The sequence below is a fragment of the Eretmochelys imbricata genome, chromosome 13 (genome assembly GCF_965152235.1).
Source record: "Eretmochelys imbricata isolate rEreImb1 chromosome 13, rEreImb1.hap1, whole genome shotgun sequence".
NCBI lineage: Eukaryota > Metazoa > Chordata > Testudines > Cheloniidae > Eretmochelys > Eretmochelys imbricata.
Window position 1 is genome coordinate 33947278 of NC_135584.1, and position 72089 is coordinate 34019366.

The 72089-nt window shown below is 42.7% G+C and overlaps 2 protein-coding genes across 3 annotated transcripts; one reads left to right on the forward strand and one right to left on the reverse strand.

Annotated features, from left to right (window-relative positions):
- Positions 1-6256: 6256 nt before the first annotated feature.
- LOC144273577 (olfactory receptor OR9H1-like) lies at positions 6257-7255 on the forward strand. Its single transcript, XM_077832221.1, has one exon. It carries the CDS (start codon positions 6257-6259, stop codon positions 7253-7255), a length of 999 nt encoding a protein of 332 aa, XP_077688347.1.
- A 20724-nt stretch (positions 7256-27979) lies between these two features.
- LOC144273883 (cytosolic phospholipase A2 gamma-like) lies at positions 27980-56421 on the reverse strand. Of its 2 annotated transcripts, none has more exons than XM_077832589.1 (14): positions 56367-56421; positions 54025-54141; positions 49692-49834; positions 47237-47435; positions 44221-44338; positions 41932-42072; positions 40947-41000; positions 39315-39380; positions 38684-38740; positions 33594-33638; positions 31841-31936; positions 30483-30637; positions 29170-29338; positions 27980-28511 (listed from the first exon to the last, which is right to left on the reverse strand). In XM_077832589.1, exons 1-14 carry the CDS (start codon positions 56367-56369, stop codon positions 28339-28341), a joined length of 1536 nt encoding a protein of 511 aa, XP_077688715.1. In that variant the 5' UTR covers positions 56370-56421; the 3' UTR covers positions 27980-28338. The 2 variants fall into 2 exon arrangements, with proteins under 2 accessions (XP_077688715.1, XP_077688714.1); XM_077832588.1 differs by lacking the exon at positions 56367-56421 and adding an exon at positions 55147-55286.
- Between the last annotated feature and the right edge of the window lie 15668 nt (positions 56422-72089).

A 72089-nucleotide genomic window follows, 5' to 3' on the forward strand; every position in this document is an offset into this window, starting at 1 on the left:
TTTCCTGAACTTTAATTAACCAATCCTAACATATTGTAACATGATTATGTAAACAATTATATCCCACCACCTTAATTAGTTTACACCCAGCAAAATTAATTATACAGCAGACAGAAACAATCACAGAACCAGACAGAGATTATACAGACAAACAATAGCAAAGTGGGAACTATAATGACAAAAAATACAGAAGTGAGGATTTCACATCCCAGCTATTGAGAAGTGAGTTCTTGCCAGACGGGACGCTATCAAACTAAGTTTCCTTTTACATCTTCTAGGCACTTCCCTTTCTCTGGAGGTGATAGGCACTATCTGGACAGCATTGTATTCCTAACAGCCCAATAGCACCTTCTTTCAATATGACTAGTTTGGAATGTGAGGATGTGACCGGTCGCTTCCCAGCTTATGGCTGCCTCTGCTGCTTAGCCAAAGGCCTTAGCCTACGCACAGGGCCTCAGACTGTCACAGTTAAGAGAAGGATCTTACACTGGCAGACAGTGATTTTGATTCTTTCTTTTATACCTCTAGAACTAGCTAAGTGATAAGAATACACCTAAATTCTTAGAGTACAGGCCTTTACCGACAGGCCTGAATATATATATCCTAACAGGACTGCTGGTCAGTGGGGGTGTTTTGGCTGGCTAGCTCCCAGTACTAAAAGAAAGGGGAAGGGTCGATGGGAAATCAGGACCCTGAGACTGACAGTCCCCAGGAACAATGGGAAGAGGTCGATGCTTCAGTTCAGCCTGATTGACAGGGCGGGCAGGCTAATGAGGGTCCCCATCCTCCATGGGAGCTGGAATTGCCTGGGTCAGACAGAGTGGGGCTGAGGTAAGGAGAAAGCAGGAGCCTGAGCTGAGCTGGGGAGCAGAGCTGTGTCAGATCCAGATCCAGAGAGACCCAGAGATGCATCCCAGGAAGCAGGTCGGTGCTAGGAGCAGAGTCACAGAAGCAGCCCACAGATCAGACCTGTCCTGGGAGCAGAGGGGCAGCAACCAGAGCCAGGGGGGCCAGAGAATCAGCCCTGGGAGCTGGAGGCAGAGCGGTGGAGCGGGAGCTGGGGCTGAAGCAGTCCGGAGCCAGGTGCGGTGAGCAGCTGGGAGGAGCAAGGGGGACCCTGGGCAGTGGGCTGAACGCAGGGAGATGCCCCCAGCTGAGAGGCCTTGCAGGCCAGATGTGGAGGGGGATCATAACCCCGACGGGAGGGGAGCGATGCTGGGAAGCTGCCACCCAGATCCTGAAGGTGTGTGGCCACCGCCAGAGCAAGTATCCGACCCTCAGCATCCCTGCAGCACAGCCAGGGCCTGAGAAGAAGACCTGGGATTTACAAGGGACAGATTGAAGTGCCCTGACGTTCCAGAGACGCTGGTTGTGACAGCCCCATGCCACAGAGCAGGGTGACGTGTTTTCCTTTCACCTTTCCTATTTTTTCCTTATTTATTTTAATTTGGTTGCTGTTTAATAAACTGTATGTAATGATCAGTGGGTCTGGGAAGCATCCAGTGCAAAGAGGGCACCCCAGAGTGGGGACACCCTAGCCCCTGCCCTAAGTGACCATGACAAGGTTGGGGGTTGAGCCCCTCAGGAATCCTGGGCCCAGCCTTGTTGAGGTTACGAGGACTCTGCCACATAGGAGAGTGGAAGGGGAGTCCTCTAGCTCAGCAGGCCTCTGGATAAAGGAAGTGGGAGTGAGGCCTCAGATCCTTTCGCTAGCCCATTTCACCGGGGTAGTGTATGAGCCAGGAAAGTTCCCCACAATAGCAGGACCATTATTCCGCTTACATATGCAGGAGTAGCTATGCTCAGCATTGGAATGCCTAACTTATTTTACAGCTTAACTCACATTTTCAGAAAGGATTTTGGCACCTAGGAGCCAAAATCCCACTGACTGTTGATGGGACCTTGACTCTGAATGCCTAAATCCCTTTTTAAAATGAGATTTAGGCTTCCAAATCACTTAGATGTTGCAAAACTGAGTGAAACAACACCTAAATATCATCAAAAATCTTCACCTAAGTTTGATTTTTTTAATTTTATTGTAATTATTTTATTTTATTATTATTTATTTTGTTAGTAAAATATCTAAAGGTATATTCATATTTTCATGTGCACCATCCAAATCCTTTGAAAGTCTGCCATTGATTTCCGTGGGATTTGGATGAATCTCTATCTTCATAGGAAAGTTTTGTGCCTGGGCTGATAAAGTCCCATAAAAATTCAGCCAAGCCATTTGCAGACCACAGAGAAGTATACTGTCCCTCTTCTGTAGGGAGGTGTAACTTTAGATCTTCATTGCCATGTTGTTTTCCATCAACCGTGTCTCCTTAACTTTGACCTCACAAACTCTCTGTGAGATACACTTTGCACTATAATCCCATGTGCAGTGCATGCATCATGGGAAGGTCTTCAGACACCAAGCCTCAAACGGTTGCCAAGGCAGATAAAAGGTCTCTGCCTATGTTCCAGCATCTGGCTTTTGGACTGAATTGAAGAGACACAGCTCTGCTCCCCAGGTAGGTGGAAAAGCAATTTTGTTGCCTTTTCAAATGGGTAAAAGCTTCTCAGTTCTGACTCTATTATTGGGACAATGAGTTTCACGGCTATCACAATTCAGGGTAACAACAGATCTGCAAGGGATAGAAAACCTCTTGTTTCAGGGATTAAAGCAATCTCTAACTATAGAGACCACCAGGGAAGCAGATTATCTGATATCTGCTTAAGGCAAAAAGCATCTTGTGCTGGCCTCTCTCAGAGACAGGATACTGGGCTATCTGAACCTTGGATCTGACCAGCTGGCAATCCCAGTGTTTCTAATGGAAATCAGTAAGCATGATTCTCCTCTTGCTGGCAGCAGCAGCAATCAGGGGGAGCTCCACACATATCTGATCTAGCCACAACTGGGTGGAAGAACAGGAGGCATGGATGGCTTAAATGGCTGGGAATGTGATATGAGAGTCAATCAGTGATTCAAGTGCATGCCATGTCAATCCATTCACATAACTCTGTTATCATCACTCAGGGATTTATGGACCTGATACTATTCAGGTGCAATATCAGATGGCTCAGGTGTATCAACACTGACAACCAGGTGTTGTGCTTATCAGGAGACCAGGACAACACACTGCAGTTAGTGCTGGCAGGTGCAAACTCAAAATCTGTGGAACTGATGGCATGGGACATATGCTTATGAATTACTTTCTTGATGAAAAAAATCATTTCAGAATGTTTATTTCTGAAAGGGATCATTCAACAAGTTTCTTGGAAAAGTTGGCACCACTTGGCGCTTGTTTATATTTGCACAATGTTGCACCTAGCCGATCCTTATCAAAGCAGTGCAAAAGGCCATCCCAGGGTCTTATAGACCCGTGACACAATTCAGTACCAGCACACTAATTAAATCAATAATGAGAGAGAGAGTTGTAGAACACTGAGAAGAATGGCTCTTGATAAGAAGAATGATGTATGGCTTCTATAACATCATAATGTACCTCAGCACATTATGTGTGCTGTGTAAGAAAGAGAGAGAGAGTCAAGCAAGAGGTGGATGACAGGAGTACATCAAATGTATTTGGATTGCCAAAACACTTGATAAAGCCACTCGCCAGAAGCTGTGAAGGAAGCTGCATAGTACGTTGGTTAGTGTTCTGCCACGGATTGAAATGGCAAAAGGTTAGCAGGTTACATTTAATAGTGTTTTGCACCCATATAAATGAAAAGGGGAAACAGCCCCACTGATTCCAGTGGAGTTACTCCTGATGTATGCGGGAAGGTGTGAGAGAAGAGCGAGCCCCATTAAAGAGAGCAAAGCCTGCGGTGAGGATTTTCAGAGATGAGGCACCCAATTCTTGTTTGTTTGCTTTGAAAATCCCAATCAAATCGGTGTTATTTGCAGAATGTTCTTGTCTCTAAAACAAGGGCACTGCGGAGACAAAGGTAATAAATGATCTTGTAAATCAGATTTGATTGACAAGGAAATGTAAGTTCTGTGAAATGAACTTTGGATTTTCTTTTTCCATTTAATATTCTGTTCAGTGGGGGCTGGGGGAGGAGAGAAGAGCAACCTACAGAGAAATCATAATTTTTTTTAGCATTGATGTCAGTCCCACCAGGTCATTCCAGAGTAACTTCTGAGTCCTCAGCATGGGGCAAGGAGTTACTTTGGTGGATACTAGTTGAAAAGAGAAGCAAATCTGCCCTGCTAAAGAAAAGATCATCTCTTTAAAAAGAACTCACTGTTGCTTAATGGCACGGAAACTTCCAGGCATGAAATCTCCTTTATCTATCTATCTATCTATCTATCACTATAAGTATAACATACACTGTGCATCTGTGGCTGAACAGTACAGTCCCTTCGTGCCATCTTTTTTCTCCAGACACGCAGAATCTCAGCCCTTTATCAATACTTAGCAGAGGCAGGCATTTACTATGGGACAGGAAACACTGATTGGTCCCTGTTAAAACAACATGGGGAATGACAATTCAGAGCACCTTTGGAACCTATTCTGTGCCTATTTTTATCTTAATCAGCAAAGACTGCTCTTTCTATCACCTGCCTGGAAACTTGCAGGCTTTCTGCAGTCTGAGTTCTTTATGGGCAGTTCGTGTCATCATGCTATTAATGTGCACTTTCCTTTGAAACCTCTGACAGTGAGTGGTACAGGGGATTGAATACTAGATTATTTTTATTATTTGTATGATTAGTTCACATAGGAGGTGTTGTATTAATTTAGATGTAATATATGGGCCAAAAGTGTTCACTTGACCCAGTCACTGTCCAACATTAAACAGTTTTAAACAAGCTGTGGGGTTTGGTAATAAACAGATCTCACCCTGCTTAGTCCCATGGCAAACACACCATTAAAATCCTTTTAACCTTTTTTAATATTCAGAAGATAAGAACATAAGAATGGCCATATTGGGTCAGACCAAAGGTTAATCTAGCCCAGTATCCTGTCTTCCAACAGTGGCTAATGCCAGGTGCTCCAGAGGGAATGAAGAAAAGGGACAATCATCCAGTTAAAAGAAAAGGAGTACTTGTGGCACCTTAGAGACTAACAAATTTATTTGAGCATAAGCTTTCTTGAGCTACAGCTAACCTTAACCCTAAACCCTAACCCTAACAATCATCAAGTTGTCCATCCACTGTCACCGATTCCCAGCTTCTGACAAACAGAGGCTAGGGACACCATCTCTGCCCATCCTGGCTAATAACCATTGGTGGACCTACCCTCCATGAACTTCTCTAATTCTTTTTTGAACTCTGTTATAGTCTTGGCCTTCAAAACATCCCCTGGCAAAGAGTTCCACAGGTTCCCTGTACATTGTGTGAAGAAATGAAGGAAAAACATTGAAAGCGTTTGACATCTGAAGAATTAAGTAAGCTTTTATTTTAGCAACATAGAATCATAGAATATCAGGGTTGGAAGGGACCTCAGGAGGTCATCTAGTCCAACCCCTTGCTCAAAGCAGGACCAATCCCCAACAAATAGCACTTCCATTTATGAAAGGGATTGGGGGGAGGGGTGGTGGTGGTAAATGTATTACAGGTTGTTAGATGCTGTTGTAATGGGAGTAATGTAAATGCATTAGATATATAAGAAATGCTACTTTCAGACTGATGTAGTCATGAATTAAGTTGACACCCTAATAAATACACTGCAATTCCACTGGGTTTCACAGAAGAGAAAGTGGATCTGTCTATCTGCACCCAAGTTTTCTCTCAGGCACTTCAGTGTACATCCAGAGGAACTCAATTGGCTTTGAGAGAAGAGATAAACCTTTGGGGGCAAATTCTTCTCTCAGAAACCCTCGTATAAATCCAGAGTCAGAGCCAAATTAACAACAACTCGAGTTCTTCTCACCCACAGATCTCACAGCACTTTAGGCTGAAGTTCAGTATCATTATTTCCATTTTACAGGTGGGTAAACTAAAGTACAGAGCGGGGATGGGACTTCCCCAGGTCACCCAACAGGCCATTACCAGAGCTGGGGATAAAACCCAGTAGAGCACTTTGTTCACTTGTGCACACTATCCTCTGGCTTAATTCCAAGATAGGACTCTGGCCTTTTCGGCCCAATTCTGTTCTCATTTACCTCGGTGTCAATCCAGAGTGACTCAGTGGAATTCTGCTGGCCCAACTGAGATCAGAGTCTGTCCCCCAGCATTAAGATGTGGAGATACTAGGGCCAGCAGTGGAGGTTCCCAGCCCCTCTGTGATATTTCCCTTTTTTCCTTTCCCACCATCAGATCCCAAGCATGGGCAGTGGAAACAGCACCATGGTGATGGAGTTCATCCTTCTGGGCTTCACATCAAGCCCAGAGCTGCGAGCCCTGCTCTTTGCGCTTTTCTCAGTCAGCTACGTCACCATCCTGCTGGGGAACGCCAGCCTCCTGCTGGTCATCCACCTCGATGCTCGCCTGCAAACCCCCATGTATCTCTTTCTCAGGCACCTGTCCTTCGTGGACCTCTGCTACGCCTCTGCCATCATCCCCAAGGCTCTGAACAGCTTCGTGACAGGAGACGGGACCATCTCCTTCTTGGGGTGCGCCGTGCAGTTCTGTGTCTTCGGCGGCATGCTGACCACTGAGTGCTGCCTGCTGGCCGCCATGGCCTACGATCGCTTTGTGGCCATCTGCAAGCCGCTGCTCTACACAGTTGCCATGTCCGATGGGGTTTGCACCTGGCTCCTGGCCTGCTCCTATGCCAGCGGCTTCCTGAACTCCTTAATCCAAACTCTCTGCACATTCAGCTTGCCCTTCTGTGGGGACAACCAGGTCGACCATTTCTTCTGTGACATCACACCCCTGGTGAAGCTCTCCTGCAATGAGACCCAGAGCAACATGACCATCATCCTGGCTTCGGCCTGTGTCATCGGTGTCAGCAGCTTCCTGACCACGCTGACTTCCTACCTGTACATCTTCTCAGCCATCCTCAGGATCCCCTCCCATCAGGGCAGATGCAAGACCTTCTCCACCTGCACCTCTCACCTCACAGCCATCTCCATCTTCTTCGGGACTCTGATTTTCATGTACGTGCGGCCCAAGCCAAGTTATTCTGCTCAGCAGGACAAAGCTGTCTCTGTGCTGTACACCCTAGTGATTCCCCTGGTGAACCCCATGATCTACAGCCTGAGGAATAAGGAAGTTAAAGAGGCATTGAGGAGAAGGCTTCCTGTCACAGTCAGTGGTTTGCATCTTCCCACCCTTCCCTCTTCCAAAGAACCTGGCCTAAACAGAGCTTTCTATAACACATAGAGGGAGAAGAGCCAAAGACTAGATTACATTCACAAGGGGCTTTGCTAATGCTGATCCATCAAAAGTGGGCAGCAATTTTCAATGGACCCAAGGGATTTAGGTGCCCAAATCCATTCATATGCAATGAGAGTGGAATGCCTTTCTCTCTTAGTATCCTTTTAAAATCCATGGCCAAGATACCACAGTGATGGGCAACAAAATAAAAACATGTTGGATAAATAGACAAACAAACAGACAACACGTAATGATAGATAGATAGACAGATAGATAGATAGATAGTGAACAGAAGTGGGAGGGGAATAACATTTTAATTTGTATCTACTTCAAGGAAGGGGTTAAATTACTGACCCATGGGGGTAACCTGTAAGTATCTTTATAGTACAGAAAGTCAGATGACCAACTTTTTCCAAAGTGGCTCTTGGTTTTGGCTCCCTTGATTTGTGAGAACTCAGCTTAGACACCTTAGTCCTGAGATGTCAGAGGAAATGAGCAACTGCAGCTCCTATCGTCCATCCAACTCTCCCTCTCTATCTCAGATGATAAGCTCTCCAGGTTGGCTTCCCTTTGGAGAAACCAGCTACACAGATTCAAAGTTTTGCTTTTTTATTTACACTATATACATGTGGCCTGGAACAGAGGTGGTCAGAAAGATCACACAGGCAATCCTTGCTATTAGAAATTTCAGCCCCCAAACCAACGCCCGATTCCCATACAGTATCTTTGCCCAAGAATTGCCTTTAGATAAAGAACAAATTTTCTTGCTATTTGCGAGAGCTCCCTGCAAAAAATATATATGTATTAAATTAACAACAATAGAATATTTCTTCAAAGACTGAAAAGAGCTTTCACACTAAGAAAAAATGTAAGAGCACCACCTATTGATTCCTGCCATAACAATATTTTAGGGCAGTGGATGTATTTTGTTAAGAAAATCAATCAATGTAATTGTGAAGCAGAATACATTCAAGTTATCAGACTGGATGGAATAAACATTTCAAGGTGCCTTGAATTATACTTTTTTTTTTTGGATTTTTTTTTTAAATTCTTTCTTTCTTCAGAATAATTTGTTAAAAGTATTTTCAGAATAATCAGTAATAAATTACTTCCATAGAAAAGGAATTATTAATATATAATCATTTATTATTATTATTATTATTATGCAAATGTCTACAAAACAAAGGCTGAAGGAACCTATTATTGCTCTCTGTAAATGCATCAGAGGGCAAAACACCAGGGAGGGAGTGGAGTTATTTAAGGGCCAATATTGGCCCAAGAACAACTGGATATAAACTGGCCATTAATAAATTTAGGCTTCATATTAGAGGAAGGTTTCTAACCATGAGAGGAGTGAAGTTCTGGAACAGTCTTCCAAGGGGAGCAGTGGAGACAAAAGAACTAATTTGCTTTATGACTGATCTTGATAAATTTATGAAGGGGATGGTACAATGAGACTACCTACAATGACATATGGCAGGGGTAACCAAAATTACTGACACTCTGAGCTGCACATGACAATTTTCAGAAGTTCAAGAGCTGGGGTACACCTGCTGGGACTCAGGGATTCACCCTGTGGGAGGCACCTGCCAGTGTGGAAAGGGGGTCTTGGGGTGCATCTGCCGTGACTCAGGGTTTCAGCAGGAGTGGGGCTGAAGCCCTGAGTCCTGGCAGAGGCACCCCAAGACCCCCTCTCCACACCGGGCAGAAGCCTCTACCCCATGACCCTTCTACAAGGCAGAGGTCCCAAGCTCACCCCAGCAGTCTGGTAGGTAGAGAAGGGGGTGGGGAGGCATGAGTGGCTCCGTGAGCCACACTTTACCTGTAAAAGAGCCACATGTGGCTCACTAGCCACAGTTTGGCCACACCTGACATATGACCCATCCATGACTGGTATTAGCAAATATCCCCAACAGCCAGAGATGGGACACTACATGGGGCGGGCTCCATTTCACACAGAAATATGGAAAGGGGCTATTCATGGAACATTTCCGTTTTTTGCACTGAGAAACCAAATGCCCCAAATCGGAAACATTTGGAGTCAGACATCCCTCTGCAGCACCTCACAGGAGCTGTAATCCAACTTCTCACAGTCTACCTGAGAGTGTTAACCCCAGGGCTCTGGCTCTCTCTGTCTGATCTTGGGAAGATCTGCTTTGTAAAGAACAATTAACCATTTAGTGGAACAGGGACTTGGACCTGATTGTCCTCTCTGCTAAAGGACTGCCCTAACAATCGGGCTGCAGAGTCATTCTCCTTCTTTTCTGGCCCAAAGAATTAAGTATTTCATGCAAAGTGGATTGTTCTCTTCTCAGATCAGAAGATGGCACAATTCTGCAGGCTTTTTAAAGGATAAAATCCCCTTGATCTCAGGTGAGATTTAGGTGCACTATGGGTCACTGTATCGGACTCACTGTGATCATCCATTTACCATGGAAATCCCAGATGTTAATTATTGAATGTCATTCTTGGGTAAATGTGGTTAATGAGTCTCAGAATGTACCAATTTTTTAAAATAAATATCAAATTATAAATGGCTATGAATTCTGTTTTCAGAATGTGAATGACAGCCTCTCTCCATTGCTGTGTGGCAAAACTGAAACACTTTCTTTCTTTCTTTCTTTCTTTCTTTCTTTCTTTCTTTCTCACCACTCCTGCAAAATATTTAAAGCCCTAGAGTGCAACTCCTACTCTTATACAGAAGCACACAGGGACAGATTTTAAAGGTATTTTACATTCCAATGGGCGTTAGGCACTTGAATATCTTTAAAATCTGTCCTTACTTATTTGTGTAGTCTTACTGAGCCAGATTTATTTAGACATCTAGTGGGATTCTCCACATCATCTTGGTATCTAACACCCATTGTAATCATTGGGTATTAGGTGACTATGGAATAGATCCACAAAGGGACTTTGGCATCCAACTGCCAATTTCGGGGCCTAAATCCCACCCGCTGGTATTCACAAAATCCCTGCTCAGCTGCTACGTAACCTGGTAGCTGCCTGAACTAACTTGTCACCTAAGTTTTTGCAGTAAAAGCTCCCTGAGCGCCTGTGTTTCTGCTCTGGACATGTGCGCTACTGCTTCCCTCTGGACATCCAGACACTTAAGCCCCAGAGTGATTCATGAACCAGGGGAATAGGGGTCTAACTCACCAGCCCTGGACTTCACTTTCACTATCGTGCATTCAGTCTATGTCCATGTGAAGCAAGAGGTATCACCACTAAATCTCCATTAGATAGATAGATAGATTAGATTAGATTAGATAAGGCCTCAGGTGGAGTATTATGTGCAGTTCTGAGTGCCACATTTCAGGAAAGAGGTGCACAAATTAGAGAAAGTGCAGAGGAGAGCAACAGAAAATAATTAAAGGTCTAGAAAATATGACCTATGGGGGAAGACTGAAAAAAAAAAAGGGTTTATTTAGTCTGGAGAAGACTGGGGGGGCATGATAACTCTTTTCAATTATGTAAAAGTAGTTGGCGGATGTGATTGCAGAGTCATGAATTATTTACTTTTCAGGTATATCCACCTCCACAGTGATTTACAGATAATCCACTGAGTTTATTTCATTCGGAAAAAAACGTGGCTCTTCAGAAATGTGCTAAATAAAAAATAAATAAATAAATAAAATCCTGAGCTATGAAACATCCAGAAATCCTAAGGCAGGAAAGCAAAAATGAGTTTGCTAATTTCCATAAGATATCTGTCTAACCATAGATGCCAGGGGCAATATGAATGCAATGAAGCAGAGGCATGAAGAATAATACTTCCCTCAAACTGATTCAAACGATTCAGGTTCTTCCAGCAGTTTGCTTCAGAAACTGATTGCCGTCCATAAAGACACCTGCCTACAGCCAAAGGAGAAGCCGGTCTCATAATCTCACTTGGAACATGCTGCCTTCACTCTTATGCTCAAAAAAATTGGTTAGTCTCTAAGATGCCACAAGTACTCCTTTTCTTTTTGCCTTCACTCTGTTTACAAAGTTTAGATGCCTCCTTATATTTGTATCCTTCATAGGAGACGGCTGTGTCTCTGCTGATAAAAAAAAACAAAAAAGAGAAAAAGTTCTCCCTTCTCTAATTCTTAGTTTTTAATGAGACAGATTGCATCTGAAAACTCTATAGCTGGTATAGCCATTTTGAGAATTCCAAAGATTTGTTCCTCCTAACAAAGCCCAATGTGAGTTATTTTTCCCCTTATGCCATTGCATTTAAAAGAGAAACGAAAAATCTAATTAATCTGTGGGGCATGTTTTAGATTTGGCCAGGTTTCTGTTTATGAACTGTTCTAATGTCTGGCCAGGAGAGCAATTTACAACATATTTCAATGATTTTATGTTAAATTGTTATTATTATTTATTTGTTTTATTTATTTATTTATTTATTTATTTTATTTAATAGCAAGGAGGCCCAATCATGGGCTAGGTGCTGTACAAACAAAGAATAAATTGTTGCTTTGTTTTGTTGTCTGGTTAAGATGTTTAAGTAAAACTTTTAAAAGTAAACTAATCCTATTTTTTAAAAGAGCTTTAAGCAGTTAGAAAGCTATGATATGTCTTTTTACTTTTTTTTAATTGTAAAATTCCTTCTTCAAATGCAGGATCTGTATAATATTGTTATTCCCCATGAACTAATTTCTTCACAATTTACTTTCCTGTAATCTATTTTACAGGGTTTTCTTACAATGCAAATTATTTAGACAAAAATTACTAAAAATCTTTATTTAAATTCTGTCACAGGGATGATAATTATTTAGTTATGGAAATTAAGTAAATTTAACAATTTCCCACTCTTGGCACTTCCTTAGGATGTAAAACTATGTGTATATTATTTTAAACATTTATGATAATATAGCTTTTAATTATTTTATTTCAATTTTCATTTTATTTCATTTTAATGCTGAGATTAAATATTATTTCACTGCAAAAGTTAACTAGAGTTTTGTGTGTATGTGTGTGTGTTTTTAAAGCAGGAGAGTATGTGGAGAAATATGCATCTTCATCACTATGCCATTTCTCTTATTCATGTTGTTACTCAATCTTTCATGATGACACATGGCTTTTGTGTTTTTAAATGTCATATTTTATTAAAACTGTGACCCTGACAATCTGGTCAACTTTTGTGTGACCCACAACAACTTAGCAAAAGCACTGAAATGTAATCAAGACAATATACCTGTATATGAATTTCAAAGAGATGTCCTAGGCCAGCAGTCGTTAACTCATTTATTTGTAGTAATAGAAATAAAGAGTAGATGCTAAGTGTATTTGTCTGTGTTTGCCTGTATCTTGTTAAAAGTTTAACTGTGTGATCTAATTAGCTTTTAGTTGCTAAAATCCTATCTTTGAATGATTCATTATTGTATTCTATTGACACAAAGATAAAAAATGTAAGATATTGTAGGAACTAATAGTATTATTTACATTCTCTTCAACTTAATTATCTATGCTATAATGAAATGCCTTGATCATTTGAATGACTCATTGCCTCATGTGAATAAACACAGCTAGTTTATCTGTGCACAGGAAACAGATTAGCTTCAAAGCTACAGTATACCCTGCCTATTCTTCATCTGAGGAGAGTCCTGCTGTAAAGATTTCTGTCCAGAGGCTTACCAGCTTGCTAGAAGACTGTAAAGAAAAAATCCCAGGTCTGACCCTTTTAATTTCAGATCTGTTTAAACTTTGACAGGGAAGGTCTATGCCACACGACTGAGGTCTCCAGGTTTACTCTGGATTTACCCTGGAATTCTCATGGAAGAATTTGAACAAACTCTACACCAGGACTACTACCTTTTGGACTATAACCTTTTACACTGATTCCAGAGAGACTTTTACAAATCAGCAGCCTCACCATCTCTGCTATAAAACTGACCTAAGGCGTGTTCGTATATCTGTATGTGTATTGATCTATTAACCACTGCAATTCTCTTTCTTCTTTTTCTTTTTCTTATTAAAACCTGTAGTTTTAGTTCCTAAAGAGTTGACACGTGGGTGATTATCGGGTAAGATCTCATATTGATCTGGGTGGACCTAACATACGGTGAATCTATTTTCAATAACCACTCACTATATTAGACTTGGCTGTCTAGATGGGAATCAAGGGGAGGGGTGCTTAAAGGGGACTGTATCTGGCTTCTTGGTAACCACAGTAGTATTACAGGAGATGTTTTGTTACTGGCTTGGTGAATCTAATTACAGAATAAACCGCCAGTTTGGGGGATTGCCTGCCACATTCCTTGCAGTTTGCCCTGAACATAGCATCCTCAGTGTAACCTATCAAAGAAACAGGTCCAATCCTCCTTAGGCTTGGCCGGATATTACAGGTGATTTGTACCACAATACAGCCAAATCGCCGCCCCACTGACAGACCTAACCAAAAAGAAACAGCCAAATGCCATTCAGTGGACTAAAGAGTGTCAGAAGGCCTTTAACCAGCCTAAAGCGACACTCATGTCTGACCCTGTGCTAAGGGCCCCAGACTTTGACAAACCGTTCCTAGTAACCACAGATGCGTCCAAGTGTGGTGTGGGAGCAGTTTTAATGCAGGAAGGACCAGATCAAGAATTTCATCCTGTCGTGTTTCTCAGCAAAAAACTGTCTGAGAGGGAAAGCCACTGGTCAGCCACTGAAAAGGAATGTTACGCCGTTGTGTACGTGCTGGAAAAGCTACACCCATACGTCTGGGGACGGCGTTTCTACCTGCAAACCGACCATGCTGTGTTGAAGTGGCTTCATACTGTCAAGGACAATAACAAAAAACTTCTTTGGTGGAGTTTAGCTTTCCAAGGTTTTGATTTTGAAATACAACACATCTCAGGAGCTTCTTACAAAGTGGCTGATGCACTCTCCCGTGAAAGGTTTCAGAGTAGCAGCCGTGTTAGTCTGTATCCGCAAAAAGAAAAGGAGTACTTGTGGCACCTTGGAGGCTCTTGGAGTCCTGTGATAACTGCTGGACTCAAAGTGTTCTAATCAGAGCAGTACAGTATACAGGACACTGGGTGCATGCTGGCTGCTGGGGCTGTGTGTGCGTGTCTGAGTGTGTGTGTTCAGGCAGGGAGCCACAAGTAGCAGAAGCATTTTGGGGTACTCAGAGCTATAATACAACACGTCACTTTCCCATTTCAATGTGTTCCAACTTTCTTACTCAGTGTTTTTGTATCTTCAAGTTACATTATGTTATAAAATATTAAAATCAAATATGAAATACATTATTATATTTGTAATCATATGGAACACTATATTTGGTATTCTATATTATATTTTATATTGTAATATATTATATTTTATATTACATTATAATTATATTATTAGGGTTTGAAATGATTGAAATGAAACATTTCAACATTAGCAAAAAATAATTCAATGCAGTTATTTTGCTGGATCTGGATTAATTTTATCCAGTATTTCTGTTTCATGACATTTCAAATTTTCAACCTTTCATCTCGATTCGGGAGGAAAACAAATTTTGAAATGACCAGAATTTCCCACATGGCAGAAATTTCATTTTCCCACCAGCTCTAGTTGCATGTTCTATTCTCATCATGTAATAAATCAATCTTAATAGCCAGAGGTGGGCCTTCAGTGGAACCTCAGATCTGTACGGGGTTGTAATCTGGTTTACACTGGGGCTCCAAACTGTAAAATAATGCAGAGGAACAGGCTATCCGTGTAATTGGGGATCGGTCCTGCTTTGAGCAGGGGGTTGGACTGGATGACCTCCTGAGGTCCCTTCCAGTCCTGATATTTTATGATTCTATGATTCTATGATACCTGAGAAAGAAAATGAATCAATCAGAGAAGCTTCTGCCTCCAGAGACTCCTTCCCAGGTTTCACAATGGATACAGTAATTGGGCAAGAGATTAAAACATTTGCATTTAAAAGTGACGTTTGTCCATTCTCTGCAAACCTCAGGGGAAGTCAGATGATTCTGAAAATTGGAGATTGCAAGCATGAGCATATGGGTCTTCTTTGTGGAGACTTCTAAGTGTTTGAAGAGCATGAGATTTAACAAGCTGCATATTCATTCCTTTTGAAGTGTGCTTGCCATGTGATATTGTATGTGTGTCCACATATGAGTGTGTGTGAGAGAGGTGAGTATATATGTAGAAAGATTTTGGAATAAAATACAATTTAATATGAGTTTGTTTTCTCTTCTTTGCTTTCTCTCAGATACAACCCCAGTGAGGCCCAGATACAGATCACTTTCTGAGGGTCACATCTAGACTAGCAGCATGTCCTAGCGATCAGCGCTGCATTATTTGATAGCTCACAGCTCCCTGGTTCTTGGGCAAGATCCAGAGGACTGCACTCCGGCTTTAGTAAAGCCTTACTCTTTTCAAAGTGTTTGGGAGTTTTGCCCGAGTGTTTGAAACTTGAATAAAGGCTCCAGGTTTCCCTTACCATGATCCTGAGGCAGAGAGTCAGATTTTACTTATTCCTGATGTAAATTGGAGGAAGGACTGAATAAAAATGGGTGGGGAATCTCAGGATTCTTCTCCTTTTTCTGTTTATTTTGTAACAATTGCACTGGCAGGTGACTTATAACAATTACACTGGCAGGTGACCAAGCCAAACATAAGGACTCTCCATTGCCTGCATTGAACCTTTCAGTCTTCCTCACCTGGGCTGAATTTTGAAGGCAAATCAGGAAACAGAAGTCCCTGTAGCACCTCCATTACCTGTCACTCCCTTAATCAATACATACTTTTTCCGGTGGGAGTTTCAAAAGCACTCGGCATTGACTTAACTCTGGTCCCACTGCAGACAAGAGTTTTGCTATTGACGTCAAAGGGTGCAGAGCTAGCCCAGTGCTGATTTTTTTAAAGCGACGGTCTTCTTAGTTCTTTCAAGACTGTTGATCTGTTAGACGAGCAAACTCTTGAAAGCACAATCGCTCATAAAACTCCATAGAATTCCACTGAATGAATCCGATGAAGTGAGCTGTAGCTCACAAAATTTTATGCTCAAATAAATTTGTGCGTCTCTAAGGTGCCACAAGTCCTCCTTTTCTTTTTTCATAAAACTCATGTGAGTTTTGCCATTGACTTCAACTGAACCAGGTTTTCACCCATAGAATTTCACTCTAGAAAGAACCATTTTAGATCAATTATTCTGAGCTGCTGCATGACAGGTCAGAGAATTTCCGATAGTTAGGTAGTCCCCTTTGCCCCATTCATCCCTTAGTGTGATTACAAAATGGAACCAACTCCAGCCACTCCTACCTCTGGAAGAAAGAATTTCTCTCATCCTCTACATCTGCTGCTGCCTCTGCATAATTAAGCGGTGGAAAATGAGCTTTTAAAATCTCTTTCTAGCCATGGGGGATCTCATGGCTAAAAGAAAGAAGGTGGCACTTCCCTTAAGGATGTCACCAAGGAATATCTGTTAGTTAGCTGTAAGTTTGTGCTGGAGAACCAATATTCCATTGAGATCCCTGGGGTCTGGAGACTTCTATCTGTTCATCAGGGGCAGAATGGGTAGGAGCTTCAACAGAATCAATGGAATCTGTGGCTGGGAAGCCCTCCAGGATTGAGCGTGAAATTCAGGCTTCATGGTCCTTCCAGTCTATGGGCTGGAATTCTAAAAACAGAGTTAATAAATGGTAATTATAGCAGCATTGCCTAGCGCCATACCCACCTCTCCATTAGTAACTGAAAAAAATAATAATATCCTAATCAGGTTAGACATCTAGCTCCCAAGGAAAGTCAATGGGAGTTAGTTGCCTAGCTCACTCAGTTCGTGTCTACACTGCAAGCTACATTTTGAAAGGCATCCACTTGGGTGCACACACTTATGGTTGTGTGAGTCACACTAGGGCACTAAAAAAAATTGTGTAGTCAATGCTTTGCCATTAGGCTTCAGAGCACGAGCTCCAGCCCATGCCACAATGTCTACACCACTATTTTTAGCATGCAACCTGCTAGCCTGAGTCTGTGGACCTGGGCTGGGAAGCTCTGTCACCGATGCAGTGTAGACATGACCTTAGGTGCTTCTTAAAACCCCACTGGGAGCTCAATCTACCAAGGGATTTAGGGACTTAACTGCTATTTTGGGTGCCTACGTCAAAAATTTAGATCCCTGCTTAGCTAGGGCCTGAATTTCAACCAGTGGGCATGCCCAGAGTTGCCTCAGTCCTGGGGAGATTCCAAACTAGGTATTCCCCCACTTATCTTGTCTGTAGGGCCTGATCTGTAGGTGCGGCTTGAGGTTACCAGATGCCCATCAGTTCACAAAATACAGCCGGGGGGACAGTTGTTCCCTTTTCATCCTATAACCAAATGGTTAAAGCATTCACCTGGGATGTGGGAGAACAGGGTTGCAACCGCTATTGTACCTGAGAGAAGTGAGGACTTGAACTCAGGGCTTTCCCCCAACAGTAGGTTGCCCTTATCAGGGGCCTATGTGCAATGTTGGTGCAGGGCTTTTTCAGTCTGCCCTGTTGAAGCTATTCCCACTTTGCTTGAAATAGTTAATTCTTTGAGCCAGAAAAGAACGAGAAGGTCTCTTTAGCCTGGATGTTAGGGGGTAGGACAATCAGGGCCAAGTCCCTGCTCCAGTAAATAGCTAATTGTTCTTTACAAGGTGGAACAACTTCATCAGGTCAGACAGAGAGAGCCGTCATCCTGGGATTAACACACTCAGACTGTGAGAAGTTGGGCTACAGCTCCTGTGAGGTGCTTCAGAAGAATGTCTGACTCCAAATGTTTCACTTTTGTTTCTAAGTGAAAAAAAAAAAAAAACAACGGAAATGTTCTGTGAAAAGCCCCTTTTCATATTTCTGTGTGCAAAACAGTTTGGATGGAAAATTCTTGACCAGCCGTATTTAACGATAGTTAAGTAGCTGGTATGCTGTGCCCATGCTTCTCATGCTGACCTGTATTTTCTCTAAAAAAGAAAAGGAGTACTTGTGGCACCTTAGAGATAGTCTCTAAGGTGCCACAAGTACTTCTTTTCTTTTTACGAATACAGACTCACACGGCTGCTACTCTGAAACCTGCATTTTCTCTGTTTCATTTTGCTCCTTCTGTCTGTTTGTTGTGTCCTCCTGTCTTATGTCTTACCCTTATACTATACAGTCATTGGGGAAAGGTCTGTCCCTTTTTTATGTGTTTACACATTGACCCATTGGTGTGCCCCCTGAACACTTTTATGTGCCTGGGAGGGAGATTAAACAATCCTTGATATCTGACTTGCTAGGAAATAGGGAGCGTCTAGGGAAAGCGGGGCACTGGTGGGCAAGGCGCAGTGGCTGGTTGGCTGGCTGTGGTTTTTGCCTTGATTACTTACTCCTTGGCAGACCCAGCCCAGCGGCATCTGCTGGTTCTCTGCAGGCAGCAGCCCGCAGGGGCTGGTTGCTGGGGTTGCTGATAGTCAGCTACAGGCTGCAGCTGCATTGTTTGTGACACATTCGTACACATACATACTGTATGTATTGCTGTCCTTGTGCAAGCAAGCGGCCACCCATTGCAGTGGCCAGGCACATTTTTCAGGCGTGCAGCCCATGGGGAGGGTGCCAGTGCCCTTTTGAGGGGTGGAGGGATGGGGGGAGACAGTGTTTCTGCAGCTAACACCTCAGGAACTTCTGCAAGAGGCAAGCTGGGTTGAGGCTTAATGGTGTCCACAGGAAAACTTCCAGCCTCAGCAACTGCTACTCTGTCAGGTTGCAGGAGGGAGCCACCTGGGAGGCAGGGGAGGAGACAGAGGTCCGGGGGGCATGCAGCAGCAACACCGCAAGCGATAGGGGGTGGCAGGTGGGGGCTGCAGCTCCAAGGGGAACCACTACCCACAGCAAAGCTGTCCTACTCCCCGGCTCAGTCCTGGCACATGGAAGGCGTGAGTTGGCTAGCCAATGGGGGCAAGAAAGGGGCATCCCTGGGAAGGACTAGATGGAGCAAAGCATCCTTATAGAAACTCCCACATTGGGCTGTACAGGCGATCTCGCTGCTCTCCCTGTTGTCGTGCCATGCCTCGAGATGAATGTGCTGCACATCTGCCCTTTCCAAGCCACAGTTTCACATATGGCCTGGGATTCCACTGAGTATAAGGAGGTCCCACACATGAAATAAATAGCAAGTGCAGCACATGACGAGTGGTAAGTACAGTCCGTTTCACTATAATGATGTTGTTCATTGCACTGAATCCTCTTTTGCAGTCAGTGTTGCTTGCAGCAAGGGTGTCCACTGCAAGAATGAGTTTTTTAAGTTTACCAGGAATGTTTTTTTCCTCCAGAAGCCTTGAATTCAACAAATCCCAAGTGTGTTTCTTGTTGATTGATTCTCAGTTGATCAGCCAATGATCTTATTTCTTTTTCTCCAAAGTGGGAATTCTCTGGATTCTCTTGCCATTTTTCAGGATTCAAAACTGACAAATTGTTAATTAAGTGCTTATAATTGGAAGCCCTTTCTTCAGGTGTGCTTTGATAGGCTTTGTCTGAGGCAGTTGTGAAGAGTTTTGTCCTCATGTTGTCAATGAATGCTTGAATGAATTGAGATGAGTTGATTCGGGGGCTTTTTCCAGTGCCGTTTATTTTGCTGTTTTTGAACATCATGGATTGTTCAGCCTTCTGAGCTTCTTCAGAGTCAATTCCTGGTTCTGTTTTTAGGCTTTCGATTCTCTTGATGTATATTTGCATTAGGTTGTCTGCTTCTGGAATGGCCATGTCTCGTTCTTGTAACATCTTGGACAAGTTCTTCAGTTCTTTCAGAACATCCAGCATTAACGAAAGGTTTCTAATGAAATTTACAGAACACAGCTTTGAGTGTAGTCCTTGAAATTTAATACATTCGCTTCTGACTCTTGACAGGTCTTGTGAGGCCGTCTCGAAGTGTTTTGCCAAAGCAGAGTATGTTTGCCACACTGCATTGACTGCTCTCCATGTTGACGCCACCCACCTTAAATTGAATATTTTGCCGATTTTTTTAAGTACAATGTGTAATTCATTGGCATGAGCACTCAGTTCACGAGAGTTTTTTTGATGATTGACTATACAAGGAATATAATGCATCCGAAAAGGCCTTAAAGTCATTTGTACCTCCGGTGACTTCTAAAGCTTCATCAACAGCAAGTTCCAGTCTATGGTTGAGGCAATGCCATCATATCACATTAGGAAAGTCCATTTGTAGTAGTTTTCCAACAGCAGCTTTGACTCCAAACATCACATTTGTGCTGTCACTACAAAAGCTGATCACTTCCAATAATAGTTCTTTAGATAACCCACAACGCAGCAAGCATTTCAAAATTTCCCCTTTAATGGCTGCTGCTGTTATTCTTTGCGCTCTATCAAGTCTAGAGGAAACGTAAGAGGCCTCATGATTCCATCTATACTTGCTTTCAAAAAAATGATGAGTGTTGAGTTTCCAGGGAGAGTAGCCGATTCATCGACAAGTACTGTCCTTTTTGCTTTATTGTCGATGATTTTGTTGACAATTCTCTTTTTCATTTCAGTGGCTATATGATTGATTATGTCTACACAAACTGTTCTACTATGCAACAAATGCCCCATTTCAATTCCGTTGATTTGCTGTAGGTCAATGAGGCTCTTGTGGTCACTGAGGGGTCGATTTGTTTTAACAATGTAGTAGGCTGTTCGGAATACACGAGCAGTAGTTTCAAATGCTGCTTCTTCACTTTTAGCATGCAGATTAAGAAGAGTTTCTTTTTTAGCCATTGCTTGAATTTTTTCAGCCTCCATGTGAGCTGCAGATTTCTTATGTTCATTTATTTTTTTTGCGAAGGGAGGACCGCTCTGTCTCTTTATTCTTTCCATACGAGGATATTTCACAAGAGGCCCACTTTGGAGAGATGCTTACCCCTCTTGCGGAATGGAGCTTCAAATCTGAAATGTCATGACATACTGTGCACCCAAGTTTACAGCCCGAAACAAAAAGCCAGTCGTTTTTCTTTTTGAACGCCTCAATTGCATTTTTGACCACGCAGCAGGGTATGGTGGTGGAGTATCAGCTTTTTTACAGGGCAATTCAGCAGTTTCATTTGTCTCCTCTCTTGTGGTGGCTGCAGCTCACCACATGACACAGATGTAAAAGAGTCAGCATTTTTTCCCTGTGGATGACGAGTTAAAGCTTCTTCACTGGCTGCTGTTATTTTTGACTGACAATCCCCCATTTCCTCACTTTTACATTTAATCATACCTGTTCGGGTCTGTTGAACATGTATCTTCTTAGGCGGCATTTTCCCCCCACTTACTGTCCTCCTGCTGTTAATAGCGCGCCGGACAAGACTTGACCAATAGGAAGCAAGCCCGCGCAATTACCATGTGGCGGTATGGCACTCAAAAGCTAACTTTGGAACATCCACATGAATGTCTTCTTGTGAAAACAAAATCTTCTTGTCTTCCTTGACAGATCTAAATCTACTCTTATTCCAGGTATGTTCTAAATGTATAGGTCCAGTATGGATGGATCTCTCAGGAAAGATAGCGCTTCAGTGTAGGAATCGGACCAACAGCCCCCCGGGGCAAGCTGCCATTAAGCAGCACATATTAAGCAGAAGTTCCTGAGATGTTAGCTGCAAGGCACACCAATATGTAGCTATTAGTAGGGGAAGACAGGGGTGAATGAAGGACAGCTACAATAGCCGCCATGAAATATACAAGATACTTCCAGAAAGTTTTGTCAATTTCAACCTCCGCACTCTGCAGGACACCAACACCCACAAAAAAAAGAGAGATCTGAGCCCCGAGGTCCTAAGGACATTTCAGGTGTTTAATTCAATATATAAAGAGGGTGGAATGGAAACTTCTAATTTCTTTCAAAGGAGGCACAATAATTTCCCTGAATATCCAGTTTTCCCCTCCAGTCCCCTTGTGGTTTTGTCTATGGGGCTATTTGCTTTCCCTGTGAATCTTTAGTTGTTTTACCAAAATTGCTTTGCCCAAAATAAATCCCAGTCATCAGAACACATCTTCTCACCATGTTCTCCATGTTTTTTTTTTTTTTTTTTTAAACAGTAACATTTCAAAGAGGATCTGCAAGCAGTTTGGACATCACAACCATGATCCTCTGCTGGGGAGGGAATGGGAAAGATTTGAACTTGGAAATGGTTCCTGATTTTGATTGTATTTTTTGTGTATTATATTATTGAAGATTGCCTCATCCAGGGGGCAGAAAAGAACTGCCCGGGCTTTGATACCCCCACCCCAACAACTCTGAGTGAAATTAACAAGGAAGCCAGAAATAGCCCCTAATTCTGCAGTTCAGAGGGCGGAGTGAACAGCTAAATTTAAAATGTTCCTATGCAGACAGCAGGCATCCTGGGGAGGCTTCTCCCTCGGCCAGTCCCCCTGCTCCCTGCTACAAGCTAGAGGGGAGACCCTGCAGCCCCTGCTGAGTGCAGGGGTTAGGGGAACATGGAGCCTAGCCGCGTCCGCAGCCTGGCTGGAGAAGGAGAGGGAGAGAAACAATAAACAAATGTGACAGTAAGTTTTCCCTTTCCAAGCTTTTATTAGCTTTGAGTTTGAACTTTTTGTTTTGCAGCCAAAGGATGTGAGAGTCAGCCGGTACTGAATGCTCCACTTATTTGCCAGTTCACTACTGCATCATTTCTTACCTCTACTCCGTACTGGACCGGCTTACTTTCATCTCTGGAGAAAACCCACCAGCTTGCCACATTAGCTAGAGTGAACATTCACTTTAATTCAAAAACTGCACTGTTGGTTTAGGTTTATAGTAAAACAAGTTTATTAATAAAACAAGATAGGATTTTAAGTGAATTCAAGTATCAGAGATAAAGTTAGAAAGGATTAGAAGCAAAGAAAAGTGAAAACAAACATCTAAAAGTCTAAAACTTAATCTAGCAAGGTACAGTCTCAATTCAAGATTACTTTCTTCACTCACAGTCTTCCAGCAAGATGATGTTTGACACCCCCACACCTCCACCAAGATCTCTTCCAGAAGCCCCAAAATGCTGGTTCCTTTGTCTTTGTGAAACAGATAACTCGGGGGTATTCTGCCCCTTTCTTTTATAGTCCACTGAACCTTTGAAACGGAGTCTTTTGAAGGTTACCCGTCAAGGTAAAGTTTATTCAAGTTGTGAGGAAGGTGAAATGGAGTCTAGTGGCCAAGGAAGGTATACATTTAAGTTGAGCCTCTATTATGGTGTCTTTGAAAAGTGTCCATGCAGCTTACAGGGTCACTCTAGTCACTATACCTTTTAATTTCTGTTTAACTAACCTCCTCATTTTTGCATTGTTCCCCTTTCTGAAATTAAATGCCACATTGTTGGGCTGTTGAGGTGTTCTTCCCACCACAGGAATGTTAAATGTTATTATATTATGGTCACTATTTCCAAGCGGTCCTGTTATAGTTACCACTTGGACCAGATCCTGCGCTCCACTCAGGACTAGATCTAGAGTTGCCTCTCCCCTTCCTGTACCAGCTGCTCCAAGAAGCAGTAATTTAAAGTATCGAGAAATTTTGTCTCTGCATGTTGTCCTGAGATGACATGTACCCAGTCAATATGGGGATAATTGAAATCCCCCACTACTCTTGAGTATTTTGATAGCCTCTCTAATCTCCCTTAGCATTTCATCATCACTATCACTGTCCTGGTCAGGTGGTTGATAATAGATCGCTAGTGTTATATTCTTATTAGAGCCTGGAATTACTATCCATAGAGAGTCTATGGAATATGTGGATTCATTTAAGATTTTTATTTCATTTGATTCTACATTTTCTTTCAAATATAGTGCCCCCCACCCCCCGCACAACCTGTTCTGTCCTTCCAATATATTTTGTACCCCAGAATGATTGTGTCCCATTGATTGTCCTCGCTCCACCAGGTTTCTGGGATGCCTATTATATCAATATCCTCCTTTAACACGAGGCACTCTAGTTCATCCATCTTACTATTTAGACTTCTAGCATTTGTGTACAAGAACTTTAAAAACTTGTCACTGTGTATTTGTCTGCCCTTTTCTGATGTGTCAGATTCTTTATGTGAATGTTTCTTGTCTGATCTGGCCCATACTTTATCCTCTTCTATCCTCTCCTCCTGACTAAAACCTAGAGAATCTCTATCAATAGACTCTCCTCTAAGAGGAGTCTCTGTCTGATCCACGTGCACCTCTGCAGCAATTGGCTTCCCACCCCCCAATCCCCATCTCTTGGTTTAAAAACTGCTCTGCAACCTTTTCAATGTTAAGGGCCAGCAGCCTGGATCCACTCTGGTTTAGGTGGAGCCCATCCTTCCTGTATAGGCTCCCCCATCCCAAAAGTTTCCCCAGTTCCTAATAAATCTAACCCCCTTCTCCCTACACCATTGTCTCATCCACGCATTGGGACTCTGAAGATCTGCCTGCCTCCCTGCCCCTGCGCATGAACTGCCAGCATTTCTGAGAATGCCACCCTAGAGGTCCTGGATTTCAGTCTCTTTCCTAGTAGCCTAAATTTGGTGTCCAGGACGTCTCTCCTACCCTTCCCTAGGTCATTGGCACCTACATGTACCATGGCCACTGGCTCCTCCCCAGCACTACACATAAGTCTATCTAGATGCCTCAAGAGATCCGCAACCTTCGCGCCAGGCAGGCAAGTCACCATATGGTTCTCCTGGTGATCACAAACCCAGCTATCTATGTTTCTAATGATCAAATCTCTCATTACTAACACCTGCCTTTTCCTAATGACTGGAGTTCCCTCCCCCAGAGAGGTAACCTCAGTGCGAGAGGATTCTTCTTTCAGTTAAGAGCTCTAGGGCAGCAGCACTGTGAAATAATACTCCTTTTTGGCAATTTAATATGCCTGACTTCCCTCTCTGTCTGGCTTTACGCCGCCATCCACTGTGACTCAATTATCTTCACTTAAGTTACTAATTTTCATCAGATGAAGTGAGAGGAGAATCAATGCCATGGAAATTCAAGTTATCCAACTCCACACACCCCTCTATCCATCCTACCATACCCATCCATCCATCCAGAGGCAGGAGGAGATATATGGATCCAGGTCACTGTGAGAGCCAGGAGCAAGCCATGAAGGGGGCGGTTAGTTATTTGCACTTGTGCAAAGCTCCCAAGACTTCTCCATGCCCACAAACTGCAGGCAGCATTTTACAACCACTTGACACAGAGGTAAATAATTACACAAATTGGACAGTCATGCACACTCAAGCCTTGACTTCTAATAGATGCTGCAGCAATGAGCAGGTTATAAGAATCCATCGAGAATTGTATATAGATTAGAATATGTTACTTAATGCAAAATAAGGTGGGGGCTGGGACACATTAAAAATCTAAAAGAAAAAAATAACCACTAATTGTTGGTAACTCTGGATGGAAGGAGCAACTTCAGTGCTAAGCAGAAGCCGTAGGGGAAGTAGCACTGACCTGAAACACCAGGGTGTTTGCAGCTTGAAGTAATGACCTCTTATTTCGAGGGCTGGATGACCAGGATTCAGGTCCCAGAGCTCAGATTCATCTCTGTATTTTCTCCACAACATGGATTCTCTCACTAAAGAGCCTAACGTCCCAGGAGCTGGGACTGGATGGCAGGGGATGGATCACTCGGTAATTGCCCTGTTCTGTGCATTCCCTCTGGGGCACCTGGCATTGGCCACTGGCAGAAGACATGATACTGGGCTAGATGGACCATTGGTCTAATGCCATATGGTTGTTCTTAGTATGAGCACAAGCCACAATCTCATGTGGAAGAACACGCTCCTTATAAAGTAGAGATGCTTGCTCATATTGGTACCTTTTCAGGAGAAGACTGTATCTCTCCTGACAGGGTTTGTGAAAGAGATTTAAATGACTGAGTCTGCAGAGTTATTTCTATGTCTTTTGTGTAGATGGCACAAACAACAGCCCTGATGCAGACAACTTTCTAAGTCACATGAGCTCTCCCTGCTGATATCTCATCACTGGGGATGGTCAAAAACAATGCTGAGAAATGCTTTTCTGAAGGAAATTTGGGATTTTAACTATGGGACAATTTCACACAAATTGTTGGCTTTCTTCAAAAGGTTTTGATTTTTTTTTTAAATTGGAAAACCTAAAACAAAGAAAAAAAAGTCCAGAAATTAGGTTTTGGACCAATGGATAGTGGGTTAAGTAAGTTTTCAGCTAAAGTTTTTTGGCTTTTCAAACATTTTTTTTTTTTTAGTTTTCAGCAGAAAACAATTTTTTTGTGGATGATAAATTGAAATTTCAATCAAAAAAACATTCTACGGGGACAAAAGAACTCCTGCTAGTTTTACTGCTGATATTAAAATTATAATGTATTATTTGCATTGTGCAATCAGCAAAGATCCCCAGTCATGGCCCAGAACCCCATTGCACTAGGTGCTGTACAAACACAGGATGAGCTGATTGCTCTCAATGGCTGAAATGTAACTTTGACTCCTGTTATGTCCCAGAGCAGGCTAACCGGCCTCACTCCAGCTGTTCTTATTCGCACCAGCACCTCTAACCACTAGGCGACAGACTCATTCTCTTTGTGGTTGCTCTGTCTCTCTCTCTCTCTCTGGCCCATGGGCTCTTTATTTATTTATCCTCAGTGGAATAACTTCAATAGGAGAGAATTCATTGAATGCTAGATCACAGCCAAAGTGAAAGGAGAGCTGCGGCCATTAGCTTCAGTGGAGTTAACTCCTGAGTTATTTATACCCAGCGCAAAGTCTCATGCCTGTTCCATTTACTGTTTGATATATTCTCCTGCTCACACTCACTTGCTGCTTTACCTTGATGAATTCAGGGAGGGCTAATCCAGCAGGGAAAGAATCTGGGGCCACTCTGGAGATCAGTTTAAAATAACATTAAATGCCAAGGTCCTGAGAACAATCCAGGATCTGTATTCATTGGCTTTTCAAACAGATTTCATTCTGCTCGCAGGGTGTCTCTGAAAGCTCTGTGTTTGCAATCCCACCTCCAGTTGTATTGAGCCCACAAGTGTCAGATCTGTAAGCACATGCCATACTGCCGGTGCTGAAGAACCAGCTCCAACAGCTGAAAGTCTGCAGAAGACTCATAGTTTATACATGATCTAGTCACTAGAGGGGGACAAACAGCCTGACAAGGCTACCGTGGGTTATGCAATGCCCCAGACTGCAGGAGCTCGTGCCAAGCAGCAGAGACCAATGTCAGTTCAAATCCCTCTGGGGCCAGCACTTTGTCACTCTGCTTCCTTCTTCTCAGCCAGATGGATGAAGAGGGTCAGACTTGAGCATTTGCAACATGCGGCTCTTAACATCATGAATATTTGAGTCTTCATGTTCATATTGGTACCCTGCACCCAGGGGAAATTGGAAAATTTGGGGAAAAAATGGCAATGTTGGAAAAAAATTGGTGACATGATTCTGTTCCCCATTACATCTGTATGAAACTGGACCGATTCCAGTGACTAGAATGGATTGGAACAGAAAACTCATCATTACTCCTCTTCTTTTCTTTCATTTTTATCTGGTTTTTAAATCAGAATTTACCAGTGAAAAACATGATCAAAATGTTCCATTTATCCAAAATATTGGTTTCTGTTAAAAAGGGTGCTAACTATTTCAACAACATTTTCAATAACATTTTCACAAAACATAAAACCTAGAACTTAGAAATTAAAATGATTCCTCCCCCACAAAACTAGGTTATCATTTTTCTAACCCCTCTATGTATCAAAGGCCCAATAGCATGATAAGACCTAGGGGAGATGGCTTTTACCACAGGTGTTAGGTGCTTGTGCTTTTGCAGGCTATTTCTAGGATGGAGGCACTGTGTGCAAATGCTGTGATGTTATAGGCTTTATTGATTGAACATTAATTGTGCAACAGGAGACAAAGGCATCTGGCATCACACAGAGCAGAGACTGATTGAGCAATAATTCACAACAGCAAGCAAAGAATGATTTATACCAAGAGAGAATTTTTCTTTGGCTAATGTGCAGAATCAGAATTCCTCAACTAAAGTGCAGTCACATCATGGGCTTAACTAACAAGCTAGGGACTAGTGCTTTCATAGCAGAAGCTGAGACTCCTCTCCCCACTGTGATCCCAAATAATGACATTTTCCAGCCAGGTTACAATTCTGTAGTTTTCAGAATCTACTGCGTGGCTTTAATGTATACAGGACATAGATGAAAAAGTCTTCTTAAGACCTTGCCTTCTTGCTGGAGCAAGCCACAATGTGTTTGATCTCTTGCAGAATCTTGTCTTTGTTGTTCGACACATTCATCCTGGCTGACTGAAGGAGTTTTTGGACGTCTCCCTCGTTGTAGAGAAAGCGAACGGGGCTGAATCTAATTCTCCATTCCTTCACATAGCCTGAAAGCAAAGAGAGAGAAGATGTGAATATGTTTTTAGGATGAGGATATTAATGTTACTAATGTAGTGTTAATAACAACTACGATTATTTTTAGGACTGAAAACACAGGTAGATATCTTTATGGATATTTCAAAGATTCACATTTAAAATAGTTAAAATTAAAACAATGGATGGGATATAGGGCCAGATTTTCAGAGGTATTTAGGTGTGGAAAGATAGGCGACAAGTGAGATTTTTGAAAGCACCTGTGTAGGTTAGATAGGTTAGGTGCCTAATTCACTCAGGCACTTTGTAAATCCCACTAGGTGTCTAGCTGCATCTATAGGCACCTAAATACCTTTAAAAATTGAAATGTTCACAGTTCAGTGCAGAAAAAACAAAACAAACCAGAGGCTAGTAACAAACATCCCATATGGCAGATAACTCCATAACTACCTCCTCTGTGATTTCTCCCAACTTCCTCTTAAGTTTCTATCACTGGCTACTCTAAGACAGGACACCAGACGAGATGAATGTGACTTATTTTCCCAATCCCTATGTCCCTTTGCTACACTACCCCAGCGCAAACCAGACTCAGCTGTATTTAAGTCACCCACGTAAGTGAAATAAGAGTGAGGCCAGGAGCCTTTAAGAAAGTTGGCGTGACATGAAAGTTACCCGGGCAATTCACTTTGTTGAAAAGTGGGAGATGCATGACAGTAGGAGCACCCTCTCCTCTGAAGATGTAGCAGTCAGACGGGTTATCTGTGTCTTGGAGCAAGTTCTCGTCCACCTTAGGAAATGGGATGTGGTTATCTTCACAGTATTTGGCAGCTTGCTTGAGTGTCTAAGAACGAGGGAAATGTGATTGTTTTATTTAAAAGAACCACAGAAGGTCAAATACTCAAGACCAGGTAGTTCAAAACACAAGAAGTCTAACTTTCTCTCTGAGACCTCTAATAAATTGACTAAGCAGAAAATCTTGTGGAAACCAGACCCTCTGCTCTTGGGATAGGAAGAATGTTTGCGTAGCAATACATGGCTGTCTACACAGAGACTCCCTGGCTGGGATTTCCAAAAAGCTAAAAGGAGCAAGAATTACCTCCCTGGAAAAGTCAATAGGAGCTGTGATTGAGACTTCTGAATTAGGGTAGTTATAAAATAGACTAGCGAATGAATATTAAAAACAGGTATGATTTGTTGATTTAAGGATTTGTTGATTTAAGTTACTAATGGTTACTTACGGCACCACAGCCATAAGCCTGGATCAAACATGGCACATTGAGTCCAGTATCCTGGCACAGAGCTAGAAGCTTCACAGCAGCCCACAGCTGTTCCACAGGGATAGATCTGAGTGGTTCAGTAGGACCCGAAAGGAGAGCTCTGTGTAAGCTCGAAAGCTTGTATCTCACGATAAAAGATGTTACCTCACCCAGCTTGGTTCAGTAGGAGACATTTTCCTCTATGGCTCAATATTCACCCCTGTACTCATCACATCAAAGCTCAAGGCCACTAAAGGTTCATCTTTCAGTTTACAGATTTCCTTCCCTGTGGTCACTATGTGGTAGGTTTTCAAAGTCACCAAATCTGTTGCCTGACTCCCATTGATTAAGGCACCAAACTGTCCATTGTGCATTTGAAAATCTCCTTCAACAGAGATCCATTGGGCCATGTCACAAAAATACTAGATTTGACTCAAGTCTGCTGACCAACTTCCTACTTGGATGATTGGATTCTTTCCACTAAACATTCCCCCAGCAGGTTCAGAAGGGTCTGGGATTCTTTGCTCCCTTCCTGTCCTGAACTGTTCTCCATCAATTAAGTAAAGAAAATAATATTTGTTTTTTTAAAGATTCTAAACTCCTTTTTTGGACTCTTATCTCATGGGGTCAGGGCCAACAGATTTTTCTCTGTTCAAACATCACCCGGCACGATGGGCCCTCGATCCTAATTGGAATAACAGTAAAAATGGTAACAATGATAGAAGTTACCTTAAACGGATCACCAGGCCCATAGTCAAAGGAGAGGATCAGTTTCACTTTCCTGTCTTGGCGGAGAACCAGGGGGTAAGCACAGTTTATGGCTATGCCAGCATCAACCAAGGAGAAGATTTTATTGTTCACCAGCTCAGGGTTGCTAATACCAGCTAAAGAAATGTATCCAAAAATAGAGTTTTAATACTAAGAGATTAGAATCTGCACATGCCCAGTGATCCCAATAAGGCATGCGAACAAGATTTATAAATAATATTCACTGCACCTGTGCTTTGGTAAAGAGTCTGTATTCTCTGCCCATTACACAGTATAGCCACCCCTTCCCTACCCCCACTCTCTGCTGCCGCCAGTTCCCGTTATACTTAATCTTTCTTATTCTTAATCCTTCCATCCCCTGGCCATTATATAGCACACTACATAGCACTGCTGGAAGCAGTACCGATAGTTAAGTTTGACTAACACTTCCCATCACCCTGTTCCCTGTTTTCAGTTTTCTTATGAGTTCGGGTGGGGGGGATATTATATAACCGTGTAATTAAAACTATATCATAATGCCTATGCAGAAGGCAGCTTTACTGCAATTGCATGGGCAACCTTAACTCTGACCTGCCCTAATCTTTGAGTGCTTGACTTTGCAATCTTAACATAATATTTAGTACATAATACTTTAGATTGGAAGTATTCGATTTTTATCTGTCAATAAACATGGAGTTCACCCTCTCTCTCTCTCTCTCTCTCTATATATATATATATAAATCAAAGAAAATCTATTTCCACTGGTAATCAAAATGTACTTCTAGGCAAAGTAAGAAAAATGCTTCTTGAGAATGTATAGTCAAAATCCAGTGATTGAGACTTTTGAATTAGGGTAGTTATAAAATAGACTAGCGAATGAATATTAAAAACAGGTATGATTTGTTGATTTAAGGATATTTATTTTGTATATTTTGACATGTGATGTTGACAATTTGTGTTTTAATGGTAAAGAAAGATTTCACTTTTTGACTCTCAGTAGCTACTGTCATTAAACAATCATTTGAGTCTCCCTGTAGATTTCAGTAACTGTGAAGATTTAAATCAATAAAAATAAAAAAAAAAAGTTTGAAATCCACAATTTCATGCAACTGTGAAAATTTAAGTTAATAAACATTTTTTTAAAAATGCTTAAAAATAAACATTGATATTGTCCATCAACATTTGTAAAAAAATAAAAATTAAATTCTTCCAATCCTAAAAATACTGTATAGGAAGACAACTTTTTCCTATAGGTTTCTGTGTGATGTATTTACTGTCAAAACAGGCCCCTAGGAAAGAGACATCCATACCACAGAGTCACTAATCTGTATTTTACTTACAGCATTTGTAAAGAAAGTTACTATTGGTTCCCCATTTCCAGTGCAAGAGATCGTGAGTGGTTTTAGAGAACATCCTAGCTAAATCCACTGCTGAGCCTGTTAAAGGGCACAAATCAGAATTAAAATATCAGAGCTATGTATTACAACATATTCAGGAACTTCTGAAAATCAGAGTTTCTCTGATCTCGTATTTGCTAGTATAGCCAAGTAGCTGTGGGAAAAATTATGGTGTGTCTTTTATGGAGCAGAAACTGCAAAGCAAAGCAGATTCTAAGGAAAGTAAAGGGAACTCTTTCCTGAGACACAGAGAAGCTGTGGCATTCCCAGCATCCTGGATCCCACACTGTGCCCCATAATGACCCACCCATGCTTCTCTGATTAAGATGCCAAGTTCTCCCCTTCACAAAACACCTGCTGGAAGTTATAAATCATTTCCTATATTCCACCATGTGAGATATTGTAGCCTAGTTCTGTTAGCTGCTGAATTGAGCTGTGTAAATAACGGATTGTTCGGTTCCATGGCTAAACAAACAATTGTAATTTAAAAAAAAAAGATTTTTTTTTCAAATTTTTCAGCGAATAGAAAAAGTAAAAAAAAATAATCATTTAAGGTAGAATGAAATGTTTGGCTTGACTCACAATGAAACATTTCATTTTGTTTTTTGAGATTTTAAAGGTGTTTTTTAAGTGAAATTGAACACAATTCTAAATAAAAAGTCTGTTTTAAACCAAAACATTTCACTTTGAAAATGTTGATATGAAATGTTTTGTGTTTGCTTGAAGTGCTTGGGAAATCTCAGCTCAGGAATAGGGGTTGGTGCATGTCTTCTCCATGTTGAGGGAGGGGCAGACTGGGTTATAATGACTGGTCAGGCTTCTGATCAGGGCAGGATGGTACAGTTGTGGTGTCCTAGGCTGGGGATCTGGGGGGCATTGGCTGGAGCCTCTCAGTTCTTGGTTCATGAGAAGCATTCATGTCACTCAGCTGGGGGTGTCCCTGCCTGTGGATGGCTGCGTAAGTGCAGTACCTGGAGGGCTTAGCAGCTTGTCACAGCATCACAGTGAGCAAGGGAGCCCAGGCTGGTAAGCAAGAGAGCCTAGCGGTACCCCAGTTCCAGGTTGCATCCCAGGGAACCCATCACACACACACTGCCAAAGCAGCCAAAATGGACAAAATTAATATGAGCCTCCTCTCCCGATAATCATTTTGAGTAAGTCTAAACATTTTGGCCAACACAAAATGGGCTTTAGATGCCTAAATGCTTTTGAAAATACCACCAGACACCTCAATACCTTTAAAAATCTGATGCTAAGTGACTTAGGAGCATAAGTCCCACTGAAAGTCAACAGGGCTTGTGCTCTGATTCCCTTTATATGCCTTTTGAAAACCCACCATACATCTGTCATGGTGTGACAGGCCCACATCTGTAAGGCAGGAATAATCATGTTACCCCAGCTGAAATGACATTCTGAAAACACATTCATCGACATTGGTGAAGGAGCCCAGAAACTTTTGTAAAGGGCACAACACAAAACTCTACACATAAATAGGGCTAGTCCAGAACTGCTTTGTCCTGAGCAGAAGTCTGTCAAAAACTGATTACGTGAAAATTATTATTCACGAGGCAGGGTGTACAAGAGCCGAGGGATTTGTTTAATTCAGAAGTGCACTCAGCGTTAGTCTCTTCTCACAAAGACGCCAATAACACCTCATGCAGCCCGTGTATGAGAGGAGATTCAAATTCACACTTACCTATGCCAGTCACCACTTCTCCAATAATTGAACAGTCCGTAATACCTGAAAAATATATTTGGATTATCAGTCACTGACCATAATACAAATCACCTAGGAAACAAAATTCAGGGCACAATGAGTAAGGCCAAGTTAACATTTCCTGCAGGTTGTATCATGAGAAAGAAAAAAAGTGGTGGAACTATGTCTAATATACAGTATCTTCAATTCTTCTATAAATCTGTGTCGGTACCTTGCCACTTTTTCCTTTGCAATATATCTAAACTTACCCTTTGGCTAAAATCCTTTTCTCAGGCTCCACCATCTCTGTGAGCATCTCTGTAGCTTCCCTAATGCACAAAGACCTTCCCCCAACACACACCACACTCCAATCTGTCCACATTATAGCTGCTAAAATGACCTTTGCTTGGATTCTGATTAGCCAGTGTCCTCTTTGAATCTCTCCACTGCATCCTCCTTGCATATTAGAGGTTAAAATTCTCTTCCTCTTTTACAATGCCCCCTTGCAATTTCATTCTTGACTACTTGGACAGGATTCTAATTCTGCTTCTGGCTTTGCTAAAAGCTTTTTCTGTGACATTTGAGAAGTCACATAGGCTAGGCTGTGCAAGGAAGTTATTACTTATACCCCACTGAAAGTCAGTTTTAACTTGTTTAGAGTCCGTTGAATTTCCCAACTTTATTTCTGATTGAACCCTCACTTTCCCATCCTGAATTTTCTTAAGGTTCTTCCAGTGACCATCAGAGAGTTGCCTACATTAATAAAGAAATATGAGCTTCCCACGAGGCTTTGGTGCTGAGCACACACTTAGAAAACAGAGAACATTACTCATGAGGATCATTTATGTCACTAACAATCTGGATATGATTATTCTCTCAGGGAGGAGCAGATCAGAAGCAATTCCACAGCTGTCAATTCAGTGCTGCTATAATGAAAATGTGTTAGCTGTCACTTTACTTGTAAGGGGTTTCCTGGTGATGATTGTAGGCTACAGGGGCTCTGAAGGAGGCATGTGATCAAGGTTTCTCAGCAGTCATTCTACAAAAAGCCAGCCTAGATCAAGGTGGAGACAGTTGTTCCTCTCTGCCATAGGGAGCAGCCTGCTTTTTCTCTGTTTTTGTTTTCTGTGTGTGAAGTTTCTGGATTTTAATTCCTCAAGGGCTTCTTTTCCATGGGTCCAGATGATGAAGATGTCATCAATATAGCACAAGTAGAGTAGGGGCATTAGGGGATGAGAGCTGAGGAAGCATTGTTCTAAGTCAGCCATAAAAATGTTGGCATACTGTGGAGCCATGTGGGTACCCATAGCAGTGCCACTAATTTGAAGGTATACATTCTCCCCAAATGTGAAATAGTTATGGGTGAGGACAAAGTCACAAAGTTCAGTCACCAGGTTTGCCGTGACATTATCGGGGATACTGTTGCTGACGGCTTGTAGTCCATCTTTGTGTGGAATGTTGGTGTAGAGGGCTTCTACATCCATAGTGGCCAGGATGGTGTTTTCAGGAAGATCACCGATGGATTGTAGTTTCCTCAGGAGGTCAGTGGTGTCTCGAAGATAGCTGGGAATGTTGGTAGCATAGTGCCTGTGGAGGGAGTCTACATAGCCAGGCAATCCTGCTGTCAGGGTGCCAATTCCTGAGATGATGGGGTGTCCAGGATTTCCAGGTTTATGGATCTTGGGTAGCAGATAGAATACCCCGGGTCAGGGTTCCAGGGGTGTGTCTGTGCGGATTTACAACCTATCCTGAAGAACGACCCATCACTCTCACAGATCTTGGGAGACAGGCCAGTCCTTGCCTACAGACAGCCTCCCAACCTGAAGCAAATATTCACCAGCAACCACACACCACACAACAGAACCACTAACCCAGGAACCTATCCTTGCAACAAAGCCCATTGCCAACTGTGTCCACATATCTATTGAGGGGACACCATCAGAGGGCCTAATCACATCAGCCACACTATCAGAGGCTCATTCACCTGCACATCCACCAATGTGATCTATGCCATCATGTGCCAGCAATGCCCCTCTGCCATGTACATTGGTCAAACTGGACAGTCTCTACGTAAAAGAATAAATGGACACAAATCAGACGTCAAGAATTATAACATTCAAAAACCAGTCGGAGAACACTTCAATCTCTTTGGTCACTCGATTACAGACCTAAAAGTTGCAATTCTTCAACAAAAAAACTTTGAAAACAGACTCCAACGAGAGACTGCTGAATTGGAATTAATTTGCAAACTAGATACAATTAACTGAGGCTTGAATAGAGACTGGGAGTGGATGGGTCATTACACAAAGTAAAACTATTTCCCCACGTTTATTTCCCCCCATACTGTTCCTCAGACATTCTTGTCAACTGCTGGAAATGGCCCACCTTGATTATCACTGCAAAAGGTTCCCCCAACCCCCCGTTCTCCTGCTGGTAATACCTCACCTTAAGTGATCACTCTCATTACAGTGTGTATGGTAACACCCATTGTTTCATATTCTCTGTGTATATAAATCTCTCTACTGTATTTTCCACTGAATGCATATGATGAAGTGAGCTGTAGCTCACGAAAGCTTGTGATCAAATAAATTTTTTAGTCGCTAAGGTGCCACAAGTACTCCTTTTGTTTTTTAAAAGTAATATTACATTGTAGCCTTCTAGCAAGAGTATTTAATGGGTTTTTTTTTTTATCTAACTTCCCTGTTTGAATGCTGTGAACATAATAGCAATTATAGCTGTAGGGTCAGGGCCAGAGATCCAGGAATATATAAACTACCAGGGGAAAAGTTATGTGGTGAAGATCCTCCTGACTCACCCTATAAAGCACCTTCCATAGTACCTGAAAATGTCATAGGAATTTCCAGTCATTTCACACAGCCACAGACAAGAACACAAACATCTAAGGGCTGGCCTAGACCTAAAACATAGGTTGACTTAGTTACTTTACTCAGGGCTGTGAACAAGCCACACCCTGAGAGGTGTAGCTAGACTGACCTAAGCCCCAGTACAGATACCACTAGGTTGATGGAATAATTCTTCCTTCAGCCGAGCTACTGCCTCTCGGGGGGGTGGTTTAACTACGGCGATGGAAAACCCCTACTGTCGTTGTAGGAAGTATTCACAATACAGTACAACAGCACCATAGCCATGCCACTGTAGCATCTGTAGTAGTACAGACAAGCCCTAAGAAACAATACTCAGATTACAACAAAGACATTCATCATTAGCCCAAGGACAAAAATACTAGCTGAAATACCACAGGCTAGAATCTTCCCTCCTCTACCGCTAATCTGGATTGTCCAACATTTTGCCAGGGTTTTTTTTTTCCTTTTCATCTTATGAAAAATTATCTCTTCCTGAGTGTGCACATGGCTAAAATCAGTGCCCAGACTTTATCATTTCCCCTCTCAACTACTGCATCCTCTTCCTCTATTGCTTCCACTATATATTTATTAATCCCTCTCTCGGATCCCTCAAAGTTTTACCCCTAATATCATCTTCCTCGACTGGCAATATAGACACATCAGCATTAGGGCTGATGGAAAGTATTCTGTCAAAACTGTTTTAGCTGCAAAATTAGGGTGTGAGGTGTTTGCGTTCTCAGGGATATTTTTATGAAAATCCCCAAAATTTCAATGAAAACAGAAATTTTATATTTTATATTTTTAAAATAATTCCATTTAATCAAAAAAGCTATTTTTCACGCACACATGACCTGGTCTACTTTGTTGATTAGCACCATTGTGAATTCAATAAATAAAAAAATATATATTTATATATTTTCTTCTTGAGCCACCATTTGTCAAGCAGAAAGTGTGAGTGTTAATATTTATTGTAATGGATAACTAATAATTACAACATGATCAGCCCAATCCAGGTACAAATCAGAACCAAAATGACTGCTGTAAAGTAGAACAGGTACTTTACACACTTCCAGGAATATATTGCTATACTGAAACATATTAATAGCTGCCATAAGTGATTTCTTTGATCTGAAGACCACCACAGGCCTTTTCAGTGGGTCTGCCATGCATCCTTCAGACTCGTCAGAAGACACATATAAATCAGGCTACTTGGGAAACGGTTTTCCCGTTCCACAAGAATTTTGGAGATTTGCAACATTTTCCTGTCTCGAATTGAGACAAATTGTCAAAATCTCAAATTGTTTTGCAAATCAACATACCTCACTGTAAAAATCAGTTCCGATCAACTGAAACTTTTCATTTAAATTATTTTGAAATGTTTCATTTTGACTTTGAACTTTTAAAACGTTTCCCTTATTATAAATGACATTGAATTTCAAAATGAAAAGTAATTTTCAACTGAAAAAAAAAGAATTTTTTGATTTAAAATATGCCAAAACAGAATTTTTCAACAATTTTGAAATTAATTTTTTCAACTTTATTTAGTTCGGATGTTAATCAAAATTGTCCCTTTCCAATGAACAGTTTCAGTTTTAGCAAAGTGGCTGAAAAACCCCCAACATTTTGTCAAAAACTTCCCAATCAGCTCTACAATTAAGAACATAAGAACGGTCACACTGGGTCAGATCAAAGGCCAATGCCAGGTGCTTCAGAGGGATCAAACAGACCAGGGCAATCACTGAGTGATCCATCCTCTGTTGCCCATTCCCACCTTCTGGGAATTACACCCTTTTAGCAAAACAAATGCATACAGTGGAGAGTGTTTACTGCCACAGGTCAGAGTTCAGCCATGCATCCTGAGGGGTTTCTCTGTTTGCAGATGCAGAGGCCACAATACTCGTTGAAGCCTGGATATCTCACAGGAAGAAAGCCAAGAGAAGGAGTTGTGAATGTGACCCTGAGATGAAGCTCAGAGATAGAGCTACTTGGCACAGAGCCCACTGGAGTGGCAGATTTGGGGATCTGAACAAGGAAACTGCTGAGTTTTTTGTTTCTACTCTGTTAAGGGTGACAGGATTTAGTGTACATATTTTGTAAATAAAGGAGGTTAGATAAAATATAGATGATACCAGTCAGGTATTTTTCCTCTTAACAAAATGGCCCGGAAGGTCCCAAATATTAGCTAACAACTCAGGACAAAACAGGCAGCCATATGTATATACTTACCGGCTTCCGATTCAAGAGAGGGTGCTGGAAACCCTTCCAATGTTCCTTCCGAACCACCTGAAAATGTCATTAGGATTATCCATCATTTCATATAGCCAGGGACAATCATATAATCTACTGGGAAGCAACATTCAGATTACAGTGATCAGGGCCAAGTCAGTATCTTCAAGTTTCATAAGAAACAAAATTGGTAGCAATGAGAAGAAATACAATTATCTTTTAGCTGAAACAGCTTTTCAACCAAAAAAAAAAAAAAAGAAAAGAAAAAGAAACCTAATGAATATTTCTACACAGCAACATTTTTGGGGGGTTATTTTTCCGTTGGTTTAATGAATAACCAGAATATCAAAACTTATTTTTTCAGTAAATTTGTTTTGGTTTTGGTAAAAACAATTTTTTTCCAGAAAATTTGTAGTGAAATATTTTTGATTTCTGGTATTTCGATGCTCAATCAATACATTGTTTCCCTCTCAAAAAGAAGACTTTCCCCCGTCATGATGGGAATGATCCTTTTCAGACATCAGCACTACAGTGTAGCACCATTCACTTCTCTCTCGCCTCACCACACAAGCACATATGCTAACTAATTCCACTTGTGTCATTGGAGTGAACATGGACTATAATGACCTACTTTCGTCATCCATTGCGAATGCTAAACATGATTCTTTTTTTCCCTTAAAGATGCCAAAGAATATATCTGAAAAAAAAACAAAACAATTAGGAGAGTCAGCCATTTCACAGTTCATTGACAATAATTCAGTCCTTTAGGAAATAACCTTTAGGTCACAATGATTTAGGAGAAAAAAATATAGTGATGAAATTATAGCACATCCATTTCTGTCCACTCCCCACCAAGCTTGTCACAAAATCTCTATCTTGTCACTATTTTCTTCATCCTATATTGAACATCCACTTAGCATGGCACGGTGTCCCCCCCGGAGGTGATTGGGACACTTCCAGATGTCACCTTTATTTATGGTTGAACTAGAGGTGGACAAAGTGACACTTGGAGTGGGAGTAGTTTATATATCCCTTCCTCTATGTCTATATGGCTCAAACCATCATCTAGGCCTCATTACCCCCATTTGATTCATTGACTCATTAAATAAGGGGTTTTTAAACATATAAAATTATAAAACTATAGCGGATGGAAACATTGTGATCAACATTTTTTTCTGTCTGAAAATGTGGTTCATCAAAGTTGAAATCTTCCATAAGACTATGTCAGTTTTGACCTTTTTTTTTTTAAAAAAAAAAGTCCAGTCGGAAACTCTGAAAGGAAACAAACAACAAATCAACGCAATCTGACACTTTATTTCACTTTTTAGAAATATTTTTTTCCTATTTTTGGTGTTTGGATTGTCACTCTATTTTATAACCTTTTTCTCCCTTTTTCTTGTTCCATACCTTCTTCTTATTTTTTTTAAACTCACTGGAGAAAGTCGAGGGTGGGAGGATATAAAAAGACATGAGAAATGTCATGAGTAAAACCCAATTTTTCACACTTCTTTTACTATTTCCAACTAGAAAAAATTGACTATTTTTCCCACCAAAAATTGTGGTTTTCTGATCTCCCCTAATAAAAATTAAGAAGAGTCAGGTATCAGCCAGTCTAGAACCTCTTCCATAAATTAAAATAGAATAAATAAATAAATAAATTAGCCTGCAGAACACAAAACACCCTCGCCCTCAGCAGCATACACACAGAGATGCCCTGTGGAGTGTGCTGTAAAAGTCCCTAGAGCTGGGTTATTTCAGACAAGTGCAGGAAGCTGGTTCTGGAGCTGATGAAGAAGACACCACTCTAGAGCAGTGGTTCCCAAACTTGTTCCGCCGCTTGTGCAGGGAAAGCCCCTGGCACGCCAGGACGGTTTGTTTACCTGCCGCGTCCGCAGGTTCGGCCGATCGCAGCTCCCACTGGCCACAGTTCGCCGCTCCAGGCCAGTGGCTGCTGGAAGCGACGCGAGCTGAGGGACGTGCTGGCCGCCGCTTCCAGCAGCTCCCATTGGCCTGGAGCAGTGAACCACAGCCACTGGGAGTCGCAATTGGCCGACGCTGCAGATGCGGCAGGTAAACAAACCAGCCGGCCTGCCAGGGGCTTTCCCTGCACAAGCGGTGGAACAAGTTTGGGAACCGCTGCTCTAGAGGATCCCATCCGGCAGGACATACTACTGCAGTGCCTTTTTTATAAGGCACCTGTTCTGTTTAAGTTCAGGACCTGGACTCTGACTCCAGTGTGCTATGAGGACAGAAATTGTCATACCTTTTATGACTTTTTCATTTTCTTCTTTGCTGCCAATGCAACTTCCCCACAAACCTGAAAAGAAGAAGGAAAAGAGTATAAAATGATTTGACTCTCTGTTTACTAGGACAGGCTCTGCTTAGGGCTGATCAACATATTTTTTCTAATTATTTTTCAATAGAAAATTGGAGTTTCGACAAAAAGAAAATTTCAAAGAAAATGCCTGCTTTTATCAAATTTTTTTTTTCATTAGAAAGCTGAGGTTTTATTTTTATTTATTTATGGTTGAAAATTGAAATGTTTTTGGTTTTCAGAAGGTTTTGGACAAATGTGTTTTGGTTTTCACTGGTTTGCCACTGAATTTTTTTATTGTTCAGGGTTTTTTTTTGGTGTTGTTTTGTTTTATGAAATGTCATACATTTCCACTGAAAATGTTGATAACAATTATATAATATTACATTTTCCACATTTCACTCATTGTTCTGTTCACTCCCTCTGAAGCATCTTGCACTGGCCACTGTCAGAAGCCAAGACACTGGACTAGACAGACCATTGGTCTGACCCAGTATGGCTGTTCTTATGTTTTTATTGAAATGAAATGTTTTGATTTACCTGAACCAAAATGTTTTTTTGATTTTTAGTTTGTGAAATTTTTTGAGATTTTGACTTTCTGTTCTAATTCAGGAAAGGAATTTCTATTGATAACGCGGAATTTTTCCCAGCACAGGAAAACCGTTTTCTGCCCAACTCAACTATCTATATAAAAGCTCGATGTTATTATGTAGGGCATTCGTTGGGTGTTAGAAGAGGTGAGTGAATGGAAGGAGGGATGAGAGGGGAAATGTAGATGGAATGAGAGTTGGTAGATTGTGTGGCTGGACACACTCCACACTGCTCTATAATATATGTAAATATTACTCCATTTTAGAATTACATGGTTGATTTGCGATATCTAGCCATTTAACCAGCATCAGTTCTCTCTATCTGCAGGGACATGAGCATTCACCTTGCAGGTAACTCATATTTTCCTCTTCTTTCTGATTCTTGAGCACCCCATTCTTGTATTCACTTCCAAAGTATTCCATGGGTACACTTGCTCCATAGCCAAGGAAACTGGCTTCATGGGGGGTGAACTCGAACCAGGTTTCTGAAAAATAAAAACAAAGAATTTAGAAACATGCCCAGCAATAGTTTTATGGTTGCAGATGAATCGCCTGGAGGTACCCATAACTCAAACAACATCTACATTAATAAAGTTTCTTCCCATCCATGTTGTCCCATCTTCACATCCACTCTTGACTCCTATTCACATTCTGTATGAAGCTATTGGTCTGCACCTCCCAATCCCACACCACCCGTGTCTCAGTTCAGAGTTCTTACCACTGAAGCTGAGTAAATAACGCAATTTTATTTCAGGGGCTGAACCAAAAACTCTGGAGAAATATCCAGTTTGGTTCAAACTGAAAAAAAAAATCTATATTGTTGCCAAATTAAAAAAGTTTTAAAAAATCATTCTGAGTTGACCCAAAGTGAAACTTTGTTTTGTTTTATTCATTTCAAGTCACAGAAAACATTTTAGCCAATTCATTTTTTCCCTCCTTGATTCAGCTGTTTTCACTTATTTTTAATGGTCACATTTAAAATTTGAAAGACCCATTTTAAATTGAAAAGTAGAAACAAAATGATTTTGCTCTTTAGAAAATTTTTTCCCAACTGAAATTATCCATCATATTTAAAGTGAGCTCAACAAACAGGGATTCTGAAAATGCAGTTTTTGGTGAAAAATCAATGTAATTGAAAAAAATTCTCCTAGCTCTACTTGATCACCCCTTTTGCTCCACCACTGAACTCCCTACCTCCCCATTATCTTCTCCCATTGTCCTCTTAGTGCCATCTTCCAAGATGCCCCAGCCATGCAGAGTTTTCTTCATGTTCCAGAAAGCCCACATAATTCACTAATTCATCTGCAATTCCTCCTATTGTTTCCTACTGCATATAAGTCCCTCTGAACCCTCCCCGAAATGTGTAAACCACCACCTGGTCCCAAGCTCCATCCAAAATATAAGAGAAATACCGGGCAAGTCTAGGGCTGTGCAGAAGCCGTATTTCCCATTTCGAGGGAAATTCCACAGTTTTGACATTTGTTTTTGTTCTGAATTAGTTGGGGATTGGTCCTGCTTTGAGCAGGGGGTTGGACTAGATGACCTCCTGAGGTCCCTTCAAACCCTGATATTCTATGATTCTATGAATTGGATTGAAAACAAACCAGAAAAAAATCAAAATTTCCTGCAAAAAGAAAATTTAAGACAATTATGGTTTGGGTCAATCAACAAAGTTTCATTTTGATTTTGACTTTTTGCTTCAGGTTAATTTATTATTTATAAAACCTGAAATAAAATAAATTTTGAATCCAAATGTCATGTTGAATCTAAAAATTGAAAGGCTTCATTTGGGTATTTTTCTAATTTTTTTTTGTCAAAACTGACACATTCCCATGTGAAGTTTTGATTTTGTTAGAACATTTTTGACCACCTCTAATCAAGCCTAAAAGTGAATGGAGAGATGGCTGGTGAGTTTCCTGTGACATTGTTCTTTCATGCGGCTGGAATTTTGCTGTGTTATTCATGATGTTAGCTTCCCACAGGCTTGAACAGGCATAATTTTATATCAATAAATAAATATCAAATAGCATACATAAAAATATCAAATATCAAAAAACCCTAAATCAAAATAAGTAAATAAGATAATAAAGTGTATCTCCACCTAAAAAGATATACTAATCTAAGAGGAAGGGAAAAAGAAAACACACGTGAGTTTGAATTTTGCTTACAAAAAGTTTTTGCATGAAAAGTAGCCTTTTTTCAAAACCAAAACTTATTGTCAGCAGTAGAAGATGTCACCTGAGGTTTAAGGTTATGTGACATTTTCTGCCATAGTTTTTACTCAACCTTTATGCAAAAATTGTATGGATTTGTTTCTCTGGTGCTTTTCTTAATGAAAATCAAGATTTTGCTAAAGAAAATAAAATTAAAGATATGTTTTTGATAAATGTCTCTGGAAGAAACAAGGGAAAAATACTGTGGAAAAAATTTTTATGAAACATGGAAAAAAGGCCCATTAACAACCAGACAAAGATATAAAATTTTGAAATTTTTCACAGGTTTTTTTTTTCCATTTTTCAACCAGCTCTAAAGACAACCTTGATGTCTCTGCCTTGAGGAGTTGCATGTTGATATAATAAATCACAGGCTTCTTTACACTGAGATTAGCTGGAGATTTGTGTTTTTGGTTTTACCTGGAGAGTATTCAGTTACTTTGCAGAAACTATGCTCATCCACAGCTGCATAGATGGGGTAGGGGTTATTTCCATTCTCAGACGCACCCCTCTGCTCTGACAAGTGCCCCATGTTCAGCTGTGAAGACAGGATTTTATAGGTTCAGACAAACACATGCCTAACTGAGACGACAGCTAGATGATGTGGAGTCTGCCTTCGGTTTCCCAAGTGCATAGATGAACTAAGTCAAGTAACTTCAATGAATTCAGTGGAGCCAGTCAGCATTGATACAGGTATAACTGAGAACAGCCCTTCCTCAATGGCTAAGTGGTCAAGCCATTAGCCTAGGACTTCCCCGGCAGACTCCCTACAGGGATGGCACAATGCACAGAGATCCAGAAAATCCACTCAAATATATTCTGGGTGGAACCCAAAACCTGTTCAGAGAGATTTCACACATCTCCCCTACACTGAACACTAAGCCCGGGTTCTGACTCAGGTGTGAGCCCAAAACCTGCTTCAATGCATGCACAAATCCATCTGACTTGGCTTAACATGCCCTCAGGACCCAGGTTTTAGGACCTTAGTCGAGGAGTGGGTCAGAACCAGAGTCTCACAGTGACTTAGGTCCAAGCCCTGTCACAGAATCATAGAATATCAGGGTTGGAAGGGACCTCAGGAGGTCATCTAGTCCACCCCCCTGCTCAAAGCAGGACCAATCCCCAACTAAACCATCCCAGCCAGGAGGTTTTTAAGGTCAGGCTTAACAAAGCCCTGGCTGGGATGGTTTAGTTGGGGATTGGTCCTGCTTTGAGCAGGGGGGTGGACTAGATGACCTCCTGAGGTCCCTTCCAACTCTGATATTCTATGATTCTATGATTCTATGATAAGGAGATTTCACCACCTCCCTAGGTAACCCATTCCAATGCTTCCCCACCCTCCTAGTGAAAAAAGTTTTTCTTATTATCCAACCTAAACCTCCCCCACTGCAACTTGAGACCATTACTCCTTGTTCTCTCATCTGCTACCACTGAGAACAGTCTACATCCATTCGCTTTAGAACCCCTTTTTGGGTAGCTGAAAGCAGCTATCAAATTCCCCCCCCCCAATTCTTCTCTTCTGCAGACTAAATAATCCCAGTTCCCTCAGCCTCTCCTCATAAGTCATGTGCTCCAGCCCCCTAATCATTTTTGTTGCCCTCCGCTGGACTCTTTCCAATTTTTCCACATCCTTGTAGTATGGGACCAAAAACTGGACACAGTACTCCAGATGAGGCCTCACCAATGCCGAATAGAGGGGAATAGAGTCCTTTGAGCTGCTGGCAATACTCCTACTTATACAGCCCAAAGTGTCATTAGCCTTCTTGGCAACAAGGGCACACTGTTAACTCATCCAGCTTCTCGTCCACTGTAACCCCTAGGTCCTTTTCTGCAGAACTGCTGCCTAGACACTCGGTCCCTTATCTGTAGCAGGGCATGGGATTCTTCTCTCCTAAGTGCTGGATTCTGTACTTGTCCTTGTTGAACCTCATCAGATTTCTTTTGGCCCAATTCTCTAATTTGCCTAGGTCCCTCTGTATTCTATCCCTACCCTTCAATGTATCTACCACTCCTCCCAGTTTAGTGTCATCTGCAAACTTGCTGAGGGTGAAATCCACGCCATCCTGCAGATCATTAATGAAGATATTGAACAAAACCGGCCCAAGGACCGACCCTTGGGGCACTCCACTTGACACCGGCTGCCAACTAGACATGGAGCCATTGATCACTACCCGTTGAGCCTAACAATCTAGCCAGCTTTCTATCCACCTTATAGTCCATTCATTGAGCCCATATTTTTTTAACTTGCTGGCAAGAATACTGTGGGAGACCATGTCAAAAGCTTTGCTAAAGTCAAGGAATAACACATCCACTGCTTTCCCCTCATCCACAGAGCAGTTATCTCATCATAGAAGGTAATTAGGTTAGTCAGGCATGACTTGCCCTTGGTGAATCCATGCTGACTGTTCCCAATCACTTTCCTCTCCTCAAAGTGCTTCAGAACTGATTTCTTGAGGACCTGCTCCATGATTTTTCCAGGGACTGAGGTGAGGCTGACTGGCCTGTAGTTGCCAGGATCCTCCTTCTTCCCTTTTTTAAAGATGGGCATTACATTAGCCTTTTTCCAGTCATCTGGGACCTTCTCCAATTGCTGTCGTTTTGCAGTGTGGACGCAAATCAAGCCACAGACCCAAGTCAGAAGGTTGGGTAGTGCAGTATGACCTCATTAGCATGTTTGTGACACCTGGGTCTGGCAGCTATAAGTACGTCTGCACTGCAAAGAGAAACCCACGGCACCGAGTCTCAGAGTCTGGGTCAATTGACTCGGATTTTGGGGGCTTGGTCGGTGGGACTTAAAACACTAGTGGAGACATTCTCCTTTGGGCTGGAGCCCAGGGTCCGAGACCTGCCCCCATTGCCGGGTTTCAGAGCACAGGCTCCAGCCCAAGTGGAAACACCTACACTGCTATTTTTTGCCCAGAATCCAGAGCCTCAGGAGTCCAAATCAATTGACCCAGGCTCTGAGACTCAGCGCTGCATGTTTTTCTTTGCAGTGTAGACGTAACCTTTAAGCCCAGGTTTACCCTGCAGGGTGGACACTCCACCCCAGGTTTGGAAATGCCAAGTATACCAGCCTGGGTCCCACAGATCCAGATTTACAATGCAGTATATACATACCTTGTATGGCCTTGAGCAAGTCAAGCCAGGCCAGTTTTTAAAAGGTATTTAGGCACTTGGTGGGATTTTCAAAATCATGTAGGCACCTAAAGCCCATTGAAATCAATGGTGCTAGGTGCCTGCGTGCTCATCTCACAAGGTGATGTCTTTAAAAATCTGACTCTGGGATGCTCCACGCCTCAGTTTCCCCTCTATACACTTCCCAACCTCAAATAAATGTTTTGAGGATAAACACACTTCATGAAGTGCCCTGATACTTCAGTGATGGGGGCCAGACAAGGACCTTAGAAAGTTACAAAAGGGAAAGTTTTTCACCCACCTCATGTAACATGCCATAGACCACAGTGTAGGCCCAGAACTCAGTCAGGGAATACTTTTCATCCTTAGCTGCCTCGAGTAGCATTTCCGTGGCCTTTCCAAGGTGCCAGTTGGATTTGGTAAGTGCATCACACATGCGTTTCTCCAAGGCCTGCAATTTCTCTGCCCAGTCCCCATTTTTGTAGAGAGAGGACATACACCTATTACAGAGACAAAACACACACTGCAAGGGGAATGGGATATGGGCTATTTTCCCCAGCCCTTTCAATCTCTACACGGTTATTTATTTATTATCCTTCTATCATTGCAATGCACCTGTAAGCCACAAGGATTGCGTGGCTGGCTAGCTGCTGTGGAAAGCCATGGCCTCAGCAGAGATAAAATTCAGGTCCCCCAAACCCTTACCAGATTACGCAAAAGGAGAATTTCCATTAGCAATATGCAGGGTCCATGACTCACAGTTTGAACAGCTCTGATTACACCCAGGACATTTGTAACATCTACAGACCCGTCCAGCCCATCATGACTCTGCTGCCCTAATATTGACGTCAGTGGGACCTTTTGTGAAGAAAGGTCGGGAGGGGAAAGATGGTTCAGTGTTTAGGGCGCTAGCCTACAACTTGGGAAATGTGTGTTCCACTCCCTGCTCTCCTACAGATTATACCCCAGCCACTAATTCTCCCTGAGCCCTGGTTCCCCATAGAAAAAGGGGAGACAGGCACTTCCCTACCTCATGGGGTGCTGTGGAAATAAATACGGCGGTGCTCAGATGCTATGTTAATGGGGACGGAGGTGCAGATAAGTACCTATGATAATTAGGAAGTTGCCCGCTGGTGTCAGTCTCCTGTTGAATTATACCAACAGCTGAGTGCCTGACTCCCTTAGGCTCCTGTGTCTATTGCTACTCCCTGTAAGGCTGTCAGTGTGTGGTCCTGTTAGATCAGCTGGATGTTCTGAAGGACAGTCTCCTTCTCCACTAGGAAACTAACTCTCCACCCTATCCTATAATCTTGATATGATTGTTGTCTCCTTTCCACCTGGATTTCGCCCTCTTGTTTTACATCCAGTGACTTGTTCCTGTTTAACGACCCCTAGTTATGTCCATTTCTCACTATTCCCATGGCACAAACCATTGTAAACACCCTGCCCCTCTTTCAGGACAACTAGAATAAGGGACAACAGAAGGTACTAGGCACCGTTCTGCTATCCTGCTTTCAGCACTAATGCCAACAACAAGCACAAGTCAGGTCGCAGAAAATTCTGAGATTGGCTTAAAAATCATGAGATTTATTTTAAAAATGTGGGTTCTTTTTATTTGCCTCTTGGCATTTTTGCTGGTAGGGTTCATATTTCCAAGTGTCTCTCCACAACCACCGGGGCTAGAAACTTATGCTTCATAATATCATGAGAGCTGATGACTGGTTTACACTAGCCTGTCAGGTCAGCATAATTGTGTTGCTCGTGGGGAGGGGTGGGGGGAGAATCCATACTCCAGAGCGGCATAGTTAAGCCAACTTAAGTCCCTATGTAGGCAGTGCTAGGTTGAGGGAAGAATTCGTTTGTTAGCTTAGATATGGTCTCTCAAGGAGCTGGATTACCCACACCAATGGGAGAACCTCTCCCCCTGCTCTAGGCAGTGTCCATACTGAAGTGCTACAGCAACACAACTGCAGATTCACAATAACATTGCAAGAGCTATAAATATTAAATTAGAACTATAGGGCTGGGCACCTATCACTTTTGCCCATGTAGAAATCTTAGGAGGGTCAGACCTAAAAGGCACATCCACACAAGCTCTGCGTCTGTGAACCTGGGGCTTGAGCATCTACAGTCATTTGTAACCCCGGGTTTGGATCTGTTGAACTCTGGTCCCGACATGGGGCTCCAGAGTCTACACTGCACTATGCGGGACTGAATTCAGCCACCCATATCCCAGACTTTCTAGCGTCCTCCCAAAATGTGGGTGCATTAGCCCTTTGTTTGTGAAGCAGTGTGGGAAAAACTTGACTGTCCACCAAACCTGACTGTCCAGAGGATGGAGGAAGCTGGCCTGTGGGACATCTCTGGTGGACTCCCAGAGCATGAGTCCAGTGGGACTGTTTCTAGACTGCAAAGCAATAGGGCTTGAACCCTGAGTTCTGCCTTGATTCAGGCTCAGACCCTACACTCTCATGGAGACCTGGGACCCTGGCTCTAAGCCCTGGGTTAGCATGATTTGGTATAGATGGAAGAGGGCTTGAACTTGAGCCTGAGTTTGAACCCTGGGCTTACACTGCAGTGTAGACATACTCGCACATTCTCACCTCCTCAGGAAATGGACAGACAGTGTTTTCCTATTGGTCATGGAGTATCCAGCATGTCCTTTGGCTAATAATAACAATGGCAAGAATTGTCTCTGGCTGTCAGTTCTATAATGGGATACACTTTCACTCACACTTCTCTTGGCATGTGCCTACCATGTTGCACCTGAGACCCCACACAGGTACATGATGGTGTCCAGGAGACCATGCTTTTGTAGCTCCTGCAGGGTTCCATGAAGGGCGATCATGGCCCGCAGACCTCCCCCAGCTCCCAGCACGGCAATATTGGGCACATCTTCCTGAGGAAGCGAAAAGACACAACAACATATAAACTGGGATTACTGAGGAATCTCCCTTGCTCATGTAAATTACTTGTGTGGTATCTAAAGTCACACACCTGCCATTTCCACCTGGGACAACCCCGTCACATAGTTTAAAAGAGTATCTTGTAGGACCCAATCTTTCAAGTGTTTACAGCTGTGAGTGGCTTTATTTACATGGGTAGCTCCACTGGCTTAAATGCGACAACTCCCATGAGTAAATTTACTCACAAGCTTTCCTGATTGCCGCAACGAGTTCTGATTCTACCTCCTGAGCTACAAGAATAACTGCAATAGCTGCTACAGTATATGATATGCATGTGTATATTATGTATTACATCTATCATAACTACTCGACCATCCTCCCTGTGGAAGGAAAAGGCCGGGGCAGGGACCATCGAATCGTGGAAGTCAACGAATGGCTAAGCAGGTGGTGTCGGAGAGAAGGCTTTGGATTCTTTGACCATGGGATGGTGTTCCATGAAGGAGGAGTGCTGGGCAGAGACGGGCTCCATCTTACAAAGAGAGGGAAGAGCATCTTTGCGAGCAGGCTGGCTAACCTAGTGAGGAGGGCTTTAAACTAGGTTCACTGGGGGAAGGAGACCAAAGCCCTGAGGTAAGTGGGGAAGTGGGATACCGGGAGGAAGCACAGGCAGGAATGTCTGTGAGGGGAGGGCTCCTGCCTCATACTGAGAATGAGGGGCGATCAGCAGGTTATCTCAAGTGCTTATATACGAATGCACAAAGCCTTGGAAACAAGCAGGGAGAACTGGAGGTCCTGGTGATGTCAAGGAATTATGACGTGATTGGAACAACAGAGACTTGGTGGGATAACTCACATGACTGGAGTATTGTCATGGATGGTTATAAACTGTTCAAGAAGGACAGGCAGGGCAGAAAAGGTGGGGGAATAGCACTGTATGTAAGGGAACAGTATGACTGCTCAGAGCTCCGGTACGAAACTGCAGAAAAACCTGAGTGTCTCTGGATTAAGTTTAGAAGTGTGAGCGACAAGAGTGATGTAGTGGTGGGAGTCTGCTATAGACCACTGGACCAGGGGGATGAGGTGGACTAGGCTTTCTTCCGGCAACTCGCAGAAGCTACTAGATCGCACGCCCTGGTTCTCATGGGTGACTTTAATTTTCCTGATATCTGCTGGGAGAGAAATACAGCGGTGCATAGACAATCCAGGAAGTTTTTAGAAAGCATAGGGGTAATTTCCTGGTGCAAGTGCGAGACGAGCCAACTAGCGGGGGAGCTTTTCTTGACCTGCTGCTCACAAACCAGGAAGAATTAGTGGGGGAAGCAAAAGTGGATGGGAATCTGGGAGGCAGTGACCATGAGTTGGTTGAGTTCAGGATCCTGACACAGGGAAAAAAGGTAAGCAGCAGGATACGGACCTTGGACTTCAGGAAAGCAGACTTCGACTCCCTCAGGGAACGGATGGGTAGGATCCCCTGGGGGACTAACATGAAGGGGAAAGGAGTCCAGGAGAGCTGGCTGTATTTCAAGGAATCCCTGTTCAGGTTACAGGGACAAACCATCCCGATGAGTCGAAAGAATAGTAAATATGGCAGGCGACCAGCTTGGCTTAACGGTGAAATCCTAGCGGATCTTAAACATAAAAAAGAAGCTTACAAGAAGTGGAAGGTTGGACATATGACCAGGGAAAAATATAAAAATATTGCTCGGGCATGTAGGAATGAAATCAGGAGGGCCAAATTGCACCTGGAGCTGCAGCTAGCAAGAGATGTCAAGAGTAACAAGAAGGGTTTCTTCAGGTATGTTGGCAACAAGAAGAAAGCCAAGGAAAGTGTGGGTCCTTTACTGAATGAGGGAGGCAACCTAGTGATAGAGGATGTGGAAAAAGCTAATGTACTCAATGCTTTTTTTGCCTCTGTCTTCACTAACAAGGACAGCTCCCAGACTGCTGTGCTGGGCATCACAGCATGGGGAGTAGATGGCCAGCCCTCTGTGGAGAAAGAGGTGGTTAGGGACAATTTAGAAAAGCTGGACATGCACAAGTCCATGGGGCCGGACGAGTTGCATCCGAGAGTGCTAAAGGAATTGGAGGCTGTGATTGCAGAGCCATTGGCCATTATTTTTGAAAACTCGTGGCGAACGGGGGAAGTCCCAGATGACTGGAAAAAGGCTAATGTAGTGCCAATCTTTAAAAAAGGGAAGAAGGAGGATCCAGGAAACTACAGGCCAGTCAGCCTCACCTCAGTCCCCAGAAAAATCATGGAGCAGGCCCTCAAAGAATCAATCCTGAAGCACTTACATGAGAGGAAAGTGTTCAGGAACAGTCAGCATGGATTCACCAAGGGAAGGTCATGCCTGACTAATCTAATCGCCTTCTATGATGAGATTACTGGTTCTGTGGATGAAGGGAAAGCAGTGGATGTATTGTTTCTTGACTTTAGCAAAGCTTTTGACATGATCTCCCACAGTATTCTTGTCAGCAAGTTAAAGAAGTATGGGCTGGATGAATGGACTATAAGGTGGGTAGAAAGTTGGCTAGATTGTCGGGCTCAAGGGGTAGTGATCAATGGCTCCATGTCTAGTTGGCAGCCGGTGTCAAGTGGAGTGCCCCAGGGGTTGGTCCTGGGGCCAGTTTTGTTCAATACCTTCATAAATTATCTGGAGGATGGTGTGGATTGCACTCTCAGCAAATTTGTGGATGATACTAAACTGGGAGGAGTGGTAGATACGCTGGAGGGCAGGGATAGGATACAGAGGGATCTAGACAAATTGGAGGATTGGGCCAAAAGAAATCTGATGAGGTTCAATAAGGATAAGTGCAGGGTCCTGCACTTAGGACGGAAGAACCCAATGCACAGCTACAGACTAGGGACCGAATAGCTAAGCAGCAGTTCTGCGGAAAAGGACCTAGGGGTGACAGTAGATGAGAAGCTGGATATGAGTCAACCGTTTGCCCTTGTTGCCAAGAAGGCCAATGGCATTTTGGGATGTATAAGTAGGGGCATAGCCAGCAGATCGAGGGACGTGATCGTTCCCCTCTATTCGACATTGGTGAGGCCTCATCTGGAGTATTGTGTCCAGTTTTGGGCCCCACACTACAAGAAGGATGTGGATAAATTGGAGAGAGTCCAGCAAAGGGCAACAAAAATGATTAGGGGTCTGGAATACATGACTTATGAGGAGAGGCTGAGGGAACTGGGATTGTTTAGTCTGCGGAAGAGAAGAATGAGGGGGGATTTGATAGCTGCTTTCAACTACCTGAGAGGTGGTTCCAGAAAGGATGGTTCTAGACTATTCTCAGTGGTAGAAGAGGACAGGACAAGGAGTAATGGTCTCAAGTTGCAGTGGGGGAGGTTTAGGTTGGATATTAGGAAAAACTTTTTCACTGGGAGGGTGGTGAAACACTGGAATGCGTTACCTAGGGAGGTAGTAGAATCTCCTTCCTTAGAAGTTTTTAAGGTCAGGCTTGACAAAGCCCTGGCTGGGATGATTTAGTTGGGGATCGGTCCTGCTTTGAGCAGGGGGTTGGACTAGATGACCTCCTGAGGTCCCTTCCAACCCTGATATTCTATGATTCTATGATTCTATGATACTGTTAATTATCAGAACTGCTTGAAAATATTTCAACAGAGGGGTTTTGTTTGTTGGTTTATTTGGGAGTTTGGGGGACAAAAAATACATTCTTAATTAAAAGGAATTTTTAATTGATACATGTTGGGGGTTTTGCCCAAAACCTGGGGGGAAAAATCATTGTTTAACAACCAAAAACTTCAAAATACATATGTTTGACACCAGTGCCACAATATGTTTGGTTTCAGGAAACAGAAAAAAAAATCAGATTTGAGGTTTTAAAAGATTTTTTTTAAAAAAATCTGTGAAATAAAAATCAATATAAACAAAAAAAAATAGAAAATAAAATATATTTCCCGATCTTTTCTGTCATTTATATTTTAAGTTAATTCCAATTCAGCAAAGCTCTTAAATGTGCACTTAATTTTAGCCATTTACTGACGTCCCATTGGCTTCAATTTGTTTTATTCTAAAAGCCTTGAAAAAAAACCAAACAGGAACACACACACACACAAAAACAACTTTTTGATTAACACATTTTCACCAGCTCTTCATGAGTAATCATTACCATTGTCAATGTTCCTCTACAATTCAATAAAACATTAATGGACTCCTACCAGATTACAGGGAATCCCAAGGCTATCCAGGCATTTCTTCACCTGCACCTTTCTGTTGCTTGTCCCTAGTTTTTCCCCTTCTGACAGCTCATAGGAAATTCGGACTTTACCTTCACCCTGGTAAAAAAAAAATGTCAAGAGAATGTATCATCTCTGAAAAATCTGCCAGGGATGGGACAATGCACAGAGATCCAGAAAATCCACTCAAGCAAGTTCCAGGTGGAAGCCAAAGCCTGTTTAGAGAGATTTCACACATCTCCCCTACACTGGAACAATGGGGAAATCTCCATGAGGAAAAGGAGAGACAAGGTGGATGAGGTGATCTCTTTTATTAGAGCAACTTCTATTGGTGACAGAGACAAGCATTCAAGCTCCACACAGCTCCTCTTCAAGTCTGGGAAAGGTACTCCAAGTGCCACAGCCAAATACAAGGTGGAACAACTTGCTAAACATAAAGAGTTAACACATGTTGCAAGAAATCACTCCAAGTCTCATATCCTGGAACCAACATGGCTGTAAGTCCAATGCAAATAACTATGAGAAGAAACTCATGGACACTTTCCAACACTTCCCCCGCTTTTCTCCACCACCACACTGGGTGGTGAATAGACCCACTGACTGCAGCAGGAACACATGAAAGAATAGATTTCACATGCGTCATCTGCACTGCACTACATAATGCCTTCTCCCCACCCTCCACAAAATAATCAAACATGGTAGTGGCAGTGATGATGGCAGGGCTCAGCTTGGTCCCCACACTTGGTCCCCAATTTCTCTCCTGCTGGTAATAGCTCACCTTACCTCATCACTCTCATTACAGTATGTATGGTAACACCCATTGTTTCATGTTCTCTATGTATATAAAATCTCCCCACTGTATTTTCCACTGCATGTATCTGATGAAGTGAGCTGTAGCTCACAAAAGCTTATACTCAAATAAATGTGTTAGTCTCTAAGGTGCCACAAGTCCTCCTTTGCTATTCTGAAACCTGTCATTATGCAATGCACTAAATTTCAGAATAATTTGAACAAAAAAATCTGGAGATGAAATTATTTGGTCACCCTTCATATTATAAATAGTAAATAGATATTAGTAGAATATGGCTTAGTAGCATTCATCACCATGTATTTTTGAGAGGTTTCCATGCCCCATTTAGGGCTTATGTCAAGTCCTCCATCCTCGTTTCCATTGGCGCTGAAGTTTGGTGCCACTGGCCATTTTGAAAAAATGTTATGTTTGAATAGGGAGAGTATGTTTGTGCCTTGATACCTATAGAGCAAAAGGTTGAAAGAATAGAGTGAGATAATACCTATAGAGCAAAAGGTTGAAAGAATAGAGTGAGATAATTTAAAGATAAATAAGAAAGTTTGGGTAAGGTTTAGAGGAAAAAAGGAAAGAAAGGTTATTTGGTGAGGTTGAGTGAGGAGAGATGATTTTAAAGGCCTACTTTGGCATGTTATTAAAGAATAGAAAATTTTGAGATAAATGTAAAAGGTGTATTAAATATAAGGGCAGGTTAAGAAAAGAACATTTAAAAAAGTTAAATAAAAGAGAAAACTAGGTTTAAAAAGAACACACATGGCCAAAAAAGGAAATTTACTAAGGCAGAGCCTGTTTAGTAAGCACATGGTAAAAACTGTAAAGGGTGGTTAAGAAAAACACAATTAAACTATTAAATATCAGGGTAGATTAAGAAAAGAGCATTTAAAACATTAAATAATATTGAAAACTAGGTTTAAAAAGAGAATTTACTAAGGCAAAGCCTGTTTAGTAAGCACATGGTAAAAATTATAAAGGGTAGCTAATAAAAAACATTTAAACTATTAAATATCAGGATAGGTTAAGAAACATTAAATTTAAAACATTAAATAATATTAAAAATATTAAATAACATTAAAAACTATAAAGCTAGGTTTAAAAGGGAATTTACTAAGGCAAAGCCTGTTTAGTAAGCACATGATAAAAACTATAAAAGCAGGTTAAGAAAAACAAAATTAAACTATTAAATATCAGGGTAGGTTAAGAAAAAGCATTTAAAACATTTAATAATATTGAAAACTAGATTTAAAAAGAACACACATGGCCAAAAAAGGAAATTTACTAAGGCAGAGCCTGTTTAGTAAGCACATGCTAAAAAAGTTAATAGAAAATAGAAAAGCATTTAAACTATGAAATACAAGGGTAGGTTCAGAAAACAAAAGCATTTAAAAAGAATTAAATAAGAGAGAAATATATAAAGAGAGATTAAAAGACAGAACTGGGCAAGAAAAGGGAACAGAAAGCCCCTTTGCAAAGGGCAAAGATAGACAGCACATGGTTGAATCAGAGAGAGAAATCTTACCATCCCAAGTCTTTCTGCGGAATGAACCAACTTTCCAGGGCTAGAACCCCTCAGACTTGTTATAACCACCTTTGGAACGGACCAATCAGATGTTGTTCTACAGCAGCGTCATAGAATTCATTTTCCTGAACCAATCCTAGAGTCCCAAGATTTTAGACAAGAGCCAACTCCCTTCTCTCCCCTCCCTCCCCTTTAACTACCTTATTCTTATCCAGACCCTATGAATTTTTCCCACGATGTAGCACTTTTACATAGGGGTTTTAATAAAAGTTAAAACCATAAGCTTTTAGTAACAAACAATTTTTAAAAGTTTTCTCCTATGTTTTAGACTAACAAGGGTTATTTTTTAGTAAGCACAATTTGAAGCCACACCTGTGTTGTGCTCAGTTAAAAGTTAATATATGTATTTTTTTCAAATAGGACGAGGCCTTTTTTCTTGACATACCAGATTCTGCACTAGAAGTTTTAAATTTTGGTAAGATGATTAATATGCTACACAATTATGGTTTATTTTTAAAAGAAATGGTTTTAAGGAGTTTGTTTTTTTCAATTTAGAACAAGATGGATGTTAAAACCAACAGATAGGTTTTCCTGAGATTACAGAAGACGGTATGAACTGGTTTTTAAATATGTGTTTGAAATAACGGTTATTGGAAATAGTGTACATTTTTTCTAGGGGTTGTGCATTAACACGTGTATTGGGAACTATGTTTATTGTTGTTAGTGAAAAAGAAGCTGCCTTTGCCCCAAAGATTCTACTGTAAAAACGTTTTGCTGGCAGTTGTTGAGAATTTGGAGCTGTACTGCACCCGTGTTTCTGCATGCTCTTTTTTTATTACAACATATGCAAAAGTACTAAAATCAAGGGCTGTTTCTTCATATAAGTTTGTCTTTTCAAGTGATTATTCTTTACAAAACTTAATATAACTTTCACTTGTATTTGTTGAAAAGCAGGTGAAGAAGCAGCCTTCTTATCTCTGATCCACTGACTCACAGACGCTGGTTTTGCAACAAGAAAAGGAGTACTTGTGGCACCTTAGAGACTAACCAATTTATTTGAGCATAAGCTTTCGTGAGCTACAGCTCACTTGTAGATCACAAAAGCTTATGCTCAAATAAATTGGTTAGTCTCTAAGGTGCCACAAGTACTCCTTTTCTTTTTGCGAATACAGACTAACACGGCTGTTACTCTGAAACCTGGTTTTGCAACAGTGGCTTTGCTGGAAAAGCATGCTGCTTCCAATTGTTTTTACTAAAAAATAACCTATATTAGTCTAAAACGTAGAAGAAAATGCTTTTATCACTATAATTTATTTTTATAAACAGGTTCTCTGTGTTTTTAACCCTGGAATGTTTCTGCATTCTCACTTTTACTGAAACATATGCAAAAGTGCTGAATGAAGGGATGTGTCTTCATATAGGCTTGTCTTTTCAAGTGTTTATTCCTTTACAAGACTTAATATAACTTTCACCTCTATTTGTTAAAAAGTGGGGGAAGAAACAAACTTCTTCTCTGTAATCCACTGGTTTACAGAATAAGGGGAATATAAACTGGCTGTTACTAAGGTCCTGTGGTTTTAAACCTGTCGTGTTTCTGCATGCTCTATTTTATTGAAACATACCTGTAAATAAAGGGATGTGACTTCATATAGACTTGTCTTTTAAAGTAAATATAAAGCAAAGCTTTATTCCTTTACAAAACTTACTGTAACTTTTACTTGCATTTGTTAAAAAGTTTGGGAAAGAAGCAACCTTCTTATCCCTGGTTTCAGAGTAACAGCCGTGTTAGTCTGTCTTCGCAAAAAGAAAAGGAGTACTTGTGGCACCTTAGAGACTAACCAATTTATTTGAGCATGAGCTTTAGTGAGCTACAGCTCACTTCATCGGATGCATACTGTGGAAAATACAGCTCTGTATTTTCCACAGTATGCATCTAATGAAGTGAGCTGTAGCTCATGAAAGCTTATGCTCAAATAAATTGGTTAGTCTCTAAGGTGCCACAAGTACTCCTTTTCTTCTTATCTCTGACTCACAGACACTGTTTTTGCTGACAGGGACTTTGCTGCAGCTTCAAGTTGTGCTTACTAAAAAATAGCCCATGTTGGTCTAAAACATAGGGAAAAGCTTTTTAAAAGTGTTTGTTACTAAAAGCTTGTGGTTTTAACTTTTATTAAAGCCCTTATGTAAAAGGGCTACATGGCAGGAAAAATGCTTGGGGTCTGCTTTTTTAGATAAGAATAAGGCAGTTAAGGGGGAGGGAGGGGAAGGAAGGGAGTTGGCTCTTGTCTAAAATCTCGGGACTCTAGGATTGGTTCGGGAAAATGAATTATATGACGCTGCTATAGAACAACATCTGATTGGTCCGATCCAAAGGCGGTGTTAACAAGTCTGAGGGGCAGTAAACCTGGGAAGTTGCTTCATTTGGCAGAAAGACTGGAAGGGTAAAAGCTTTCTCTCTCTTTCTCTCTGATTCAGAGATGACCATGTGCTGTCTATCTTTGCCCTTTGCAAAGGGGCTTTCTTTTCTCTTTTGTTGCCCTGTTCTCTCTTTTAACCTCTCTTTATATGTTTCTCTTTTATTTAACTCTTTTTAAATGCTTTTTTTTCTGAACCTATTCTTGTATTTAATAGTTTAAATGCTTTTCCATTAACTTTTTTAGGATGTGGTTACTAAACAGGTTTCAGAGTAACAGCCGTGTTAGTCTGTACTCGCAAAAAGAAAAGGAGTTCTTGTGGCACCTTAGAGACTAACCAATTTATTTGAGCATGAGCTTTCGTGAGCTACAGCTCACTTCATCAGATACATACCGTGGAAACTGCAGCAGACTTTATATATACACAGAGAATATGAAACAATACCTCCTCCCACCCCACTGTGGGTGGGAGGAGGTATTGTGGGGTGGGAGGAGGTATTGTTTCATATTCTCTGTGTATATATAAAGTCTGCTGCAGTTTCCACGGTATGTATCTGATGAAGTGAGCTGTAGCTCACGAAAGCTCATGCTCAAATAAATTGGTTAGTCTCTAAGGTGCCACAAGAACTCCTTTTCTTTTTACTAAACAGGATCTGCCTGAGTAACTTAACTAGGCTGACAAACCGTCCTCTACAATCGAAGCACTGAGCTCATATATATGGCAAAAGTATAACAAGTTTATTGATAAAAGGACACAGGTTTAAGTGATACCAAGTATTACCCTGGCAGACCAGGTGCCAGCTCACGCCAAGGCCTCCTGGCCACAACTGAACACTGACAGTGCACAGCTGGAAACCAGGCTGGCAGATATCAAACCTGGGAGATAAGAGAGTGACTCGGGGACTAAGCAATATATGCAGAGACCCATGCAGTAATCTCAGTCATTACATCTGAAGCCCATGTGATAAGGTAATATGCATATATTTGCTCTGTAACTATAGAAGTGTTTGCTCTGGAGCTATAAATCTGAGAAGCATTATCAGATGTGAAATATTAGTTTGCCCAAGGAGGGGTTATCCCCTGCCCAGTGAAAGAAGGCCCATAGACATCAAACAAGCCATTGTGAAACCTCAGAGGACAAAGGAGTTTGCTGATTGCTCCCCCAACATCCCTGAAGGACGTCCCATCAGCTCAGACTCTAAAGCAATAAAAGAGACTCTAAAGAGATAAAAATCCCCTGACAAGGGGAATTTGTGGTCTCTATGCTGCTTGAGATTTGGGAGAGCACAAAATGTCTCAGCACAAGCAAAAAATCCCCAGCTGTTTTGCCTGGGTTAGTCCTAGAGGAGATATAGAGGTGGCATATAATAGCTGCTCTATCAACTTTTTAAACCTAAGACTAGCATTCATGTGGTGTGTGTGTGTTACCTGCTTTAACTTTGTCAATAACACTCTTCCTTCTTTTTCTCAGTTAATAAATCTTTAGATATTTTACTGCAGGACGAGCTTCAAGTCTTTGGTGCAAGATCTAAACTGCAATTGGCCTGGGGAAAGTGACTGGTCCTTTGGGACTGGAAGTAACAATAATATTTTTGTGATTTGTGGTATAAGGTCCCATCTATCACAAAGGCAGGCTTGCCTGGGTGGCAAGATAGACCAGAGTGCCCAAGGGGACTGTCTGTGATGCCATGGTCATGCTGTCATAGTGCCTGAGGAGTTTATACTTGAGAGTTGGTTGGTGAAATCTAAATATACAACTCACAACCCACTGGGATTTGGACTTTGCTTTGGACAATCTGCCCTGAGGTTGGTACTCACGCCCTTGAGACACTCCAGGAAGTGTGAAATCAGGTATAAGGAATAAGGACAGAAATGGTTACAAACAAACAAAAGTCAAAACACTCTCCTAAGACTAAAACTCAACAGATTAGAGTTTGAGGTTCAAAGAAGTTGTTTTAACTGCAGTCTTTCTTCCAGCATGGCTGGCCCATCCTTTAGCCAGCAGCCAACACACGGAGCTCAAACAGCTGGCTTTCTTTACCTGCTCGGGTGAAAGATGCCAAAATGACTTTTTTTCTTTCTGCTTATAGCCTCAACGTTATGTCTTTGTTTTCAAAGTCAGGAAGCCCCTCTGAAGCTCAGCTTGCCGTGTCCATCCAGGCACTGATAACAGCTTAATTTCTGTCATCTCCTCCCGCCATTGTGTTAGTTAGTGGATACTGCACACACTTACTAGTTTAATGGTTTTATTTTCCTTTTTATGTAAATATACTTTCATTATCTCTCCTGGCTCAATTTATATTGGAGACACATTTAAACAGCCAGGTCAACAATTCTTTGTCTAGGCCTCAGTGACTTCAATCTCATGTTCCAAACGCATTTTCAGGACAGGTGTCAGGGTTCTCTCCCCATTCTGAACTCTGCGATACAGATGTGGGGACCTGCATGAAAGACCCCCCTACGCTTATTTCTACCAGCTTAGGTTAAAGCTTCCCCAAGGCACAAATCCTTTCCTTGTCCTTGCTGCCACCACCAAGTGATTTAGACAAAGATCCAGGAAAAGGGGCCACTTGGAGTCCCTGTTTCCCCCAAATATTCCCCCAAGTCCCTTCACCCCCTCTCCTGCGGAGGCTTGAGAATAATATACTAACCAATTGGTTACAAAGTGAGCACAGACCAAACCCCTGGATTTTTAGGACACTGAAAATTAATCAGATTTTTAAAAGAAGAATTTTTTTTTTTAAGTAAAAGAATCACACCTGTAAAATCAGGATGGAAGGTAATTTTACAGGGTAAATAAAAAGATTTAAAACACAGAGGATTCCTCTCTAACTCTGTCTTCCAGTTACAAAATAGGAATAAAATTACCTCTTAGCATAGGGAAAATTCACAAGCTAAAACAAAAGATAATCAATTCACGTATCTTTTAAAGAGATGGTTTACCTGCTTGGTCTCTCCCTCTATCCAGAGAGGGAACAAACAAAGAGAGCACAAACAAAACCAACCCCCCCCGCCCCAGATTTGAAAGTATCTTCTTTCCTTATTGGTCCTTTTGGTCAGGTGTCACCAGGTTATTTTAGCTTCTTAACCCCTTTCAGGTAAAGTGATTCTGTACCTCTGGCCTCTGGTATGTTACTACATATATAAAGGTTGTTTCTGTCCCTTTATATTTATGACAACAGGTTTCCAGCATATGTTTATATCTAGGGCCCTACCAAATTCATGGCCGTGAAAAATGCGTCACAGACCAGGAAATCTGGTCTCCCTTGTGAAATCTGGCATTTTGTGTACTTTTAACCTATACTATACAGATTTCATGGGGCAGACCAGCGTTTGTCAAAGTGGTGGTCCCAATCCAAAGGCGGAGAGCTGCCGCTGGTGGCCAGCCACCCAGCTCTGAAGGCAGTGCCGCAGCCATCAGCAGTGCAGAAGTAAAGATGGCAACACCATCCCGTGACACCCTTATCTGCACTCTCGCCAGCAGTGGGGCTGACTTCAGAGCGGGGCTCCTTGTCAGCAGCCGCAGACCTTCCTGCAGCCGTGGGAGATTCCTGGAGGTGGATCTCACCAGCCTGGCCAGGAGGAGCAGCTGGAGCCTGGCATATAGTAAGAGCCCTTGGCCTGGGCGCCCCTAGCTCTGCCTCTCCCCGGCTCTGGGCCCAGCCCCCCGGCACTCAGGGGTTAAAGGGGCCATGGGTTGGTTCTGCATATGTGTGTGCACTGGGGGGTTGACTCGGGGGTTGACCCCCCCCCCCCAACCATAATGCCCTGGGTGGTTGCCCACCCATAAGGCCAGCCCTGCCCACCCCAAAATGAGGAGCCCACCATACCATGCCACACTCACTTCCCACTGTTGCTGGCAGTGGTACTGCCTTTAGAGCTGGGCGCCCGGCCAACAGCCATTGCTCTCCAGTCGCCCAGCTCTGAAGGCCACGTCACCACCAGCAACAGTGCAGAAGTAAGGATGGCAATATTTCAACCCCCCTACAACAGCCTACAACAGCCTTGCAATCCCCAACCATGACCCTCTTTTGTGTTGGGAACCCCACGGTTACAACACTGTGAAATTTCAGATTTAAGTATCTGAAACCATTACATTTACTATTTTTAAAATCCTGTGATTGTGAAATTGACCAAAATCGAGCATGAATTTCATAGGGCCCTATTTATATTGCTCAGTACACACCGTGTCCATCCACCATGCAATGAGCAGTGGACCCTGCGTGTTACCACTTTGTATACTGGACTGTACGTGACGCTTGTTAGACACAGATTATGAAAATACAGTAGAACCACAGAATTATGAACACCTCAGGAATGGAGGTTGTTCTTAACTCTGAAATGTTTATAACTCTAAACAAAATGTTACGGTGTTTTTTTCAAAAATTTACAACTGAACATTGACTTAATAAGGCTTTGAAACTTTACTATGCAGAAGAAAAATGCTGTTTTCCCTTTTTTAGTAGTTTACATTTAACACACTACTGTACTGTATTTGCTTCTTCTTTTTTTATCTCTACTGCTGCCTGATTACGTGTGTCCGATTCCAAATGAGGTGTGTGGTTGACTGGTCAGTTCGCAACTCATCGGTGCTACTGTAATGTGGTAAGTGTAGTGAGTACATCAGGCCTAACAACTGTTGTTGACAGAGAGTACGAAACCACCCCTGGGTGTCTGGATCACAATCTAAAATCAAGAGTCTGAAAGTCAATAAAGATAAGCACAAAATGCTTCCAGCTTCTTGAGCTTTAGTGACTTGAATTCTGGAGAACATCAGCTGATCCTGAAGCTGAATATTGGAGACTCCTCAGCACCTGATCCCAGTTGGGTTGTCATTTCCTTTAATCCTTGCCTGAAAGATGGATCAACATCTCTGTTGAAATCATTGTGGCTGAGGCTTCTCTCACTCTGGTGTCTGTTAGTTGGAGCCTGGCTGTTTAGGGAGCCAGGGAGATATGGGAGGTGCCAATCAGCAAACAAACCAGTCAATAGAAGTTCATAGGAACTGGGAGTAAAAGGAAATAACCTGCCAGATGGTCTGGGAAGTGGTGAAACGACAGGTGGGCTTCAAACAGCTCTGCCTGTGCCACTCAATCCAAACCCACACCCCTGCTATCCCAGCCCTGGGCTCTCCCAGCTCTGCTGGTGCCCCTCACACCTGATCCCCATTTCCTTCCTAGTCCAGCCTTTCATTCCCTCCCCACCACAACTCTGTAGGTAGCCCTCTGTCCTGACCCTCAAACCCCTGTTATCCATCCCCACACCCAGCTCCACTTGGGCACCCTACTGTGTGACGCTCAGAGCTGTTTCCATTCATTAACTGACTCTGTGCGGGGATGCACCTTTCCCTGTGTGAGTCGCAGGGAGAAGGTTTCACCCTCCAGCCTACGGCCATTGTGTGTCCCCAGCCCATCAGGGAGGAGAGGCGAACCCCTTGAGAGCTGAACCCTGTAGCCCAGTGGGAATCAAAGCCATGAGCCCTGGTTTACAAACAATGCCCTGAGCTCTGCACCCAGCACCCCTGTCTGACAGGCCAGAGCCAGGGGTGAGGGTCTGGGCTGAGTAGCTTGTCTGGGTCCCACTGGAGTGATCCATTCCCCCCAAACCAGCCTTTGTTACTGTGCAGGGACAGGTCTCCTGGGGGTGCTCTGCAGCCTCCTAACCATTTCCATCTCCAAAAAAGGCTCTTAATCTCGTCCCCTTAGGAGGAGCTCAGAGCTGGAAGCCACCCCTGGGCAAACACAGTGGCACAGCCCCGGACTGTGATCAGCTCAAAATGTGTTTCTGCCAGCCCTGCAGAGTGACCCCCTCACACCGAGAAATCCCCTAGAAAGGCATTTCCTTGGGGGTGTGGCAGTGGGTGGGACAAGGGAAGGCCTGATCCCGGCCCAGGTCTCTTTCCTCTAGCCCTCACTGATTGCCTTGGCAAACCAATGAAAGCCACTGGGGTCTTTCCCCTGGCTGTGCAACAGGCCTACAGTGACCAAGGGAGTGTGATTTTAACCCCTTTCTGAAGAGGGTTCAACCTAGGCACAGAGATGTGGGGTGGCTAATGCAGCATCACACAGGGTGTGTCTAAAATGCAGTGTCCACCATGGTTCTGACACTTGTTTATCCCCAAACCTGCTGCCATGCACAGGGGAATGTTAATGTAGATGGAATATGGTGGCTCAGTGAGTCACAGGTGTTAACACGACCCTCTCACTGTCCAACATGCCAGGACTGGGGTGACCCAGATAACAAGAGGCTGAGTGTTAGACTTGATGGCTACAAGCAGAGATGTGGGGGATGCGGGAAACAAGGTCTGGGCTAGCAAGGGCAGAGGTTCAGGAGGGTCAGGGCACTGTCAGAGCTGGGGATGGGAAGAGCTCAGGACTGGGCTAGCCAGGAGTGAGTGGCACCGGCAGAGCTGTTTGAAGCCCACACCTTGGCCAACACACCCTGTCACTTTTCTACTCCCCAGCCCACCTGGCAGGTTATTTCCTTTTACTCCCAGTTCTGAGGAATTCTTGTGACTGGCTTTGTTTACTGACTGTCTCCTCCTGTATGCCCCTGGCTCCCTACCCAGTTGGGCTCCATTTCAGCCCTTGATCACAGTCTGCAGGGGAGGAGAAGCTGGAGGAAACATTGACAAATAACCGCTGGAGGCCCCAGCACAAAGGAGGGAGATAGGCCGGATGAGAGGGGGAAAAGCCATCATGCTAAGCTGGTTAATGGCCTGGGAAAGGGCAGGATGAGGTCTAAGGCGGTGGAAAGGCATAAGGGGCTGGGGCTGATGGCTAATCAGGGGACAGGGCAGGGAGTAAGCCCCAGGGTCTGGGGAGAAGGGAAGAGGGAGACCTCGGGAGACAGGGCGAATCAGGATGGGAATTAGAGGGAAAGATGAAGTGCTCCCAGAGGTCTGGAATTAAGGGGAATTTATGGTGTGGGGCAGCTCCAGGGGTTTCTGCTACGCCCCACTCGAAAATTCACCAGATGCTCCTGAAACACAGACCCCCGAAGCCACACTTAGCCACTCAACTTGTGGCCAAATTGTAACTGGTGACACCTCGACAGGAAAAGTCCTTGAACCAATTCCCCACCCCATGAGCACAGTTGCCAACTTTCACGCGGTAAATAAGCATCCTGACTTTCACAATAAGCCAATAATCAAGCTAATCCCATTTCAAAACAAGGCTAAAACAAGCCAGTCCCTAAGAACCCCAACACTCTATCTGACTAGATCCCCCCGGTGTGCAGTCTGGAACTGTGGGGGCCCACTGTGCACCGCTGACTCTTTCCTCCATTCTCCTACTTGCCGGGAGTGAATAAAAAAAAAAGCGACAAGGTACAAGCCAAACTAGCCAACAAAAAACTCACAAGCCAATTAAGCCGAAAAAAAGCCCAATTTCTACAGGGTTTTTTTGTGGGTTTGGCATGTCTGCCCATGAACCAGCCAGTGCCCTGCCCTCAGGCCAGATGGGAACTGACACTAGGGTGATCAGATGTCCCGATTTTATAGGGAAAATCCCGATATTTGGGTCTTCGTCTTATATGGATGCCTATTATCCCCCCACAGGCACACACTCCCTGTCCCAATTTTTCACACTTGCTATCTGGTCACCCTAGCTGGCACCCCGTAGAAGGGAAAAGATCCATGTCCCATTCCCCACCTCCATGAGCCAGCCAGTGCATCACAACAGGGCCAGGTCGGAGTCAGCCCCTCATAAAGGGGCAAGGACCCTTAACTCATTTTCTGACACCTAGTCATAGAATCCTAGAAATTGTGGGGCTGGAAAGGCCCTCACGAGGAATCTAGTGCAGCCCCCTGTGCTGTGGCAGGACCAAGCAAACCTAGACCAGCCCTGAAAGGTGTTTGTTCAACCTGGTCTTTACAACCTCCAATGGTGGGGATTCCACCACCTCCCTTGGGAGCCTGCTCTAGAGCTTAAACAGACTGAGAGTTAGAAAGTTTTCCCTAATATCTCTCCTGAATCTCCCTTGCTGCAGACTAAGCCCATTGCTTTTCCTACCATCCATGGACATGGAGAACAGTTGATCCCCCTCTTCTTTATAAGATCCCTTAACATATGTGAAGACTGTCATCAGGCCCCCTTCAGGCTTTTCTCCAGACTAAACCTGCCCAGTTAAACAAACAGGGCATGTTTAGTCCTTTCCTCACAGGTCAGGTTTTCTAAATCTTTGATAATTTTTGTTGCTGTCCTCTGGACTCTCTCCCCTTTGTCCACACGTTCCCTAAACAGCGGTGCCCAGAATTAGACATATTTCTCCAGCTGAGGCCTCATCAGTGTTGAGTAGAGCAGGACAATGACTTCCCATGTCTTATATCGAACACTCCTGGTGTGGTGGAAAATTAACCACGCATTGTGTTTGGATCAGAACAGGCCTGAGGCCCCTTTATTGATTACAAGCGCAGGGGGTAACAGCTCAAAGTAGCTGCCCCCCGATGCAAAGCACACACCACAGACAAATTACACATACTTCCATATTAATGACCTTATTTGGAATACATTGCAAAGTTAACCATGGTCAAAAGCAAAAAACGAGTGTCTCCCCCACTAGGCCCCTCTTGTTGTTCACTGTCCGTTCTTTTGCGGTCAGTGACCTTTCTAACACAACCGTTGCGGCTATATATTTCATAAGCTTGACTATTGCAAATTTGTTCTGTCCCCAAACCACAATTGGTCAAGCACACTTGCACCAACTCTGTTTTCCCTTATTTGGCGTATAATGTAAGCTTTTCACAGTTGCTCTGCCTTATCTGGAATACAGCAAAACAAGCTTTTCCTGTTATTGACAGGTTTGTTTTTTTGCGGTTAACTGTCTTTCCTAATTTCTAGCTGCTATGGTTACACTTCTTAAGCCATGCTGTTATAACTGCCCTACAATGGAATTTTCCTCACCCTCTTCTTATGCTCTGTATAAACAGTTAGCTTGACCAAAGTTTTAGGCCTATAAGTTTAGGCCTGCTAGATTTTTCCTCCACACCTGGTAATCCACTCCAGAAGATTTAGCCTTTTTCATGGCTGCATCACACTACTGAAAAAAAGAAAAGGAGTACTTGTGGCGCCTTAGAGACTAACAAACCTTACTCATTCAATTTGTAATCCACAATAACCCCAGATCCTTTTCAGCAGTGCCACCATCTCCCTAGTTATTCCCCATTTTGCAGCTGTGCATTTGATTATTCCTTCCTAAGTGAAGCACTTTGCACTTGTCTTTACTGCATTTCGTGGTCCTGATTTCAGACCAATTCTTCTATTTGTCAAGGTTGTTTTGAATTCTCACCCTGTCCTCCAAAGCACTTCTGTGACATTATCTAATTAAAATATAATCATGAAAATCATTATTGCTATCACTGTTATATAATTGCAACAAATCTCATACAAAGTATGACACATGGCCAGAAAGGGTTCAGCAGCTTGCAGGCTGATTGGGTCAGAGTCAACCATTAGAGAGAGGTGAGAACAGTAAATGGTAATTAAAGTCCATTCCTTGCTAGATAGGCTAGAACTTTGAAATGCAAGCCTGTAGTGCGAGAGAATTGAAAGGTTTCAGAGTAACAGCCGTGTTAGTCTGTATTCGCAAAAAGAAAAGGAGTACTTGTGGCACCTTAGAGACTAACAAATTTATTTGAGCATAAGCTTTCGTGAGCTGCAGCTCACTTCAGCGGATGCATACTGTGGAAAGTATAGAAGATCTTTTTATACACACAAAGCATGAAAAAATGGGCGTTTACCACTACAAAAGGTTTTCTCTACCCCCACCCCACTCTCCTGCTGGCAATAGCTTATCAATAGAATTATCAATAGAATTGAAAGTGATACTAATTGTATGTGTTAATATTAGCTTCTTAAATGTTAGCCATGTAAACAGACAGTTCCTGTCTGTCACTATAGCTATTGATTGAGAGCTCAAAAGGGAATATTAACATTTAGATGAATCTTAGGTGAAATAATGTCATTGTCTATATGTCTCTTTACAGTTTGTGATAAACTGCTTAATGGATAAATTATTTTATGTTAATCCATGTAGTTACTTACCGGTGAGGATTAGGAAACAGAAGGTGACAGCAAAAGCCTATTGTTCACCCAGGACTGTATGGTTGAGTGGCTGCTAGAAAACTGTATAAAAGACCTTGGGTCCTGATCCTGTTATCTCAAATCTGCTTGATGCTTCAATGCAGGGGAAGCTTAAGCCACAAGATTAAGATCTCAGCTCTGACTGGACCACCCTGAATATAATTTGGACTATAAGTTCACCATCGCTGCTATAAATCTGAACCTCAAGAATTATATTAATGTCTGTATGTATACTAATCTTTTAACCAACACTCTCTCTGTCTTTTCTTTTTTCATAAATTTTAGTTTAGTTAATAAGAATTGGCTGTAAGCGTGTATTTGGGTAAGATCTGGAATATTCATTAACGTGGGAGGTCATGTGTCGCATCCTTTGGGATTGGTAGAACTTTTTTGTATGATGAATAAAATTTTCAGTAATCCTCATCATATCTGACTTGGCTATCTGGGTGGATGCCTGAAGCTGGGATAAGTTAAGGGAACTTTGTTGTTGGCTTCTGAGTAACCAGTGAGGTCTTATAGAAGCTGTTTTTTGCTGACTTGGTAAATCTAAGTATTGGATATCTACCAGCTTTGGGGATTGTCTGCCCCATTCTTTGCAGTTCACCCTAATAGAGTGACGTCAGAAGGCTCCCCCTAGGACACCGGTCACAATCTAGTGTCATCTGCAGGTTTTATAAGCATCCTCTCCACTCCATTATCCAAGTCATTCATGAAGGTATTGACTAGTACCAGACCCAGGACTGACCCCTGCAGTACCCCACTAGATACATAGTTATATTATCCTGTTTGACAGAGAACCATTGATAACTACTCATTCTGTCTTCAGCACTCTTGGGGCTTTGAGAGAGACACAGAAAGCAATGTCTAATTTCTCTGCATCAAATCCCCTGCAAACACATACCCAGCTGTTCTACATTTGCAGTAACATATTTTATTGCAGGAAATAGGACAAGAATCCATCACAGCAACCCGTACCACAGCTCAGCCTGAGACAATCATTTCCCCACATCACCCTTAGGAATGCAGAAAGACACTGATGGCTGCCAGCGAGATGTGGGGGAGGGGGGAAACAAGGTCTGGGCTAGCAGGGCGCAGAGGTTCAGGAGGGTCAGGGCACTGTCAGAGCTGGGGATGGGAAGAGCTCAGGACTGGGCTAGCCAGGAGTGAGTGGCACCGGCAGAGCTGTTTGAAGCCCACACCTTGGCCAACAAACCTTGTCTATTTTCCACTCCCCAGCCCACCTGGCAGGTTATTTCCTTTTACTCCCAGTTCTGAGGAATTCTTGTGACTGGCTTTGTTTACTGACTGTCTCCTCCTGTATGCCCCTGGCTCCCTACCCAGTTGGGCTCCATTTCAGCCCTTGATCACAGTCTGCAGGGGAGGAGAAGCTGGAGGAAACATTGACAAATAACCTCTGGAGGCTCCGGTGCAAAGGAGGGAGATAGGCCAGATAAGGAGGGGAAAAGCCATCCTTCTGAGCTGGTTAATGGCATGGGAAAGGGCAGGATGAGGTCTAGGGAGGTGGAAAGATGTGTAGAAAGAATAGTAAATATGGCAGGCGACTAGCTTGGCTTAACAGTGAAATCCTTGCTGATCTTAAATACAAAAAAGAAGCTTACAAGAAGTGGAAGATTGGACAAATGACAAGGGATGAGTATAAAAATATTGCTCGGGCATGCAGGAGTGAAATCAGTGAGGCCAAATCACACCTGGAGTTGCAACTAGCAAGAGATGTTAAGAGTAACAAGAAGGGTTTCTTCAGGTATGTTAGCAAGAAGAAGAAAGTCAAGGAAAGTGTGGCCCCCTTACTGAATGAGGGAGGCAACCTAGTGACAGAGGATGTGGGAAAAGCCCTGACCGGGAAAACCGAGAAGTCTGCTGCTTGCCAGGGGCTAAGATTCGCGATGTGACGGAGAGACTGCCGAGACTCATCAAGCCCTCGGATCGCTACCCCTTCCTGCTTCTCCATGTGGGCACCAATGATACTGCAAAGAATGACCTTGAGTGGATCACTGCAGACTACGTGGCTCTGGGAAGAAGGATAAAGGAGTTTGAGGCGCAAGTGGTGTTCTCGTCCATCCTCCCTGTGGAAGGAAAAGGCCTGGGTAGGGACCGTCGAATTGTGGAAGTCAACGAATAGCTACGCAGGTGGTGTCGGAGAGAAGGCTTTGGATTCTTTGACCATGGGATGGTGTTCCATGAAGGAGGAGTGCTGGGCAGAGACGGGCTCCACCTTACGAAGAGAGGGAAGAGCATCTTTGCGAGCAGGCTGGCTAACCTAAACTAGGTTCACCGGGGGAAGGAGACCAAAGCCCTGAGGTAAGTAGGGAAGTGGGATCCTGGGAGGAAGCACAGGCAGGAATGTCTGTGAGGGGAGGGCTCCTGCCTCATACTGAGAATGAGGGGCGATCAGCAGGTTATCTCAAGTGCTTATATACGAATGCACAAAGCCTTGGAAACAAGCAGGGAGAACTGGAGGTCCTGGTGATGTCAAGAAGTTATGACGTGATTGGAATAACAGAGACTTGGTGGGATAACTCACATGACTGGAGTACTGTCATGGATGGTTATAAACTGTTCACGAAGGACAGGCAGGGCAGAAAAGGTGGGGGAGTAGCGCTTTATGTAAGGGAACAGTATGACTGCTCAGAGCTCCGGTACGAAACTGCAGAAAAACCTGAGTGTCTCTGGATTAAGTTTAGAAGTGTGAGCAACAAGAGTGATGTAGTGATGGGAGTCTGCTATAGACCACCGGACCAGGGGGATGAGGTGGACTAGGCTTTCTTCCGGCAACTCGCAGAAGCTACAAGATTGCACGCCCTGGTTCTCATGGGAGACTTTAATTTTCCTGATATCTGCTGGGAGAGCAATACAGCGGTGCATAGACAATCCAGGAAGTTTTTGGAAAACATAGTGGACAATTTCCTGGTGCAAGTGCTAGAGGAGCCAACTAGGGGGGAGCTTTTCTTGACCTGCTGCTCACAAACCAGGAAGAATTAGTGGGGGAAGCAAAAGTGGATGGGAATCTGGGAGGCAGTGACCATGAGTTGGTTGAGTTCAGGATCCTGACACAGGGAAAAAAGGTAAGCAGCAGGATACGGACCCTGGACTTCAGGAAAGCAGACTTCGACTCCCTCAGGGAACGGATGGGTAGGATCCCCTGGGGGACTAACATGAAGGGGAAAGGAGTCCAGGAGAGCTGGCTGTATTTCAAGGAATCCCTGTTC

Bases quoted from the DNA above. Each gene is read 5' to 3' on its own strand.
- LOC144273577 (XM_077832221.1), top strand. From the start codon at position 6,257: ATGGGCAGTGGAAACAGCACCATGGTGATGGAGTTCATCCTTCTGGGC.
- LOC144273883 (XM_077832588.1), bottom strand. From the start codon at position 55,170: ATGGAAACCTCTCAAAAATACATG. The intron at 39,381-40,946 runs GTATGACAATTT...TTTTTTTTTCAG, and splicing joins AAATGAAAAAGTCATAAAAG to ATATATTCTTTGGCATCTTT. The intron at 38,741-39,314 runs GTAGGTCATTAT...TGACATTTTCAG, and splicing joins ATTCGCAATGGATGACGAAA to GTGGTTCGGAAGGAACATTG.